At 51.2% G+C, this 65,527-nt stretch overlaps 1 protein-coding gene across 3 annotated transcripts; it reads right to left on the bottom strand.

Moving 5' to 3' along the window:
• Positions 1–10,844: 10,844 nt before the first annotated feature.
• Positions 10,845–43,324, bottom strand: TOLLIP (toll interacting protein). Of its 3 annotated transcripts, XM_055272354.2 has the most exons (6): positions 43,071–43,324; positions 30,167–30,316; positions 25,565–25,747; positions 24,324–24,476; positions 22,422–22,512; positions 10,845–13,704 (listed from the first exon to the last, which is right to left on the bottom strand). In XM_055272354.2, exons 1-6 carry the CDS (start codon positions 43,101–43,103, stop codon positions 13,490–13,492), a joined length of 825 nt encoding a protein of 274 aa, XP_055128329.1. In that variant the 5' UTR covers positions 43,104–43,324; the 3' UTR covers positions 10,845–13,489. The 3 variants fall into 3 exon arrangements, with proteins under 3 accessions (XP_055128329.1, XP_055128332.1, XP_055128337.1); XM_055272357.2 differs by lacking the exon at positions 30,167–30,316 and having other exon boundaries at positions 43,071–43,266; XM_055272362.2 differs by lacking the exon at positions 25,565–25,747 and having other exon boundaries at positions 43,071–43,240.
• Between the last annotated feature and the right edge of the window lie 22,203 nt (positions 43,325–65,527).

The following is a 65,527-nucleotide window of genomic DNA, read 5'->3' as shown; positions in this document are numbered from 1 at the left end:
TAAATAAACAAACACAGTGAATATAAACCAATGTTACTTAGACTTTAAAGACGTTTTAAAAGGGATTTCTGGTTTCCAGATGGAAAAGTGGGCCTGTCTTCCCCCACAGACACAAAAACTATGACAATGATAGAAAGAAACTTTAAAATAGCAGCAGTTGAAAACAAGAAAGTAAATCATCCGCAAAGCCAGCAGATATCCCAAAAAGGAAACATTTGGGAAGTGCTGAGAGGGGGGCCCAAAGCTTTTTGTATGAGGCCATTCTCACACTGCTATAAAGAAATACCTGAGACTGGGTAATTTATAAAGAAAAGAGGTTTAACTGACTCACAATTCTGCCTGGCTGAGGAGGCCTCAGGAAACTTACAATCGTGGTGGAGGGTGAAGCAGAAGCAGGCACTTTCTTCACAAGCTGGCAGGAGAGAGAATGAGACCTAGCAGGGGAGATGCCAGATGCTTAGGAAACCATCAGATCTCGTGAGAATTCACTCACTATCACGAGAACAGCATGGGGGAAACCACCCCCATAATCCAGTCACTCCCACAGTGTCCCTCCCATGACATGTGGGGATCACAGGGATGTATTAGTCCGTTTTCACACTGTCTTCATACCCAAGACTGGGAAGAAAAAGAGGTTTAATTGGACTTACAGTTCCACATGGCTGGGGGAGGCCTCAGGATCATGGTGGGAGGTGAAAGGCACTTCTTACATGGTAGCAGCAAGAGAAAATGAGGAAGAAGCAAAAGTGGAAGCCCCTGATAAACCCACCAGATCTCGTGAGACTTAATAACCATCACAAAAATAGCACATGAAAGACTGGCCCCCATGATTCAATTACCTCTGCCTGGGTCCCTCCCACAACATGTGGGAATTCTGGAAGATACAATTCAAGGTGAGATTTGGGTGGGGACACAGCCAAACCATATCATTCTGCCCCTGATACCTCCAAATCTCATGTCCTCACATTTCAAAACCAATCATGCCTTCCTAAAAGTCCCCAAAAGTCTTAATTCATTTCAGCATTAACCCAAATGTCCACAGTTCAACATCTCATCTGAGACAAGGCAAGTCCCTTCTGCCTATGAACCTGTAAAATCAAAAGCAAGCTAGTTACTTCCTAGATACAACGAGGGTACATGTATTGGGTAAATACAGCTGTTCCAAATGGGAGAAATTGGCCAAAACAAAGGGGCTACAGGGCCCATGCAAGTCCAAAATCCAGCGGGGCTGTAAAATTTTAAAGCTCTAAAATGATCTCTTTTGACTCCAGGTGTCATGTCCAGTTCATGCTGATGCAAGAGGTGGGTTCCCATGGTCTTGGGCAGCACCACCCCTGTGGCTTTGCAGGATACAGCCTCCCTCCTGGCTGCTTTCATGGGCTGGTGTTGAGTGTCTGTGGCTTTTCCAGGCACATGGTGCAAGCTGTTGGTGGATCTACCTTTCTGGGGTCCGGAAGACAGTGGCCCTCTTTTCACAGCTCCACTAGGTGGTGGCCCAGTAGGGACTCTGTGTGGAGGCTCCAACCCCACATTTCCCTTCTGCACTGCCCTAGCAGAGGTTGTCCATGAGGGCCCCGCCCCTACAGCAAGCTTCTGCCTGGACATTCAGATGTTTCCATAAATGTTCTGAAATTGAGGCAGAGGTTCCCAAACCTCAGTTCTTGACTTCTGTGCACCCACAGACTCAACACCACGTGGAAGTTGCTAAGGCTTGGAGCTTCTACCCTCTGAAGCCACAGCCTGAACTCCACATTGGGCCCCTTTCGGCCACAGTTGGAGAGGCTGGGATGCAGGGCACCAAGTTCCTAGGTTGCACACAGAATGGGGACCCTGGGCCCAGCCCACAAAACCATTTTTTCCTCCTGGGCCTCCAGGTTTCTGATGGGATGGGGTGCTGTGAAGGTCTCTGACATGGCCTGGAGATATTTTCCCCATGGTCTTGGGGATTAACATTAGGCTCCTTGCTACTTAAGCAAATTTCTGCAGTCGGCTTAAATTTCTCCTCAAAAAATGGGTTTTTCTTTTCTACTGCATCATCAGGCTGCAAATTTTCTGAACTTTTACGCTCTGTTTTCCCCTTTAACAAAAAAAAAAATTTTTTTTGAGATGGAGTCTCGCTCTGTCACCCAGGCTGGAGTGCAGTGGTGCAATCTTGGCTCACTGCAACCTTCACCTCCCAGGTTCAAGTGATTCTCCTGCCTCAGCCTCCCTAGCTGGGATTACAGGCATGAACCATTATGCCCGACTAATTTTTGCATTTTAGTAGAGATGGGGTTTCTCCATGTTGGCCAGGCTGGTCTCGAACTCCTGACCTCAGGTGATCCACCCGCCTCAGCCTCCCAAAGTGCTGGGATTACAGGTGTGAGCCACTGTGCCCAGCCTATTTTCCTTTTAAAATGGAATGTTTAACAGTATCCAAGTCACCTTTTTAATGCTTTGTTGCTTAAAAATTTCTTCTGCCAGATACCCTAAATCATCTTTCTCAAGTTCAAAGTTCCACATATCTCTAGGGCAGGGGCAAAATGCCGCCAGTTTCTTTGCTAAAACATAACAAGTGTCACCTTTGCTCCAGTTCCCAATAAGTTCCTCATCTTCATCTGAGACCACCTCAGCCTGGACCTTATTGTTCATATCACTATCAGCATTTTTGTCAAAGCCATTCAACAAGTCTCTAGGAGGTTCTAAACTTTCCCACATTTTCCTATCTTCTTCTGAGCTCTTCAAACTGTTCCAATCTCTGCCTGTTACCCAGTTTCAAAATTACTTCCACATTTTCAGGTATCTTTTCAGCAATGCCCCACTCTCGGTACCAATTTATTGTATTAGTCCATTTTCACACTGCTGATAAAGACATACCCAAGACTGAGAAGAAAAAAAAGGTTTAATTGAACTTACAGTTCCACATGGCGGGGGAGGCCTCAGAATCATGCCACTTCTTACATGGTGGCAGCAAGAGAAAAATGAGGAAGAACCACAAGTGGAAACCCCGATAAACCCATCAGATCTTGTGAGACTTAGTCACTATCACGAGAATAATGTGGGAAAGACTGGCCCCCATGATTCAATTACCTCTGCCTGGGTCCATCCCACAACACATGGGAATTCTGGGAGACACAATTCAAGGTGAGATTTGGGTGGGGACACAGAGCCTGACATCACTTTTCTTTACAGAAAATGGGCATTCAGCCTGAAACCACCAAGCAGCTCAGAGATGCTAACATCCTGAAAGAGAGCAAATGCTCCGTCAGTAGAGAAAGACAAAGGCCATGCGCTCAAGCTGTCAGGTTTAATAGAGGATTTGGAGGACAGATCTGGAAATCTCGACACTTTTTCTAGTGAACGCCAAAAGGAAAGAATAGAAAGAGTGGAAGAGAGGCCATATTTTCAGAACTGAAAACATGAAGTCTTAGACTCAAAGCTTTCAATGAATGCCAAGACAGACCAAGCAAAAATATGCCCAAGAGAAAGAGAAAACCTCAAAGCTACCAGAAAGACAAGGCAGTTCACCTACAAAGGCATGAGAACCAGACAGGTATCTGGTTTCTCATTAGTAACACTGGATGCAGCAAGATGGTGCCATGATATTTTTCAAAGCGCTGAGGGAAGGTAAATCAACACAGAATTCTATTCTATTCCAACTAGACTGTCATTTAAGAGTGACAAGGACATTTTTGACATACAAGGACTGAGAAGGTCACTTCCCACAGATCCTCTGTGAATGAGCTACTAACAGAGGTGACCAGTGGCCAAGTGCAGTCACACGCATGCCATAATGGTGAGCAAAGAAATGGGTGACTTGCCCTGGTTTTTTTGTTTTGTTTTTTGTTTTTTGTTTTTTTAAGATGGAGTCTTGCTGTGTTGCATAGGCTGGAGTGCAGTGGCATGATCTCGGCTCACTGCAACCTCCGCCTCCCGGGTTCAAGTGATTCTCCGGCCTCAGTCTTCCGAGTAGCTGGGATGACAGGCATGCGCCACCAAACCCAGCTAATTTTTGTATTTTTAGTAGAGACGGGGTTTCATCATGTTGGCCAGGCAGGTCTCGAACTCCTGACCTCAGGTGATCCGCCCACTCCTGACCTCCCAAAGTGCTGGGATTACAGGTGTGAGCCACCGTGCCCGGCCTACATGACCTGTTATATCCGAATAAGAAACGCACCTAACAGAAATCCACAGGTCACAATACAGAAGTTGCTAACTTTAACGACTCAATCCTTCGTAATTAGTGCCTGTTGGTCTTATTTAAGAAAACCCTTCTCTGCCTTGGGATCAGGAACACTGTCTTCTGAATTATTTCCTAAACGCTCTGCAATTTTGCCTTCTGCCTTTAAATTTTGAATCCACCCAGAAATGGTTTATGACAGTGGCATGAAGTAGGGGGTCTGACTCCATTTTATTTTACAGCTCTTGCTGCTTGGCCCAATATCATGTGCTAAAAAGGCCATCTGTTCCCCACCCTGTCATCTCTACAGTCTGTGTTGTTCCCTGGACTCTTTATTCTCTTACTGTAGACAACAGTACTGATAGTCCTGATATTTTTTTTTTTTTTTTGAGACGGAGTCTCGCACTGTCGCCCGGGCTGGAGTGCAGTGGCACGATGTCAGCTTGCTGCAACCTCCGCCTCCCGGCTTCAAGCAATTCTCCTGCCTTAGCCTCCCAAATAGCTGGGATTACAAGCACCCGCCATCACGCCCAGCTAATTTTTTGTATTTTTAGTAGAGACAGGGTTTCACTGTGTTGGCCAAGCTGGTCTCAAACTCCTGACCTCTTGATCCACCTGCCTCAGCCTCCCAAAGTGCTGGGATTACAGGCACGAGCCACTGCGCCCGGCCTTTTTTTTTTTTTTTTTTTTTTGAGACAGAGTCTCACTCTGTTGCCCAGGCTAAAGTGCAATGGTGCGATCTCAGCTCACTGAGACCTCCACCTCCCGGGTTCTAGTGATTCCCCTGCCTCAGCCTCCTGAGTAACTGAGATTGCAGGTGCCCGCCACCATGCCCAGCTAATTTTGCCTTTTTAGTAGAGGTGGGGTTTTGCCATGTTAGGCTGTCTCAAACTCCTGAAATCAAGTGACCAACCTGCCTCGGCCTCCCAAAGTGCTGGGATTACAGGTGTGAGCCACTGCACTCGGCCTTGATATCTATTTGAGCAAGCTTTCACATTTTGTGCTTCTTTTACAAGAATGTCTGGACTCTTCCTGGCTATTTAGAATTAACTTATCAAGATTTACAAAAAAAACAGTACAACAAAATAGGGCTTGCTGGGAATTTGGGATTATACTGACTAAATTACTTTGAGAGAAGCTGACATCTTTACATATTGACTATTTCAATCCATGAACATTGTACATCTCCATCCTCCATCCCCAGAAGACCACCTGGACTGAAGCTTAAGTTTGCTGCAATCGCCTCTCTGGGTTCGCCTTTCCTTTGTCATCTTTTCAAAAACTCCAGGAAGAATTTAAAAACATATGGTATCCATCATTTTGGGCTGTTTTCAGTGGGACAGTCTCAATAAACCCACCTTGCTGGATTTCTGGGATGAGGTGTCCCCTTTCAAGAGAGGATACAGGCCTCAGAGGTATAGCAGTACCTATCAGTTCTGCTCACACACACCCTGCAAGGGGCCAGCTGCACTGTGGCCACATCAAGGGGCTCTGGAAGCTCCTGTGAGGGGGCCGCCCGAGCTGCTGTAAACCCGCCCCTGGGGGCTGTGCATTTGCTCCAGTGAGTGTCTGCAACACAGAGACACCCCTTGGCTTCTAATGACCTCTGGCCAAAGCTCTCCTGGGAGAGGCCTCAGGACTCTGCCAGCACTGGTTGATGTGCCCAGGTCCTGTGGTCCCCACTGAGAGGACTGAGGCTCAGCGGGCAGAGGAAGGTTCAGTCCTGCTCCCCCTGGAGCCTCTGCCCGGACACTCTCTCTCCAAGCTCACTCTCTCGGCTGGGACCAGCCACATCCCTGGAGCCTGTGACTGGACACACTCCGAGCTCACTCTCTCGGCTGGGACCAGCTGCATCCCTGGAGCCTGTGACTGGACACACTCTCTCTGAGCTCACTCTCTCAGCTGGGACCAGCTGCATCCCCCTGGCTCCATTTCCTCTCCATGGTCAAGAGAACATGTCCAAAGCCCCACAGCGTCATGAGAAAGAGCTTAACGATGAGGTGTCTGTGCTGAAGACCATCCTGCCTCTGTGGGTCCTTACCTGGCCCTTGGCCCTGCCCTCTGGGACTCTGGGGCCAGGGGCCAAAGGCCAAGTCTCGGCTCCTGAAACTTTTCTCTTCCCATGCCACAGCCCTGAATGCGGGATCCAGCTGGGGCCCTGCTGTCCTTCCCTCTGGAACCCTGGTCCTAGGCCTTGGGAGTCCTTGGCCCACCAGAAAGGACCCTGACCCATCACCACATGCCCGGCCTGGTGGGCCATGTGCGTTCTGTCAGGGCTCCTCCAGCCCTGCTGATGCCTGGACGCAGCCGTTGGGGTGAACCCATCTCCATGGCCAGGCTCACCAGAGGGAAGGGGCTTGGTCTGGGCTGGGGGCCAAGAGGCAGTAGAAAGCCCAGAGGCTGTTGCCATTCACTGAGGGTGGAGGGATGGGGCAGCCTGGGTGGGTCCTCGCCTGTTCCAGAACTCAGGGCCTGGCCTTCTGGCCCAGGCTCTCTGCACTCAGCGACTTGTGCGAAACTTTACCCTGCAAGGGGTGATTGTGGTGTTTGTGGGAAGCAAGCAGCTCTCTGGCCACTTTTCCCCGGTTCTGGGTGACCCTGGGGGCCTCCTCCTCATTTCCCCCCGAATCTGCTCCCTAGCTGAATAGAGGCCATCGAGGTCTTGAGGACCCTTCCAGCCTCTTTTGGGGCCCAGAACAGGCTCTGAGGAGGCAGAGGGAGCTGGCCTGGGGCAGCGGGGCCTGGAGTGGTGTATGGTGAGTCAGCAAAGAAGGCCAAGTCTCACCCACTCCCCAAAGCGAGCGGGGGCAGCGGGGAGGGCCCTGGGGCAGCCTCAGGTCCTCCGAGAGGCAGAGCCCACCGCAGCCCCTCCTGCCTGCACTGGGGCAAATACCTCACACTCGGCACTGCTCAGCCTGCCAGTCATAATCACAAACCGGTGTCACGCCTTGAGGAAACTCATGCTGAGTTTGTGATGTCTGTACTGTCATTTTCACTGTTTCTCACTTTTCCATCTTCTCTTAAGTGAGCTTTATTGCTTTAACTTTAGTGATACCTGACAGTTAACAGGCACAGGAGATAAGTTTCTTTCAGTGACACTGCAAATGAGTAAGAAGGGGTTTCCTACGGGGTCAGGTGTCATGCTTTGCACAGCGATGCCCGCCAGCACGTTCAAGGGAAGGCGGATGTTTAAAGCCTGACTCTCATGCTGAGCAGTGAGGCCGGCTCTGTGTCGGGGAGTGTGGCACCAGCATTTTATTTTTGAGGCTAGAAATTTAAGGTAACAGGGACTTTGCCAAGCTCTGGGGAAGGCCGCGCACCTGCAGGCCTTCCTTTTCTGTTCCCTACCTGGCACTTTCCATTTTGAGTAAAACTTGGTGTCAGGGTTTTGCTTCCAAAAACGTTTCTCTGCAGAAATCTACAGTTCAAAGAGACGCTTTGAACACTGTTTTCAAAACTAAAATCCAAGAGAAGTGTCTGCCCTTTGCTCAGCGGCAGGAACCAGGCTGAGTGGGCTCTTCTCCACTCCAGCTGGGAAGGAGGGATCTGGGAGCGGCGTTTGGGACCCCCCCAGCCTGGGGCACCTTGCTGGTGCTGCGTGTCCCTTTACTCTTGGATGCCCCGGGGGCGGGGACCAGGGGACCTCGTTCATTTCAGCACTTCCTGGGGCCACCGGGCAGGGCTGAGCCGCCCGCCCACACAGAGCACGTCCAGGGTGGTGCGGGGCACAGGAGGGGCCGCGGCAAAGGCCCCAGAGGACACGCAGGGCCCGGGCCACCCCCTGCAGGGTCTCTGCCCGTTTCCCCAACTAAGGGTCGCTGGGACGTTTGGGATGCACCGCGGTCTGAGTGGGTCCCGGGGCGCCTTCCGCTGGGAGGGAGCAGGACTCTGCCTCGCATTTCCTCCCCACCCACCGCGGGTCCCCAGGACCGGCCCTACTCCTCTCAGCAGCGGGCCCTGGAACCCCCCGCCCCCCCGCCCCGCCCCGCCCCGCCCCACGCCCTGGAACCCCCGCCCTGCACCCCCCACCCTGCACCTCCCGCCCTGGAACCCCCCGCCCCTCCCCAATCTCATCCCCCTGCCGGGGCCTGGGATGCAGCAGCAGGAACCCGGCGTGGAGGGAAAGAGAAGTCGTCTCTTTCGGAGCCAGGTAACCATGGAAACCTCGAGAAGGCTGGAAACCCCCGGAATTCAGGGACCCTCAGGCGGCGCAGCTGCGAGGCCAACAGGCGGCCAGCGACCCCCTCACCCCTCAGCGCAGCGGCCCCCGGGGGTCCGCACGATGGATGGGCGCGTGGGAAGCTACTTTCCCCGAGTTCATTAAATGAGCTCTGAGCAAGCTTATCCGGAAGAAGTTCCTTGGTAAGTCCCAACACGAACAGCCAGGAAGCCTCTAGAAGGAGAAGCCGGGCGCGGGCCAGCCCTGCGAGGATGCAGGAGGCAGGGGTGCCGGGAAGGCCAGGCCGGGCCCAGGGGATCCGGGGGCTGCGAACCCGCCGCACAGCAAAAAATAAATAAATAAATAAATAAAATCTAAAAATAAAAATAAATACAAAAAATAAAAACTAAATAAAAGAGATCCTAACTGCAGCTGCACCAAGACAGCACTGGGACGGAGAGGCCAGCCCGGCGATGGGGACGCCTGGTGATGGGGACGCCCGGCGATGGGGATGCCAGGTGATGGGGACAGGGCACCAGGAAGTGGGTTGGGATTTGGGCAGGGGAGGCAGGTCCATCTTTGCTCAGGAGTCCCACGCCCAGGGGTCTTTTCCACAGAAGAACCGGTGCCATCAGTCACAGCCACAAATGAGAGCGACCCAGACGTCCATGGAAGGGACACACCACAGGCCAGGCTGCTGCGGAAAGGAAGGGTCCCTGTGACAGTGGAGATATCTCCACTTTTCCGTGCATGTGTGATTTGCTTGCATCAAATACACACCAGGCCAAGGAAGGCCACGCGAAGGGGAACAGACACACTCGCCTACAGGGAGGAGAGCAGACGGGGACAGAAGCACAGGCGAGGAAAATGTGGTCTCTATGAATTCACCTTGTTTTGTGTTTTGACTCTGGACCATAAAATATTTTATATATCATAGAACAAAATCCCAGTGCTTTGTCTCTTTAAAAATTTTAGACAGGGTCTCACTCTTTCGCCCAGGCTGGAGTGCAGTGGCACGATCTCAGCTCACTGCAACCTCCGCTCCCGGGTTCAAGCGATTCTCCCGCCTCAGCCTTCCGAGTAGCTGGGGTTACAGGCACTCACCACCACACTCGGCTAATTTTTGTATTTTTAGTAGAGATGGGGTTTCACCATGTTGGCCAGGCTGGTCTCGAACTCCTGACCTCAGGTGATCCGCCCACCTTGGCCTCCCACGGTGCTGGCATTCCTGGCGTGAGCCGCTGCACCCAGCCCATTTTGCTCTTTGAATGGTAAGTGCATGTTGGGTGGTTCTGAGTGCTGGGTCCCTGAGCAGCCTGTGTGGACAGGGCGCCTTCAGAAAGAAACACATGAATGCACTTGGCCCCTGGAGGTTTCCTGGACCACTCGGTGCAGACCAAACCCAAAGCCTACTGGGGAATAGGGGGCATGGTCATGGCTTCCCAGGGCTCTGAGGGCCTCTGGGTCCCAGCACGTGGGCTTCTTCCTAGCTCCACCTTTCAACCAGGGAACGGCCTTCCCAACCTCCTGGCATGAGAGGGGCCCCATTCTTGGACTCAGCCACGTCTCCTGGCTGCCAAAGCACAGGTTCTAGACCCACCGGCTGCGAATGCCCAGGACACCCGGGACATGGCACCCTGTGCTCCCTCGGCAAATGCGCTGGAACTTCCCATGTGGGCCCCTGGGCCCTGGCCTGCTGGTATCACTGGCCCACTCCCCGTCGCGCCCACTCCCCATCCCCACCTCGGGCCCCTCCCCGCATTCCTGCGAGCCCGGCTGTGCCCTGAGGTACTGTGGTTTCCCAGCAATCTTGGTGTTCTGTCGCAGGCTTTTAGAGGTGCCATTTCTTCGCTTCGTGTCCAGCACTAACACAGGCTCAGCTGTTTTGGGCAAAAAATATTCACAGAATCACAGAGGTAATGGCTGGAAGTTTGCTGTGGAGTCAACACTGCAGAAAGGCCACATTCAGGTGGAGGCAGAGAACCAGCGGGCATGCCTTGGGGGTTGGGCAGTAGAGAGGGGGCAGACACCCCACCGTGCCCATGGACGCTCCAGTAATGCGTCTGTGCCCGGGCGCGAGGGTGGCTCGGGGTCCGTGCCTGGGTGTGAGGGTGGCTCGGGGTCTCTGGAGTGCTGCTCACATTTATGAGCGCTTTGCTCCCTAAGCATGAGCTCATCACTAGGGGCTCAGACTCCTGAGTTGGGGGTGCCACGGTCCCAGCGGGTTCTCTCAGAATGGGGTTGTGTTCCACGCTCACTCCCAGATGGAAATGGCCTGGAAATGGAAAGGCACAACAGAACCACCCAGCGGGGAGAGGGTGCCTGGATGGGAAGAGCAGACCCACAACCACTGCTACTGTTGAGGGAGGAGTACCCGGGACTTCCCTCCTCTAATTCAATCTGGGAAACAAAGGCCAGGCTAGGTCTGAAGGTGTATGGTTCCTAACGACTGAACTCCGCTTCTGACTGATTCGTTACTCCTGCATATTGTGAATTAAGTTAAAAAATACTCGGGAACAAACATGGTAAACCTTCCCTTAAAGGACTTTATTTCTCTATTTTTATATGGATCATTTATTAAATTAGAAGGCTAAAAAGTAAAAATATGTTTTACAATCAAAGAAAAATCTGGACAATGGACCCCAGTAAAATAATCAGAAGCGCACGTTCTGAGACCACTCCTGCCGGCACCCTGCAGGGCAACGCCCAGGGAGCATCTGCAGAGGGGAGAGGAGAGGAGGGGGGAACCTCCGGCGACCTGTCTTCTATCTCCGGAGCCCCGCCTTAGGCTCCGAGATAGCACAGGCAGGCTGTCCTTAGTGACTGCTGCCACGGAGCTGGCGATCGGCCTGCATCTTCAAACCCAGGAGCAGGAGCAGCAGAGGCCTGGCAAGGCCCCGGCTCTCAGACACCAGGGGCCTAAACCCAGCTCCCAAACCCGCTGCAGCCTCCCCTTGTGAGCTGGTGGACAAGCCTGTCCTTCTGAGTCTGACGACCTCATCCACACCTGACACAGGCAGGGTCAGGGGTGGGGGAGGGTGGGGGGTGTGAACCAGCTAATTCTGGGGACCGCTCGGAGGGGCTCAGCAAGCTGCTTCTACAGTAAGCCGCTTCTACAGTAAGCCTTCAAACAGGAAATAAAGCATAAAATGAAGGAAAGAAGAATCTTATTAAAGGCCTTACAAAATGTGATTTGTCTATTAAAAAAATAAAGCGCTCGTGAAAAAGAAAACTAAGAGATGGCAGCAAGCGTGGTCATCGGCAAAGGGTTGCTCTCCCTCCAGTGAGGCGGGCCCCCACACGGGCTGCTCAGGGGCTGGCAGCAGGGGCCACGTCCTCTCTAGGAGACACCCACAGAGCCACATGGGCATGCATGTTGCAGTCTCACTGCACCCCAGCAACGCGAAGGCAGAAACCGGTGCTGGTGGCCACACCTGGGCGCCTGGATGCTGAAGCCCCAGCACAGTGAGGCCTCCAAGTGTGGCTTGTGGTCTGTCCTGGGTTAGAGTTGTTAGTATCACGAAACATATCATCTAGAACGTTCCAGTCCCACCTGACACCTTCATTCCCAATGGAGAAGAAATCTACACAGGCATAAGACCAAGCCATCTGAGACAGGGAATCCCAGGGGCCCCTCCGTCTGAGTGGTCGGCGTCTGCTGAACAAATACCATGTCTTTCTTCTTCACGGGATCAAAGGCCTTTAGGACCCACGGCTGAAGAAGGCACCTGCTGCCAGCATGTCCCTCCCCCACGGCCACCACACACTTCAAGTTTACAAAAATAAATATTTATCAACAGTATATTTGACAAAAACCACCCCCAATCGGTGGCAGAAAGCAGTATTTTCTAGCTGGCACTGAAACTTAACCTATTTTTTCGAGGGAGAAAAAGACTAAAATGTAAGCACTCACTTCCTCCTCCTGCATCTTCCACAGAAGACCCACTTGTGGGCATTCTCTCTCTGTCCGTATCAGTGGGTTTACATCCGAAGGCTGGGGGCAGACATTTGAACCACAAACACCAGACATGCAGGAGTCTTGATGGCATGCGGATTATTTAAAGTGCATCATTTCTAAGAAGCTTCTCAAATTTCTGACTTTCATAACCAGGTGTCACCTAAAATCTGTCCTGTGAGCCACGATGCTGCACACGGCGACCAGGCAGTCAGAGGTGAGCAAGCGCCTCCCACCTCAGAAAGCTTTTACAGGGCCACACTTGCCAGGCTTTCCTCGCCCACGCTGCACCCAGGTCCCGGGCACAGCAGCTCCCAAGCTGTCAGCAGTTGGCTGGCCGTGCCGCCACACCCTCTCAGAATCATGCACGGTGCTGCCTCTATTGCCCCCCACTCCAGCCTTGCAAGGCCTGTTGAGAAGAGAAGCCCCCTGGGAGGACACCCACGGAGCTGGCACGAGCGCAGCAGGAGACAGACGGCAGCCTCCGGCGGGCGAAGGACCCAGCTTCAGATGCCTGCTGGCTGGCAATCAGGCAGAGCCCGGCCAACCGTGCCAGGCTCCCTTCCTCACGCCAGGTGTGGGTTCATTCTGCCTTCACGCCAGAGTCTGTCACAAGGCTGGCTGGACAGTGGCCAGGTGAGCCAGGCCAGAGGCTGGCCCCACAACATCCATAGGAAGCGGCTCAGCTCACCAGACCCAAGCCCTGGGCAGGGGCCAGGCTCACAGCAAAGCGCATTAGGGCAAGGGCATGAGTTTTCAGCTGGGAAGTTCTAAAAAAAACCCACAAATCAGTGTGAGGGATTGTGTGTGCCTTAAATCAACAGCTCTATTCCAATTACATCACATCACAAAATGCCATGAATGGAATCAGAAGGCGCTCCACCACCTCCAACACCCTGGCAGAAGCAGCTGCTCTCTATAGCAACAACATTTTCCAGAACGGCATGAGCAGGGAAGACGCACGTCCCAGGGACAGGAGAGCGCGCTGAGACCTCCCAACACGAGATGCGAGGGGAGCCCCCGCCCCATCCTGGGCCGCCAGGAACCGAAAACCCACATGCACCCAAGAACAGGTGTGGACGCAGCGGCACAGATGTCCACGGGAGGGGGCGACACGGGTGCTCTTTTACGGGAATCTTGTTGGACAGCATTCCTTGGGGAGCGCCGGGTCGGCGTGTCCAAAGAGCTGGGGCGACATGGCAGCGAGGCAGAGGCTCTACGGCTCCTCCCCCATCTGCAGCAGGGAGTTGATGGCGGCGTCCTTGTTCCCTCGCTGGGCTTCCAGCACGGAGCGGATCACCTCCTGGTCCATGTTGGGGAACATGTCCTGGATGGCTTTCAGGTCCTCCTCGCTACAGCGGGGCTGGGCGTTCACGGCAGCCGGGGGCAGGGCCACGGGCACCATGCCGGGGCTGCAGACAGCGGGCATCCCTGGAAGCAAAGATCAAGTTTGGTAAAAATGTCGGAAGGTTCCAGAAGTACCACACTAGCTCCTGCTGAAGGAAGAAAACAACGCATCCCACCGGCCTCCCTGAGGGAGGGGCCACCTCGGGTCTCAGCAAACACCAGTCCCGCAAGACACCCTGGAAACGCAAACCTCCAAACAGCAACCCCAGGCACAGCCACGGGGCAGGTGGGCAGGGCCCTCTGTGACGCCTCCTTCACTAACTCATCTTCCTTCCGTACAAAAATCAAAGTTTGATCTTTCTTTCAAATCTCACCTGAGTCTGTTTTATAACTAGCAGGCTGGGGGTAGTGTTTTGATCCCTTCAGAACTCGTAAATTTGCACTGCACGCGCTCATCTTCACTGACCAGTGGGCTCACAGAGTCCTCTTCATCTGGGGACGGACTACACGGAATGTCACGCCCGCTGATCCAAACACTGCAGGGTCTGAGCCTCTTCCTTTATCAGGCATTCTAGAAGATGCTTTTGCAGCGTGGCAAGTGTGTCACTAAACTGTGTGCTGGTGGGGAACAATCACCACAGGCACTGAAGACCTCAGCAAAGCTGCAGCCGATGCCCAGAATGACAACCACACACACACATACCAACTACACCAAGTAAATGCTCACAAAACTCAAACAAGTCGGGAAGCAGGTGCGGTGCACAGCGGACCCTCAGTGCACTGGGGCCACCGTCCAGGGTTCCTGGCATCTCCACCCCACAGCTACGCAGGCCCCTCGCCCCGTGTCTGATGCGGCAGGACACACTGAGATGCAATCTATCGAGCAGGAGCTGCACAGCGGTTCAGCCACTGCAGCGCACGCACCCCTGAAGGCACGGTGTGGCCGGACTTAAGACTCGCCTCCCAGCCTGGTGGCCGCTCCCTAAAACCACGAGCAACCCTGAGCACAGGCAGCGCACGCAGGGCTCGGTGATCAGCGAGGCACAGAGCACAGGCAATGTACGCGGGGCTTGGCGACCAGCGAGGCACAGAGCTCCTCCTGCAGCAGCAGCTGCAGCAGCAGCTGCAGCAGTTCAAGGGCTCACCGCTCACCCGTTCATTCACCTTTAAAAGCACAAATGATCTCCCAGCTAGGCTCACTGGAGCACTAGAGCCCCAATCTTAGGATAGGACTTTTGTTCCTTTCTATACTTGGAGGATCCTAAAGGCAGCAGAAGCCACTTCAACCCTGGCCTGAACCAACACCAGCAACAAGGACCTGCAGGGGTGGAAACGGAGCGGACGGGGCTTGCTGCCGAGCCCCCAGCACCTGCTGCAAAGGCCAGGGCTCCTCAGCAAAGAAGGCCGCCGCTTCCCAGCTCCTTCCAGGCCAGGCCAACTCTTCCTCCACACCCACCCTTACCTCCTCCACTTCCCGGCTCCTTCCAGGCCAGGCCAACTCTTCCTCCACATTCACCCCTGCCTCCTCCACTTCTCGGCTCTCTCAGGGCCAGGCCCACCTTTCCTCCACACCCACACCTGCCTCTTGTCCTGGCCACTGGACACCTCACCTCACTGGGGAAGCATCAACCCCACGCTGATCAGCCTTTCGGCAATGAGGGAAAATGAACCGAACCATGGCCAGGTGGGGACGTGGCCACCCTCACCACCCTTTCTTCTTCCTCAAACAGGACAAAGGCTCGGGCGCTGCCTGTCCTGGAGGGACCCCTGGGACCCCCGTGGCTTTCTAGGCACCCCGGCCGGCAGGCGGGCAGGAGCTCGGCCATCACCTGTCCCTGCCCACACGGCTCCCCACAGCATGGCAACATGAGGAACGGAGCTCAGCTGTCACCTGTCCCTGCCCACACGGCTCCCCATAGTGTGGCAACATGAGGAACGGAGGCATCACACTCCCACTCTCTCCAGCCTTTACCAGTCTGATGGAAAAGGGATGGGAGGAGGGGAATTGCTGCAAAATCGACGACGGTGACTGCGATGCTGTGACGTCACGGCCTGGGGTGCCCGAGAAACCTGCTCTGCTGACAATGAGGGGATGCGGTGCTGACTGGCCCTCAAGTGAGTCCCGACAGCACGGCCCCAACACACTCGCTCGGGGACCAGGCACCCCCAGGGGAAGAGGTGAGTGCTTCCACAGTGTGGGCTGAGGGGCAGTGGCCTGGCTCACTCCCCTCCTTCCTGCAAGGCAGAGGCCGTGTGCCTGGCCTGAGCCTGACCCATCCTGGTTACCAAGCGTGGATGTGTCCATCCAGCCCTCCAGGAACGGTGAGTGTACCGTGTCAGGGCTGCCTGGGGACTTCAGGAGGACAGACCAGGAGCTCTCGGGCCTGGCGGAGAGCAAAGTCCCCAAAACGTGGGCAGAGAGGACGCCATGGGAGCCCGGGGCAGCCCAGACCCCACCTGTAGTGGCCCTGGGAGGAGTGATGGGCGGCTTTGCTGTGTCCCTGCCGTCTGCCGCGCTCAGCCCCACCAGCCACCTGCACCCACGCGGACGGATGTGCAGCACAGGACAGGCCCCACCTCACATTCTTCACGCTGCATGAATCTGCTGTCATATCTCGGCAAAATCAAATTCTCTACTGACAAACACAACGGTACCCGGGAAAACCAAAACCTGTCCCTTTTCCATTCAGGAAAAATTGCTCCGAGAAGGCCCTGACCTCAGACTACGCAGCATGGTAACTCCCGGCTGCCGGTGGGAAGGGGAGCATCGGCCCTGCTCAAGCTGAAGGCATGTGGCCCTGGGCCCCAGACGTCTCGCACGACAGTGGAAAGACATCCAAAGAGCAGGTGGGGACGACCATCCAGCTCAGAGACTGTTCCGGAACTCCCAAGGCTTGTTGCTGCTTCTCACTCCACAGAGTGTATCACAAACAAGAAAACCTACATGATTCTTTGTTTCAAAGCGACCAAGTTAGCGGGTTAATAAACACAACAGCAGAGAGTTCCATGTGACAGTTTGGGAAACTTTTAAGCATCAATTCTCATTTTGAATGGAACCATTTTGTATTTTAAATGGCATGTGCTGCTCAGCTGCAAACTCCCCGTTTGCTGGAATTCCACGTGCGAGGGGAAGCAGGCTTGGGCGGTCGGGTGAGCCCTTGGCTGGCCCTCTCTGGAACTCACAGGCGCTGTGAACGCTGGCTGTTCCCTGTTCCCTGGAATTCCATGTGTGAGGAGAAGCATGCCTGGGCCACTGGGTGAGGCCTTGGCTGGCCCTCTCTGGAACTCACAAGTGCTGTGAACGCTGGCTGTTCCCGTGCATGGTGCCACTGCGTGCACGTTCTCTATGGACCTCCCTCTTGTCCATCCCAGCAGCAGGCATCCACCTGCATGTTTAGCTTTGCTTTCATACTTTGTGGACAGGCATTCATGTCACAGTCTGGTCGGCTCCACAGAAACCAGTGGGGGTTGTGCCCACAGAGACGCAGGCCAGGATGACGGGAGGGATTGCGCCGGTGAGGACGTAGGGGCAGCAGAGAAAAGTACTCCAGGCCCGTGTGAAATGGAGGCGCACAAGGGAACAGATGGAAACAGTGTCAACTGGCAGCTGCAGCCACGGTGAGCGCAGAATGAGCTGATGCACACCCTGAGGCTGCCTGTCCAGGGCCGGGCTGGGGAGGTGCTGGACACCCCACTTTCCACGCCGATTATCCTCCCACCACCAGGCAGAAGGAGGTGGAAAGCAACAGGAGGACGGAAAGCGAGGAGGTCCCCAGAGGACAGCGCAGCCGGCACCACCTTCCACCTCAGCGCCTGTCAGTCTCGTGGGGACCCTCAGGGCAGACCCCTGGCAGTGGCTGCAGCCCGAGTGCCCCTCTGTGCCAGGGACAGCTGGAGGGACAGTGCAGGCAGGGCTGAGGCCCAGTGGCGCCCACGCTGGTCTCTCACGCACGAAGAACGCACGGAAAATTGAGCAGTTGGCTGCTGTTGCCAGCCTGGCAGTCTCTGTCCACTCTGCAGCTCCATGGAAGAGAACGTGCTTCATGAGGCCACGCGGTCTCCAGATGCTTCACGCCTAGATGTTTCCTTAAAATTGAGGCTAAAAATCCCCCTATAACCACATGATGCCTACCATTAATTATTTGAAATCTGTAAAGTATCTAACTTGGTAATCAAAATAATACTTTGTTTTAAAAAAATCGAAACTTAAACTGTTCTCTTCGGGCCATGATCGTGGCATAAAAGCTTTAATAATCAAGCTGTGCTTTGTGTCCCAGCCTCCCTTCCTCACTGTTGTGGTCACACTTTATTTTTGTGAAGGAGACAGTCTGACCTCAGCGCCCCCGGCTTCTGAGTTGCTTTGTGGGGGACTCTGGTTTTTCACTGAGGAAAGTGGACGGTCCTTGTGAGGGCTCAGCCAGCGTTCAGCCCTCAGTCTCCAGCTTGCACTCTCCATAGAGGTGGCAGCTGGGCTCAGACACCACGGGAGGCTCTCAGGGCCTCACTGTGCACAGTAAGCCCCTGAGACCTGCACCCTGTGCGGGGGTCTCTGGGCAGCGCTCAGCAGGCGACAGCTGCATGAACGAGTGGCTGAAGGGGCTGGTGAGAAGCAGGGCCCTGAGAAGCCGGGCTCTCCTTTCCTGGCCTGCTCCAGCAGCCCTGTCTCACCAGAGGGCTTGGCCAGGCCATTGTGCATGCACACAGGCCCGAAGCCACGCAGCCAGCACCGCACAGCCAGGCAGAGCACGCGGCACAGGCTTCTGCACTATGTGAGTCATAAACAGTTGAAGCTGTGGGCGACACACATGCTCTGGCCAAGATGCACTTTGAGATTACACTTCTGAGAAGAAAACCCTGGTGTGAATCCACCGTGCTTGCCCAGTCAGCCCAAGACGCCCTGAGCACGCAGCCGCCAGCCTCTCCAAGTCTCCGCAGACTTCACCCTTCAGATGGCAGTGGCTGCCGGGAGGATGGGCTGTGATCACAGGTACTCAGAGGAAAATTAGGGCATCGGCTTCCAGTGAAGAAGGGTGCCTTATTCACACTCTACAGTACTGTTAGGATAATTAAAAAATACTTCAAAGGCTCCTAAAAAGCAATGCTCTCCTAATGGGAACCAGGACTCCTGGGAGAAACAGCTAATGCCAGGGCTAAGGCCGGAAATGCAGACAGCCTGGGGCTTCCTGCAGTGCCAGGAAGCGGGGAGGGGCCCAGGGAAGGATCGGAGGAGGCCAAGGAACAAAGATCCCGCCTGAGGGGGCTCCCTCTGGCCAATCTGGAATAATTTGAGTGAAAAAATAACATTCGTAAGGGATTCTGACCCAAGGAAAAAAATAGCAAATTGTTTAGGAGAAATACCTAATGTTAAATGACGAGTTAATGGGTGCAGCACACCAAAGTGGCACATGGATACATATGTAACAAACCTGCAAGTTGTGCACATGTACCCTAGAACTTAAAGTATAATTAAAATAAATAAATAAATAAAACAGGAAATTGTTTAGAAATATCTAATGTTAAATGACGAGTTAATGGGTGCAGCACACCAACATGGCACATGGATACATATGTAACAAACCTGCACGTTGTGCACATGTACCCTAGAACTTAAAGTATAATTAAAATAAATAAATAAAATAAAATAGGAAATTGTAAATCCACATTGCTGGGGAAGTCAGATAAACTCAGGGGCTGACAAGGGCGGGATCTTCACGTGGTCCTGGGGTGCCTCCCACACAGGACATATTTTAGTTCCCAGGGAGCAGCCAGGCAGAGCCCACCGTGAGGGGTGAGCAAGTCACACCACTAGCCCTGCGCTGGGTAAACCTGCGCTGGGTGGAATCTGCGGTGGTGGAATCTGCCTGGGTAAAATGCGGGGGCCCTGCCAGCAGCCCCCGGGAAACTCAGCCCTACCCTGCAAGGCTACGTCAGCAGCCCCACCAGGTCCCTGACCAGAGCACACCCTAGGAGCAAGATGGGGACCCCTCCAGGCCAAGGGAGGCAAGGCCATGGAGGGCCAGTGACCCCGGCCTGGATGCTGTGGACTCAGATGGGCTCCAAGCAGGGGACAGCCCCAACGTGTCAGTGTCAGCTTCATCTAGATGGCCGTCCTGTGCCAGGGACGCCCCTGCTTATGGGAAACGCATGCCTGAGCATGGGGCTGGGGGCTCCGGTGGGGCGTCAGGTGGACGAGTCCTCACAGGCTCTGGCAGATGTTCCTGCATCTCCTTGGGAACTTTTCTATGAAGTGTGGGGCTGTTTCAAAATTTACAATGTCTATCAAAAGAAAATTTCAAAGTTTGTCTAGCCTTTCCTAAAATAAACCTTTTAGAGCAAACTTGAAAGGCATCTACAAAGAGAATTAGGGATAGGAACCAGAAAGAGGTAAGTCAATCAATGTTATCTGTCATCTGAATGCTCTTTCAGCCAGATACACCCTGGTGCTGTATCCAGTTGATGGAACTGCACCCCCCAAAGAGACAGGCCGAGTCCTAACCCCAGCCTTCGTGGGGGGTCTTAGACAGAGTCTCTGCAGATGTGAGCAGGTGAGGACGAGGGCATGCTAGGGTGGGTGGGCCCTCGATCCACGGACGGGGGTCCTCACAGGAGGAGGAGGAGACAGCCACAGAGCGCCCGGCCCAGAAGCTGGAGGAGACAAGAAGGATCCTCCCCACAGCCTTGGCGAGTGAGTGGCCCTGCCTACCGGGGCTTAGACTTCCAGCCTCAGGATGCTGGAGGGCCTGGGTCTCTGTTCTTTCATGTTGCCCATCTGCCTCCAACTCAGGACAACCAGACGGAACTTCACCAGCCCCATGAACTGCACACCACAGAAGGCACTCCGACCCCACGACGGCGGCTCTGGGCTGTCCCAGTTACAAACCAGAACCCCCCGGGAGCCACTCTGTGGGGCACCCAGGGTGCATCAGGGCCCCCAGGGCAGCAGAGCTCCCCTGGCCAGGCTCCAGGCTCAGGAACAGCTGCGGGGCTCCCATGCTCGCCCCCATTTCTCTGCCAAGGTGATGGCTCTTCTGCTTACCCAGATGCCCGCCCTCCTCTAACTCTGAACGCCTCAAGGCTGCTTCTGTGTTCCTGGCTCACCTCTGGTCACTTCCTATGAAGCATTCTTTCCTTGGTGACGGGGCGCAGGTGCTGCCTCTGCTGAGCTGGTGGTTTTCTTTTTTTTTTTTGAGATGGAGTCTCGTTCTGTCGCCCAGGCTGGAGTGCAATGGTGCAATCTTGGCTCACTGCAAGCTCCACCTCCCGGGTTCACACCATTCTCCTGCCTCAGCCTCCCGAGCAGCTGGGACTACAGGTGCCCACCACCACGCCCAGCTAATTTGTTTGTATTTTTAGTAGAGACGGGGTTTCACCGTGTTGGCCAGGATGGTCTTGATCTCCTGACCTCATGATCCGCCCACCTCGGCCTCCCAAAGTGCTGGGATTACAGGCGTGAGCCACCGCGCCCGGCCCCGGGCTGATGGTTTTCTAAGACACTGGACACCACAGAGGCCCTGCTCAGACATAGGCTCTGCTCTTTGCTCTGGAGAAAGGCAGCCCTGGCACCTGCGCAGGCGGCTTTACATGGAAACAGAGTCTGTAATGTGAGCAAGTGAGGGCGAGGCCATGCTGTTCTCACAAGCAGTTTTGTCAGAGAATGTCCTGAACACCAGTGGACAGCCCAGAGTCTCCCAGCGCCGTCTCCTCCTTCCCATCATCAGGCTGGGTTTCAGGCCACATCAGGTGGGTCTAGGGCGAGGTCCTGACTCCCAAGGTGGCCTTTCTGCATCTGTGCGGGATGCTGGCGGGACTGGGGTGCTGACCAGGCCTGTCCACTCCAGCTGGGCTGGACACCAGCACCGGCCTCACAGCACTCTCCCCTGCCAGCAGCTCTGTCCCGCCCCAACCCCAAAGCAGCCCCTGAGCACAAGCAGCCCCAAGACCCTCCCCTAACACCACCTCCCCCAACACCACCTCCCCCACCACCACCACGCATCCCCAGTGCCCTGCCCGCAACTTGGCCACTTCCATGGCCTGGGCCTCTGGCCTCCACCCCTCCGTGCAGAGGGACCAGTGCTCTGCCTGGACACCAGCTCCCCGGAACAAGACAGAGGCTACCTCAGGAGAAGAACCAGGGGAGCACCTCCTCTCCGAGGCTACGGTCTCCTCTCCTGCTAAAGACGGCTGGGCCCGTCCATGGTGGGGGCCAGCTTTGCACCAGCTGCTGCAACAGCCACAGCTGGACTGAAAACGCAACAGCATGAAAAAGCGACATCCCAGCTTGGTGTTGCTGCAGCCACAGGCTGCTCACTCATAACAGTGACACACGACAACGGACCCAACGGTGCAGTAGAGAGCACGCGTCACCCGACAGGAGCATGAGGTTCGGACACAACGGGGCAGTGCAGGGCACGCGTCACCCGACGGGTGTGAGGTTTGGACACAGCGGCGCAGTGCAGAGCATGCATAACCTGACAGGGGCGTGAGGTTCTCCTGCACAGAGCTGGGCACAATGGGGTTTCAAAGTCACATTTCCACATCTCTGAAAATTTCAACTCACCTCATTTCTGCCAACAATTAGAAAAAAAAAAAAATTCTATCTTCTAGATATGCAAACAAAATTCCAACATAACCCTTGGCTCCCTGGCCTGAAAGGATCTGCGTGCAGTCAGCATGTCTGCAGGATTCTAGAATGGATGACGTCCCCACCCCGGCGCTCTAAGCCCCGTTCCCTCCTCCTGCACCTGCCCTAGGCCCTGGGGTTTCTACCAGGGGAGAGGCACCTGGGGAGGGGGCACACGCACCTGTGATGGGCACGTAGCCGACGCCCTGCTGGTACACCGTTGGCATCAGGACCACGGGCTGGGGTGGCATCACCATGGCAGCTGGCAGCAGCTGAAATGCAGCAGAGATGGTCCCGGGGTCAAGGAGGAACATCCACCCATCAGAACCTCGGGAATCGCCCTCCCCACGATCGCCCTCCCCACGGCAGCCCAGAATCGCCCTCCCCACACCAGCCCTGAGAGCAGATGTGAGCGCCGAGGGCACAGGGGATGCCGCGCCCCGCTCCCACCCCCGCACCACCTCCTAAAATCCAGGAGGTGACATGGCTCGGGCTTACAGACCCCCCTCTCACTGAGATGTGACCGAGAGAGGATGGTGACAGGAGGGACATCCCAGTGTAGGTGTCGAGTCGGCCTGGGGGGAACCACACTGCACTGCTGTGGTGTCTGAGTTCGAAAGTGTCAACTTCACGTAAGTCACTGCACTGCTGTCAACTCTGAGTTCAAAACTGTCCACTGCGGATAAGTCACTGCACTGCTGCTGTCTCTGAGTTTAGTTCAAAACTGTCAACTGCAGGTAAGTCACTGCACTGCTGTCGTCTCTGAGTTTAAAACTGTCAACTGCGGATAAGTCACTGCACTGCTGTTGTCTCTGAGTTCAAAACTGTCAACTGCAGATAAGTCACTGCACTGCTGTCTCCTCTGAGTCTAAAACTGTCAACTGTGGATAGGTCACTGCACCGCTGCCGCCTCTGAGTTCAAAACTGTCAACTGCGGATAAGTCACTGCACCGCTGCTGCCTCTGAGTTCAAAACTGTCAACTGCGGATAAGTCACTGCACTGCTGTCTCCTCTGAGTTCAAAACTGTCAACTGCAGGTAAGTCACTGCACTGCTGTCTCCTCTGAGTTCAAAACTGTCAACTGTGGATAAGTCACTGCACTGCTGTGTGCTCTGAGTTCAAAACTGTCAACTGCGGATAAGTCACTGCACTGCTGTCTCCTCTGAGTTCAAAACTGTCAACTGCAGGTAAAGTCACTGGAGCATCATGATGGTTCTGTGTTTGTATGAAAGCGTCTGTTAAAGATGTGTCATGCGACATTTACACATGGTCACTCATGGCCGGGACATGCTTTAAAATATCCCAGCGTTAACAAAAAGGGGGTGGGAGGAGCCAAGATAGCCCAGAAAAGCAGCTCCCTGCTGCACCCTCTCTGCTGTCACATCTGCCTGGCATTTCCCACAGCATCATTTTTCAGCAACAACAACCTAAAAAATCCCGTGGTTGATAATACAGACGAGAGAGCAGGAGCTCTGCACGTCCTGGAGCCTCTAACTGGCCCTCCTGACACCCCCAGGAGCTGCAGGTGCCCTGAGGATGGAGACAGCTGGGAGCCAGGGCGCTGACGTGCTGGCCCCACAGCCAGGCCTCGACTTCCTGACCCCGAGCACAGCAGCCCCCAGGCTTCCCCCACATCTCCAGGCATGCCCTGCCACACCCCAGCCAGTGCCTGCCCTGTGGGGAGGAGCCTGGTGTCCTGCAGGGCCCAGGGCTGTATCTCAGACCCTGGAGGGCTGCTCAGCTGGACGCTAAGGGAAGAGCTTGGAAGGGCTGTGGTGGGCCTCCAAGGACACAGGGGCCTACAGTGGAGACCACCACAAAGGGTGGGCCCATCTTAGGAACACAAACAATCCCGATGCTGTTTCTCCAGACAGACAACATGGGCAGGAGCAGTGGGCGGGGCAGCCCCTCTCCGCCACCAAACCACCCAGGGCTCCTGCCCTCTGTCCTCAGAACGTGAGCCCTGCTGTTTTACGGGCTCAGTGCCCACAGGAAAGAGACGAGGGTGCCTGCGGGGCGGCACAGTCCCGACGTACTCCAACATACCCCGATGCGCCCCGCCCCGCCCAGGCCCGCAGCTCACCGCATAGGACATGACGAGGTTGATCATGCCCTCCTTGTCGTCCCCCTGCCTCCCACTCAGGCTGTACCACTTGTCCTCCACCTTGCCCTGCCTCAGGGACTCCGGGATGGTGATGTGGGTCCAGGCAATGCGGTCGTCCATGGAGAAGGCTCTCTGGGGGAGACAAGAGGGAGAGGCCCCTGGCATCAGGGAAGGGGCCGCCCTGCCCCTGAGGCCGCACCATCGTGGGCCTGCCTCGAGTCCCTGTCTCATCTGTGGAACAGGGCTCCCACCTGCACCAGCACCCCATCGATGAGACCCCTTGGGCAGCGCAGGCTTCACGATAGTTTATCAGCCTCCGTAGGGGGCTTCTCCTTCCCTCTCTCCACCAGGATGGGCCAGGGCCAGGTCTGGGACTGGGGAAAGCGAGGGCCCTGGGCTGCTGTCCTCCTCCAGTTCCGCTTCAGGGACACTGGCTGCTCCTCCCCAGCCCTCGGGGCCCCATCCTTGCTCCACCAGCTGCCACCTCTCAAGCCCCAGAGCAGCCGGGGTGCAGACTGGAAAGGACATGGGGTCTGCCTCCCGCAGCTCACTCTGCACTTCCCATGCGCTCTCTACTCTTCTGAGTGCCAGGGAGGGGAAAGCAGGTAGGGACCGGGAGAGAAAAGCCGGGAGGAAAAGGCAGGGCCCAGGCAGGGAGGGCTGGCCGTCTGCTGGCCTGACTGCCCCACACTGATCCCCGGCCCCCACCCAGGCTCTAGCCTCACAATGCCACAGGTGCGAGGTGCCGGGACCACACTGAGCAGCAGCCTCGCCACATCCCCTCTGACCTTCTGACTCTGCTTCAGAAGCGCTGCAGGTGCAGCCACGGATGGGACTCAGGACCCTCAAGGGTCACGGCCGCTCGCACCACCAAGAACAGCTTTCCCACCCAGCAGGCAGCCGCACTCGGTGGAAATCCCACCTGCTGGTGAGCAGCCAGACCCTGTGCGCCCAGCGGAGGGGACACGTGCACGCTCTGTCCCTGGTCATGCTTGTCACTGGGGATGTTTCCAGATGTAAGGGTGTTCAAGGAGCTGGAAACAATCTCTTTTTAACATTCCTTGGGGAGAGCAGGACCCTGTCATGCACCCAATGAAACACCAGATGGGGAGCCATGCCTCGAAGCCAGCCAGGAACGAGGCTGTGTCGGCAGGCGTGTTCCCACGGCAGCCATGCTCAGCCACGTGCAGCCTCCATAATAGCTGGCACGTCCCTCTCACCTCATCGAAGATCTCAAGATAGAACGAGTCCACGCCTGGGGGCACCGTGCAGTGGATGACCTTATTCCAGCGGGGATTCTTGGCGCCATTGTGTGCCGTGGGCGTCTCGTACACCGCATAGCCCAGGCGCAGTCGGCAGTAGGGGTCCATGCGGGTCATGCCGTAATTCTTGGCCAACTTTGCCTGGAATGAAGCGAATGTCAGGAAAAGGAGGTGCCAACCATCAGGAAAGGGTGGGTTCTCTAGGCCGTCTGCCTCCCTGAACCCTTCCATGAGGCCTTTCCCTAACATATAGACTACAGCCACTCAGAGTCGCCTGAACACGGCTGTGACCTGCTTCCCAGGAGGCCAGGAGCAAGAAGAGTGAGCCACATATGATCGTGCAATTCTGAGACAAAGCACATGGCTCGTCCTTGACAGCAGAAACCTGCAACGCTCGCCGGGCGCGGTGGCTCACGCTTGTAATCCCAGCACTTTGGGAGGCCGAGGCGGGCGGATCACGAGGTCAGGAGATCGAGACCACGGTGAAACCCCGTCTCTACTAAAAATACAAAAAAATTAGCCGGGCGTAGTGGCGGGCACCTGTAGTCCCAGCTACTCGGAGAGGCTGAGGCAGGAGAATGGCGTGAACCCGGGAGGCGGAGCTTGCAGTGAGCCGAGAGGGCGCCACTGCACTCCAGCCTGGGCGACAGAGCGAGACTCCGTCCCAAAAAAAAAAAAAAAAAAAAAAAAAAGAAACCTGCAACGCTCACAGACACAGCTGAGACTGCCACTCGGCCACCGTAAAGGGCGCGCTCTCTAATGCCCTCCTCAGAAGCGGCTGAGGAGGGAAAGAGGAGGAGGTCCCGGGACAGAGCTGAGAGCCAGAGCACGACAGGGAGTGTGAACCTGCCCCTGGAGCATGATGACCCGGGAGAGGTGCATCATTGCTCTAGGTGGGAGTGAGGACACCTGCTGCGCGTAATTCAGACATCACGTGGCTGCTTTCCTCCCTCATGAAGGCAGCAGCCCTGCCTGTGCTATCGTAGTACGTGGGGTTTTGGGGACAGGAACTTGTCTTTCTTGTGTCTCCCAATCACAAGGAGCCACATCACATGTAGACCATGAGATCCGACTTCAGGCCAGGTGCTCGGCTGGGCAGAGACAGTTGAGGTCCTCGGGGTGGAGTGAACGTGTGTTACAGGGAATGAATATTCAGAATAAGACAGAAGACTGGCAAGTAAGACGATTGTTCAGCAAACAAACTCAACGTGGATGGCAGGTTCAAATATAAAACCTAAAACTGTAAAACCTTTACAAGAAAAAATCAGGAGAAAGGCCCTCGTGAGCTGGGTTGTTGGGTTCAGCCCTGCAGCTCTGGCTACCTATAAAGCATCCTGCCTGGAACACGGACGGCCTCCCTGCACCGCCGCCACCTGCTCTCCTGCGGCGAACCCGGCTCACCCCCAGGAGCTGGTGATAGAGACCCCGAGAGCCATCCCGGCCCTCCCACCCACATGGAGCCCACCAGTTCCTCCTTCACAGTGGAATAGAGTCCAGACACTGCCCCCTGACCCCCTCTGAGGGCATGGCCGCCCTGTCCTTACCAACCCCCCTCTGAGAGTACCGCCACCCTGTCCTCATCACCCGCCCCGAGGGCACGGCTGCCCCATCCTCACTGATGCCCCTCTGAGGGCACAGCCACCCCGTCCTCACTGAACCCTCTCTGAGGGCACCGCCGCCCTATCCTCACCGCCCCCGAGGGCACGGCCGCCCCGTCCTCACCGCCCCCGAGGGCACGGCCGCCCCGTCCTCACTGACCCACCTCTGAGGGCACGGCCGTCCCATCCTCACTGACCCACCTCTGAGGGCACGGCCGCCCTGTCCTCGCCATCCCTCGCCGCACAGCTGAACTCTCCCCTCCTGTGCTCACATCTCTGGACTGCCAGGTCCTCTGTTTTCTATTCTCGTCCACATGTAAGTTCCCTCCTTTCACTTCTAACCAAAGCTGTGGCCGGTCCTTTTATGTCAAAACTGCCCCATTCTTGGGTCCTTAATTTTAGCGTGTTTCTTGGGTGGCCAGAGCGTACTCTGGAATACTATGGAGTCACAGTTTTACGGAAGCTCCTGGGCGACAGGCATGCTCAGCCTCTAACAGCTTCTGATTCCCTTCTGCTGCACACCCACAGATCTGCTAGATCAGCTCTTACACTCGAAACTCTGCCCCTCTAAACTCCTTAGAAATTGCCCTATTTTCTAGAAAGTATGTAGCAGGAAAGTCTGAGACCAGCATCATTTTCCAAAGCTTTCAGGTAACTGTGCTATTTCTGCCTAGCTGCTATGACTTTTTTTTTATTAATAACTTTAAAGGCTTTGAGCAAAGCCAGCTTTCTGGGTGGCACATGGGACTCCCCCGCCAGCGTCCCCGTGCCCGTCACCGATGCCTGTGCACAATGGATCCTGCCCGCTTCTGCCACACTCGGCCTCATCCTGTCATTCCTGTCTCCTCCCATTGCCCTCTGCACTGTGGCTAGAAAACTCTAGGAGGAGCGTCCTGTGACATCAACTGCTCTGCTGAAGTGACCTCCTCGATGTTTACAGAAGCATCTGCCCATTCACGATGACTGCCCACAACCACATGTTGTTCTGGTGCAGCAGACACTGTGGACACCGTGGGGACACACAGGCACCGCTGCCTCCCCCGCAACGGGCAAGAGACGCACATCAGACAGCAGACACTGTGGGGACACACAGGCACGGCTGCTTTCCCCACAACAGGCAAGAGATGCGCGGCAGACACACGGCGCAGCAGACGGCACTTACCACTGCAGGGAGTGACCAGCTAGGAGGACTGAGTGTGTGGGCTGTAGGATCTGGAGGAAGAGCTGCAGGAAGTGGGAGGAGAACAGCCAGGGAACAGGAAGGTCAGGAGTGACTAGGGTGAGGCAAAACATGGGCTCCAGCTTGAGAAGGCTCGGCAGGACAGTGCCCATGAGAAAGGCCCGCGCAGGACGTGACCTGCTCTGGCCACACTCCAGTGGCTGCGCAGAGGCAGTGGGTGGGAGCAGGGGGCTCCACGCCTGGACAGGCTGAAGGTGGCACCTGTGCCGAGGGTCAGGCCTGAAGGGCAAGAGGCAGAGATGAACCGTGGAGCACTAGGGCTTTGGGCCTCAGCTTCCGGAATGTGGGGCAGCCACCTGCAGACACGGGGGAAAGGCCAGCAGGGTGGCCCGAGAGCTCCACCTTGGGCACATGGAGTCTGGAGTGCCCACAGAACACCGGGGGAGGCCATGTGGCCATGGTCCGTACCTAGGAATCTGGGGTGGGGCTGAGTGGTCGGCTCAGGCTGGGGCCAGCACATGGGTGTTTAGACCCACAGGGATGCAGAAGTCACTGGGGTGTGTGGGCAGAAAGGGGAGGAGGGCTGAGGACCAGACCCCTTGGCATCCCACTGGGGCCCCAGGAGACAATGAGGGGAAGCAGCCAGGGGAGGCAAACAGGGAACCACATGTGTGGCCGCCCGGAAGCCAAGAGAAGCAGGAAGCAGGGGCTGAGCTACGTGGCCCAGTGAGGAGGCAGGAATGTTTCCCAGCACTGGAGCCGCACCACAGAAGGCTGGGTGAGCTCGCGTGGAGGAAACGGGCTGCCTGCAGTGGGCTCCAGGGTGCGGGAGAGGACCAAGGCGGGCCGGAGGCGTGGGCAATGCCAGGGCCACCTCCAAGGCCCAGCCAGCTCTGGAGCTTGAACTGTGTGAGGTGGAGTGCCCTGCGGTCACCAGGCCCTGCCAGGAGGTGGCAGCTGAGGACGGGTGATGGCACTGGCTGGCCTGGTGGCAGCTGGCGCAGGAATACATGGGCTTACAGGAGTTCACTGGGTGGACAGAGGGATCGGCCACACCAGCACAGAAACAGCTGCACAAGCAAGGGTCTAAGACACGCTGCGAGGAAGGGATGACGGCGCCGCTGTGCTCACCACACCATGAAGCCCCTGAAACCAAGTCTTATTTGTGAGGTCCACAGCGACTCTTCTGCCTGCTATATTTGTGCATGTCTACAAAAGCCTGTGTGGCTCACAATGTGTTTCCTTTTCCTGCGGTCTTACAGAAGGTTTTCGTGTGATCAAAATCGGCGTTCAATCTGCCGATTTTGGTTTTCACTTGAAAGACCACTAAGCGACCACGGGCCAGCCCCAAGGCTGACCGAGGGCTGCTCTGTGGGGAGGGGAGGGTGCAGGCACCGGCACTGGGGCCAACAGGAAGCCACTCACACAGCACACGCCGGGTGGCGGGGGGGGGGGCCGGCTGCGCCTCCTCCAGCTGCCAGCAGGGGTCCAGGAGATGTCCTTGGGCGTACTTAGGCCTGGTGGAAGAGCCAGGCCCTACACGGAGCAGACGCCCACCTATACCCACTACTTATCACTTGAGTTATGTTTGGTAGAACCTGGGGTCAATGCGAATATCTTTCACACAGATCGTCTTCAACATCACACACGTTTTCAGGAAAAGTGGGAATCAGAAGTTCTGTTTGCCCGCTTAGGAAATGCAGTATAAACGCCGAAATCCTCAATCCCACCCCACCTGAGCGCACCAGCCCCAGGCAGGCAGGAGGGTGCCCCAAGGCCCACCTGTACCACCGTGATGTTCAGTCGGCCCACGGTGCCCACTGCGCCTCCGTACTGCAGCTGCTGGGCCGCCTGGGCGTCCAGCTGGACCTGCCGCTGCTGCTGTGTGGGCGTGATGCGGAGGAAGTCTTGTGGGAGCTCACCGATGTACACCTGCGGGGCCGGGGACCAGAGAGGCCAGTGAGTCAGGGCGGGGACACAAAGCAGCCCGACAGCAGCTGCCCCAGCATTCCCACGGCCCCGCCCCCACCCATGTCCTAATCAAGTCCTGGACTGTGCTCAGCCTCAGTTTCCTCATCTCTAAACCGAGGGGTCAAGGGTGTCCAGCCTGGGGCCTGGCCCCCAGCGGTACAGGTGCAGCCCTCACTCAGGAGATCCCCAAATGCAGGTTTCTGCCGCTAAAAACGGGCTCCCGTCCTCAAAGCCTGCTCAGCTGGGTTTTCAGGTCATTTTAAAGGGTCTCCCTTGCACCATGTGTGCCCATGGCTTCTTTCACCTTGTCCACAGCTAAAGGCAGGGCCACTGAACTTCAGGTCACTTGGTCAAACAAATGAATGAGACAAAAGCTGAGCCTCAGGTCTAAAGTGATTTGGAAAACCCCCTGCTGATATACTTCAAATGTTTCCACGTGAAACAGCTGAAATTCAGAAGTATCCTACAAGAACACAGGAAGTAAATCGATTCCAAACAACCAAGAAAGACCTCCCCACTCTGCATCCTGTGTCTCCTCGACCCTCTGTCCACCGCTGCCACCCCTGAGGGGAAGAGAGAGGACGGGCCCAGGCAGGACAATGCCATTCCGAAACCACCTGCACACCTGCAGCGGCTGAAGGGGGCTGGGGTAAGAACCACGCTCCAGAGGTGAAAGGTGGCTGATGAGGCCCTGAGGGTGGGCCTGGTTGCTGGTGGAGTGGGGTGGAGGCCTGGTTGCTGGTGGAGTGGGGTGGAGGCCCAGCCATCTGCACGGGCCCCGGCCAGCGCCAGTGCCCTGCGCAGCTGTTCTCAGGAAATACCAAGTGGAAACCTGGAACCCTGGGCGTGTCGGACGTGAGCATAGGAAGGGTGCACGTGCTGAGGCTGCCAGAACTCCTCTGCCGTGCAGACCAGAAACCCATACCTGCCTGTGCCATGGACTCCCAATGACATGGAGCCAGGCAGGGCTCCAGGAGGTTCTGAGTTAAGCCCTGCACGTGCTGTGCTCTGGCTGCCTGGCACTTCAAAGGACCCCGAGAGGGTCTAGCTCCTCACCCGTGTCCCCATCTAAGGCCTGGAGAGCACAAGCAGTCAGCGCTCCACGACCAACAGGAGCAAACAGAAGGGACCCGGATGATCCAGGCACCGATTCGAGCGGTTACGGACTCAGGACCCCCCCAGTCCAGGAAGCTCTCTGCAGGCTGCACCCCAACCTGAGCAGCCAGCACGGTGTGTGCTCAACCTCTCTTCTCTAAAAAGCAAAACACATTTTGTGCCTTTCCCCACACTTTACCCCGTTTTTGACCGGGACACGTCACGAGTGACCTTTGCCCTGTGAGAGAAGCCATCCTGTGAGAACAGCAGAGCACCCCAGCTTCACCTCCGGAGGGTGTGGCATAGGCCAGGGCCCAGAGGGACCCCCTGCGCCCTTATGGACAATTGAGGAGGGTGCAGAGGTGCCTGAGGGGAGTGGGCCCATGCCAGGAGTCCCAGGCCAGCCTCCCCCAGGCAGCCTCTCTCGAGGCGCTGTACAGCTCACCAGCAAGCTCTGGCTCAGGAGGGCGCTGAGAGGCCCCATGGCACGAGATGCTAAGCACCTGTTCCTGTTGGCACACATGAAACACTGGGGTACAGAAGGCCAGGGCCCTTCGCCTGCCTCCCAGAAGGATTCACAGCCCAGAGCTCTCTCCCCGGGGGACACCTGGCCACACATGACGCGCTTCCCTGCCAACCCCACAGGGCCCTGGCACAGCCCATGCCAGCAGGCTCTATCACTAGCTCTGTCTGCTCACTAGGAATGGGTTATCTTGCAGAAACAGACTCGTGCTAACCAAGTTCTTGGGATTAACATACACAGGCCAAATTCCTGTTTGTTTGTGACAACTGCTTCCTGCGTGCCACACGCACAGCTCTGAGGACACGGCAGGAAAAGCACCGTATCTCCTGGGCACACGTGGTGGACAGACAGGCGGCTCGTGTCCTCCTGGGCACATGTGGGGGACAGACAGGTGGCTCGTGCCCTCCTGGGCGCACGTGGGGGACAGAGAGGCGGCTCGTGCCCGCCTGGGCGCACGTGGGGGACAGACAGGCGGCTCATGCCCGCCTGGGCGCACGTGGGGGACAGACAGGCGGCTCGTGCCCGCCTGGGCGCACGTGGGGGACAGACAGGCGGCTCGTGCCCGCCTGGGCACACGTGGGGGACAGAAAGGCGGCTCGTGCCCTCCTGGGTGCACGTGGGGGACAGACAGGCAGCTCGTGCCCTCCTGGGCACACGTGCCGGACAGACAGGTGGCTCGTGTCCTCCTGGGCACACGTGGGGGACAGACAGGTGGCTCGCGCCTCCTGGGCACATGTGGGATACAGACAGGCGGCTCGTGTCCTCCTGGGCACATGTGGGGGACAGACAGGCGACTCATGTCCCAGAGATAGCAGCATGGAGAAGCTGGTCGGGGGAGGGTGTGGGTGGTCACAGGGATGTGTGGATGTAGGGTTCAGAGGCCTCTGAGGGTGCACTGTGGGTCCCTCGCTGTTCTGCCTCCTGGTTGTCCCAGTATTTGAAGGCGTCCAGCGCTCCGTCTCCTTGCTCTGCACTCTTTAGGTGTCCGTTAAAGACAATGGGACTGCTCATTACTGGGAGAAAATAAAATTATATCCAAAGGCCTAATGATCAAGTGTCATTTTTCAACAAGGATTTAACCATAAAATGGCAAATAGGAAACAAGGGTTTTTAAACATAAACCGTGTGGACAGAACACGAAAAGGGGAGAAGCAGCTCCCCATGGATGGAGCTCGTCAGCCCCACGCAGCCCGGGGACAGCTGCCAGCACCACGTGGCGGGGCAGGTGCGCACGCATCCAGCTCCCCGAGATGATGCACACCTCACCTCTGGGTTTTCTTCCCAAAAACCCACACCCCGATTAAGAGACATCTGACAGAATCCCTGACCAGTCAGTCCTCCTCAAACCGTCAAGGTCCCAAAAACACAAGGAAAGCCTGAGAGACGGCCCCAGATTGGAGACGGAGACATGATGGCTAAACGCAAGGCGGGGTCCTGAGACAGCAGGGGACAGTCATTGAAAAACCAGGACATCCAAATAAAACCTGGAGCCAACAGTCACGCCCCCAGCTCAGCGCCACAGCTGTGAGAGCTGTTCCCGGTGATGGGAGCGTCGGCCAGGGAACACGGGTGAGACACACAGGACCTCTTCGTGCCAGCTTTTCAATTCGTCATAAAACTGAACACTACAAAATTCAAGCTTTTTCAGAAAAATATTCCATTTAACCTGAAGACAGCAAGAGAGGAGACAGAGACCGGGCTTCAGTCCTCCCAGTACAAACACTGGTTACGCAACCTGCTGCCCCGCCTACCAGGGAGAGGCGGTTCGCCTGCTGCTGCAATGCCCTCGTTTCTCAACTTAGAGCAAAGCCCTTCAAACGAGGAGGGAGTTCTACCAGTTCATGCTCCACGAGTCACAGGGGAGGGAGTCCAGGCGCTGAAGTAAACCCTATTGTTTCAGTGACGACACCCGGTCCTTCAATAAATGTCTATTTTGAATTTATTTTTTAAATTCAGTGCTAATCCTAAAATTTATTTTTGCCATATTATGATGGAGGAAATATTTCAATGGTCACATAAAAATATATGCTTTACCCTGGTTCAAAGGCTTGGAAATATGAAAACAAAAATGATTACTCCTGATACATAATGGATATTTTTCTAGAATTTTGCTTCCATGTACGAGATGCACACAGAGTCCAACATTAACAAGTAAGTCTAAATGCCTGTGTGAAGGCCAACGATTCCACTTCAGGAGCCAGTCCCATGTCAGCGCTCACTCGGGCACGTGAGCACAGGATGCCTGCGGCTGCGTCACCTGTGCCGTCAAAACGCCCCGTCCACCAGCCAGGCACAGCCACCCAGCACACTAGAGCCGGTGGTCCCTGCTGCGAACACAGGGAGACTCGGGGGCGGGGGAGGAGGCGGAGGTGCGGCACGAACTGCTGCAGGGAGCCATAAGGAGGCCTCTGTCGACACCAACTCTGGAGGAGCATTCAAGAACGGAACTCGAGGGAAACGGGCAGGGAAGATTCTATTTTATTTATACTTTTATATCCTGCTAGTTATTTTTAGAAACTTTTTAAAAACATTCGTCAATTACTTTTAATATAAGAAGGACAGGGTCGGGCTCTCATCCCACAGCTCTCTGCGTTTTGTCTGCTCTGAAAATAAAAGCTACTTTTATAAATATTATCCCTTTTAATATAGTTTAAAAATGTAACTTCATATTTCTTGGAATTGCTGATTCTCCTCCCCCATGTGGTGCTCTCAGAGGATCACGACGCAAGCCTGTGACTGACGACCATTCCTCCCTCACTGACGCCAGAGCTCTAAACCACTGCAGCGCACCTTTCCACACGAAAGAAAAGAGATCTCCAAAATTCACTTCTATTTAAAACAACTTCTCTTCAAGTCTAAGTTTTAGTTTTGGCACAGAAATAAAGTCTTAATTCTTCTTTTTTGTCATGCAATGCGTGTAGTCAACCCAAAGCTAATTTTTCTTTTTAAGCACACAAATTAAACACCCACTGTGAATATTCCTGTTGGTGACACGTTTCCAACGGAGACAGCCGCTGCTTCCTTGGGCCACACTTTCTGCCCGACACCTGTTAGGAATACGTTTCCGACTGAGAGAGCCGCTGCTTCCTTGGGCCACACTTTCTGCCTGACAGAGCCCAGGAAGAGCCCAGCTCAGTCCAGGACGTGGAGTCCTGAACACACGCAGTCCTGGCCTCAGGCCTGCCAGGAGACATCACCCCAAGGAGCTGCACCACAGATGCCCCGGGAGCACGGCTGGCCACATGCGGGCGGCAGGAGACCAGGGTTTCCTGGCCACTTCCATGACTGGCCCTCTGCGGAGCCTTTTTAGACCTTCTCACTGTTACCACCCCATGACGCTGCGAGGCTGTGGAGGTGCTGTTTGTGTTTGTGTGCCATGTGTGCACTTGCACTTGGCACGTCAAAACTGCAAGCAAGGCTCTAACGAGTTTCGGCGCTAATGCCAGGTCTAAGTCAAATTAAGTTCAATTAAAAACTAAAACGCTTCTAACACTTCATGACTATGTGCTGAGCAGCATTGAGTGTAATTTATTTACATAAATTGTAATGTATCAAATCACACATACAAATAAACAACTTATATAAACACAGTAAAAAATATCCTTAGTGAACTGAAGCTTTTGCTTGATGTGAGAAAGTACCTTTTAACTGGCTGCCTGGTATTCTTTCAGCAAACTGACATCATTAGCGATGGGCTAAATACGTTTTGTGCAATTAAATCACAAAATGTCGACGATTCTCATTCAATTCTCCAAGCCAGAGTCTCAACCAGCACTGAGGATCCCACACAAACGGCATCCACGGGCACCTGCCCACCCTCCCTGCCCACCTCACGGCAGGCCTGAGCTCGCACACGTGTCGTGGGCTTCCAAGAACTCCGCATCCACATGCTGGGACACCCAGAAAACCCAGGCACAAGAAATCCAGGAGCTGGGCTGGGGAGACACACACAGCCATCAAATCCCAGGAGTTTCCTCCCCCAAGAACCCCTTGTGCCCTCTCAGGGTCAATATCACCCCCACATTGAGAACAAGCGTCAAGGGCTCCTGAAGCCACAAAGCCAGCCCACGGAGGCCCCAACACAGAAGCCCAACTAGTGAAACTCTGTACCCCAAGCCCTGGGTTGCTCCAGTTCCTAACATGGCCATGATTCGACATGACTTTCAGAGCTGGGACTCACAGCAGGAAGACCTGGGCTGGGCTCGTAGCTAAAGGGACAGAGGAAGCTAATGAAACAGAGAGAAATAAATCCCCCATAGTAGGAACACCTGGGGATATGGGCGGAAGTCAGTCTCACAAGCCTCTTGGGCGAGGTCTGAGTGTCTGCTAGGAAGGGAGCCCCAGACTCGGTCAGGACCCCAGGACTCACATAGAACAGCACTGCTGGCTCAGATGAAGCCGAGAACCTGGAGCCCAGGTCATCACCAGCCTCCCTGCTGTGTCTGAGGGGCCGGCCCTGCCTTGAAGGCCCTGCAAGGGGCCTGCTCCAGGCCACTGTCCTACAGCGGATGTCTGCTGCTAAGTTCACATCCAGGTCAGAGCTCAGTCTGGCCCAGGAGAAGTGGCCCGTCCACCGGACGCCCACACAACTGTGTGATTCATATCCAGACCCGGGGGTGCGAGAGGGCGGGAACGCGCACCAGGGCTGAGACACAGGGCCGTGGGCAGTCAGGACAGACCCTGGGTGGCCCTGGCGGTCCTTCTGCCCGGCTGACTGACCCCTCAGTGCACAGGGTTTCAGAGACTGAAGTGCCAGCCTGCACATGCCCCTGGCCTGCACACTCATGGCCAAGATGGGAGCCCTGCAGAGGTGAAGGACTCACCAACGTTCACTGGTGGCCACTGCCATTGCCCTATAAGTTTAGCATTTTCCAAACTAAGGCTGGAAGGAAAACTGCAAATCCCCATGCCCACCCAGCTGCTGGCTCCCTAGCCCACCACCCTTCACAGCACCAGCATCCAAAAGCTGGACCAGTCCCTGACCCTGTAGCCCCTGGCACTCCAGCCAGCCTTGGCCTCACGCTCCACGCCAGCCTCCTGGCACTCCCCAAAACCCACTCCAGTCAGCCTCGGCCTCATGCTCCATGCCAGTCTCCTGGCACTGGCATGTTCAATAAACAACCCTTGAGCAAACAAGTGGCATTTCACGCATCTGCTCTTGGCAAGGCAGCTCCCACGCCAGTGTGGACAGGCAGTGGTGACTGTGTCCCCAGTTCCCACATCCTCCTCCCACAGCCACTCAGCAGCCCCCTCCCAGGAGCCCTCGCTGAGCACTCATTTGCTGTGCCTTGTCTCCCCTTCTGGAGCCTTCCTCAGACAGGGCTTTCCTTCCCTCTTCCTATCACCCGCTCCCCTCTTCCTTTAATTATACAAAACACAATAGGCACTTCAAAGCCAACATGCCGGGAGGTTCCCCGGCTCTGCTGAAGTCTCGAAGCAAACACTAGAATTTGTGTAAGGGAAGCTGGGAGATGACAGTATTGAAACGAACCCATGTAAGCTGAAGAGTGGTGAAAGGGAAGAGTACAGGACGGAATGAGAATAAGCATAGATTATAAAAGCTGACTAGAACAAGCGACTTTAAATGGGGTCTCTGCCAGGAACTCCACTGCACGCAGCCTTGCATCCTAAGTGCTGGGACGGTCAAGCAAGGCAGAGGCAGAAAACCCGTTCTCATTCAGATGGAACAAAAGCCAGTCAAGCAGCAGGGCCAAGGGCGGACAGAGATCCAGAGACGGACGGCGTGTGATGTGGCAGGCCCTGGGCGCCAGGCACGGGGTGTGCACTGCGGTGGCCTCTGCGTGTCACTGTGTGCCTGAGGCTTCCGTGGTAAGGTGCTGGGGGACCCCTCCTCCTGTGGTACTTACACTTGAGTGGAAGAAGACAAACGGGAAGCACCATGAGTTACGCTGTATGCTAATGGCAGGAGGTGCTGTGCACAGAAACAGGGCAAGGCCGGGTGGCAGGGGCATGCTGCACTTCCCATAGGGCAGCAAGGCAGGCCTCACCAGCACGGTGCCAGGGCAGGGCCCGCAGGATCTGGAGACAGTGACTCAGGGACAGGAAACGCTTGCACAGCAGGCCTAACCAGCGGCCTGTCGGGCAGGTCAAGGGACGGTGTTAGAGGCCCAGATGAACAGGGGTTGGGGCCAGGTGCAGTGGCTCACACCTGTAATCCCAGCACTTTGGGAGGCCGAGGCAGGCGGACCACTTGAGACCAGGAGTTCGAGAACAGCCTGGCCAACATGGTGAAACCCCATCTCTACTAAAAATACAAAAATTAGCTGGGCGTGGTGGCAGACGCCTGCAATCCCAGCTACTCAGGAGTCTGAGGCAGGAAAATCGCTTGAACCTGGGAGGAAGAGGTTGCAGTGAGTTGAGATTGTGCCACCGCACTCCAGCCTGGGCAACAGAGCAAGACTCCGAGTAAAAAAAAAAAAAGACCTCAAGTGAACTGGGAGGCAGGCCAGAAGCAGCGTATTCAGAAGGCAGCAAAGAGAGGGGTAAAAACGAAGGAAAGCCAGAGGAAGGGATGTCCACTCCCGGACTGCTCAGCAGCCACTCCAGGAGCCAGGAGAGGGCGGGGTCCCACCTTCGAGGCACTGAGGACAAGTGACCATCCACCTGGAGTACCGTCCACCTGGAGTACTGTCCACCCGGAGTTCCACACACACAAAAATAGCTGTCAGAACACGGAGAAAAGGCATATACAAGCAAAAATCAAGTTTGCCAGCAAAGAAAATTCTAAAAGATGAACCTGAACCTAAAGGAAAGTGACCCAAATGGAAGGTCTGAGACACCAGAAGGGATAAGAAAAGAGAAACATACAAGGAAATCTAAACAAGCGCTGACTCGAGAGAAGTAACACGTTCCTGGGGGAGCCCCAAAGGGGGGCGGCACCCACACAAGGCACAGCAGCACCCACACCGGGACGGGGAGGCCGAGGTCTTCGCGTGGATCAGGAGGTGGCACAGACAATGATTAACTTCTTCTTTAATTATCCTTTAGCCGGGCAGCCTCCGGAGCCAGAGTTCACTCAGAGACTACCTCACGGCAGAAGCTGATAAGTGCACGTTCCCATTTCCAGGAGAGCCCCTGTACTTTCCCAGCACAGTGTGTATGTACTTGAGATAAACAACTCAATTTTTTAAAACTCCATTTAATAAATCCAAAAGAAGGCAATAAGAGAAAAAGAAACAAGAAAATGTAGGACAAATAAAAGCACAAAAGAAAACATTTAAAAAATCTGTAGATCTGTGTATCCATCTAGGCGTCTGTAACTAGAAATATGAAACTAGCATGTTCCCATCAAAAGACTTAGTCTTCTTAGATTTGACTTTTTAAAAATCCAGCTACATGCTATCGATAGTGCACCTATCTTAAACAAAAGTTTTCAGAAAAATGTAAAATCAAAGAAGGAAAAAGTACTAGGTGAATACTCTCTAAAAGATAGCTGGAGTGGCCGTGCCAGTATCAGACAAAATAATTAAAGGCAAGAGGCCTTTATCTTCCAAGAGGCCCGTGGGTCCCCACACAGTGAAAAGATGTGATTTCTGGGCAAGCACAGCAATTCTACACCTGTACACACTCACAACCCGGCCTAAAAAATCCAGTGCAAACGTTCACAGGGACCCAGAGAGTGGACTCGTGAGGAGGTGGTGAGTACGTTCCCCACTGGCTCAGGTGCGCTCGGCAGGAACGGACGCCCGCCCAGGAACAGCCCACCGGAGCCAGCGGAGACGGGTAAGTGCCACTGGCTCAGACACACAGGATGCAGGAAAATCCATGGGCTCCTCACAACACTCGGGGAAGAGAAAGCCCACACACATCTACAAAGAAAAGCAACTCTCTCCTTGAGGTACAGGAAGGTGAGGGAAAAGCATCTCGCTTGCCTTTCCTTCACAAACTGTATCTCAGGACAACTGGCCGACACTGGTTGATGGGGAAAGCTAATCTTTACAAACAATCCCAGTTAATAAACACCGAATAAGTGATAAAGTTCAGAAACTACCCTCTGTCATCCCTAATGAAGTCATCGATTCGGCAGGAATTATCAACGATGTAAAGAGTGAGGGGACCTGGAGAGGCACAGGCCTCTCAAGGAGGAGTGGAGGGGCCAGGCCGCCTCCAGCTGGACTCCATGGTCAACCAGCACCTCCAAAAGCAGGACAAGGAGTGGGAGCGCCCTGCTTAACCTCCTGCCTCTCCCACACCACAAGTGTAACAGAAAGAGGACACGATAAATACTGCGTCAAGACATCCTGCAAAAGCAGGGCTCCTCTAGGCGCTAATAACTGGCTAAAGGCCCACTATGAGTTAATTCAGAGGGGCTGGGGTGGGTCATGCTCAGCGAAGCAGGCCACTGCCAAGGCGGGCCCTATCTTGTGTGTGCCAGGCAACACTTTACAGAGTGCTGCGCTGATGTGGTAAACTCCAGGGCAAGTCCAGTCCTCCTGTGCCCAGGACCCTCTGGCGGCCTCCAGCTCCTGCCTCCCTCCATCCTCGGCCCCTGGGGCTCCCTCCTCTCTACCTCCAGACCTCACGCCTCTGCTTTCTGTGCCCTCTCCTCCCAGCCCACCCCCCTACTCCCATTCCTCCTCCAAGAGATGTCACGTCCTCAGCCCAACACCCAGCCCTGGTGAAGCCACCATTTACAAACTCTCCCAGCACCTGACCCTTAAGATCGCAGACCCACCGGGCCATCACCACATGGCTCAGCTGTCCTTATGTGCTGCCACGTCTCCCGTGCTGCCCTGGAAGATCCCGGTGGCAGGAACCAGCTGGTTGTCCCCTGTATCGTGGCCATCCTAAACGCCACAGTCGGTAAGGCTGGTTGATTAAGTCACATGTACTCCAAGCAGCACTTGAGACCCCCATCACTGATAACACCTTCTTGGAGACCCTGGCAGCTCCGAGCCAGACTTGATGTTACTGTGCGTTTACTGGTGAACGGGGGTGCCCCTGAAATAGCTGCTTGTCTACATGATGGAAACAGCCCAGGAGGCACCGGGCAAGAGGAGATTCTAACGACGCCTCAGCACTTGCCAGCACAGGCCCTGCGTGTGAGAAAATCTGCCGCTCCCACTTCCTCATCGCAGGTGTAACAGCGCTGCACACCAGTGCCCCTCAGAACAGCAAGGGCCTGCCTCCCACTGCTCCCTGCGTGCTCAGCACCTGATGCATTCAAACCCAGTCCTACACCCCAGTGGGGTTCCAGATGAGGGACAAGTTCCCAGGAGACTGAGGATGTCTCCCAGACCACACAGCAAGGAAGGGGCCATCCTGCCTGGCCACCAAGCCCCCCTGCTCTCCGGGAGGACACAAAGGCAGGGTGCTGGTTCCCTTGTTGCTGTGAGCCTCCGGTTAGTCAGAAAGGAGCACTTGGCTGCCACAGCAACTTGTGGGGACTCACTGTGGTGGAGTGAAGATGAAGAGGTAGAGACGCTGACATCAGAGGCCGTCCAGGACCTCTGCCGACCCGCAGGCTCCACACCTGAGTCTCATAAGTGTCAGGAGATTTCCTTCAAAGTCCTCAGAAAAGGCAGCTATGCCCAAAACCTGGGGCTTCACTCTAAACTCAGAAAAAATGTTCTACCTGAAGAATTATCTCCTCAGGAGAAACACCAGGACTTGTGGATGCAGTGCTAAGGGTGGGGAGCCCTGGTGACCCCTCCACCACGTCCAGCACTGGGCTGCGCGAGTGCAGGGACCTTGGAGCATCGTGAAAAAGGACTTTTTTCCACCCACGGCATGTTCAGAGCCACTGTTGATAAAAACTGTACCGCTCACGACAGCCTGCCCCAGCCCAGCCTCAGTGAGTGACACAGTTTGAATCTGTGTCCCCGCCAAATCTCACGCTGAATTATGATTCCCAATGTTGGAGGTGGGGCCTGGCAGGGTGGGTGTATGGGTCACAGGGACAGATCCCTCATGGCTTGGTGCTGTCCCGGTGATAGTGAGTTCTCACAAGATCTGGTCATTAAAGTTGTGTGGCACCTCCCCACCCCCAACTCTCTTGCTGCTTTCGCCATGTGACGTGTAAGCTCCCACTTGGCCTTCCGCCATGACTGGAAGCTTCCAGAGGCCTCCCCAGGAGCAAATGCCGGCACCATGCTACCTGTACAGCCTGCAGAACCGGGAGCCAATTAAATCTCTTTTCTTACAAACTACCCAGTCTCGGTATTCCTTTACAGCAATGCAAGAAGGCCCTAACAGTGAGCCAGGAGGCCACTCATGCCAGGAGCCCATCATCTCTAAGTCAGTCTACACCAGCTCTCCTGCAATATTAATGCTATAGAAGAAACTGACAGGCAACCCTCAGGAGAGAATTCAGAGCAGGAAAGGTTCTCTGAAATTCTTGGCGCCTATCCTCTCATTTGCAAATGAAGAAACTGAAGCTTTGCATGGTGGTCACTAACTGGGGACACAATTGGGCCCAAGAAGTGGTCACCACTGTCCTAATTCTGTGTAAAGGAGAAAGAGGAAATAGCCTCCATCTATGGGACCAACTAGAGTGTAGGCCCGCCTCCACCTGGGGGACCATCAGGGTGCGGGATCAGCCTCCACCTGGGGGGGGCCATCAGGATGCAGGGCCCGCCTCCACCTGGGGTGCCATCAGGGTGCAGGGCCCGCATCCATCTAGGGGACCATTAGGGTGCAGGGCCCTCCTCCATTCGGGAGACCATCAGAGCTCGGGGCCGCCTCCATCTGGGCACCGTGAGGCACGGGGCCCTCCTCCAACTGGAGACCATTAGGGAGCGGCGCCTGCCTCCCTCTGGGGGACCATGGGGCACGGGGCCCGCCTCCATCTGAGGCTCACCACGGGCGCAGGCCCCCTCCCGCGGGGCCGCCTCCCCAAAGCTCTGCCCGGGCGCGGCGAGAAGCTCAAGCCTCCCGCAGCGTGGGCGCGTTCGTCCGGCCTGCCCCGCCCCAAGGTGTGGACGCCGCCGCTCCCCTCCGGCCGGCCGGGCGCCCCGCGTGCCCCGGGAGAGCAGAGGAGCCGGCCCGCCAGCCGCAGCTGAGCAGTAGCCGTGGCCCGAGGCCCCGCCCGCAGCCGCAGGTCGCCGCCCCCGCCCGACCCTCGCCCGGCTGCCTCACCGGCCCGCGCTGAGTGCTGACGGTGGTCGCCATGGTGCTGCGGCGGCCCCCGCGGCTCGCCGACCCGACAGTAACGCGCCGGACGACCTCCTGCGCCCCCGCCGGAGCCTGCGACGGAGACAGTTGTCACCTCGAGGCCGCCGCCACAGTCAGCTGACAGGCGCCGCGCCCCGCCCCCGGCACCGCCCCACTGCGCAGGCGCCGCGCCAGGCACCGCCCCTTCCGGCTCTCGCGCGCACGCGCGCTCCAGGGTCGGGCAGACGCAGCCTCTCGCCCGGCGCCTGCGCACCCGCTCTCTCCTCGAGCCCGGCAGCCCGGCGAAATGGCTCCCGGCTGGGCCGTCTGCGCATGCCCAGTCACGACGGCTGTCGGCGCGGGCCCAAGCGTGGCGGCGCTGCAGTCTGGGCAGCGGGTTGGTTCCTCCTCGGCCCTCTGTCGGGTGGCGGCAGGGCCTGGCCACCTGGCGGGGGTGACCTGCGGACGTGCGACCCGCTCGGAGAAGGGAGGGAACTGTGGCCCGGAACAAAACAGTGGCAGGTCCGACATCCCCTCTAGCGCGATCTTTCCCTCAGCTGCCTGCGGGAGGAAGGGCCTTTCTGTTTCAAAGGGCTAAAGATGGGGTGCAGTTCCTCCACGGGGCGGCTGCCGGGTGAACGGAACGGGGATGGAGGCGCTGTCAGAAGAGCCCGAGCTCGAGCCCGCCCTGCCCTCGGCCTCCCCGCCGCGCCGCTCTGCAGGGGCCCCGCTCCCCTACTGCTCGCTCCGGAGAACCCCAGTCCGGCCTGACCTCGCCCCCCGCGTCAGGCGCTCCAGTCAGAGCGACTCCAACTCTAACAGTGCTGGGTAAACTGAGGCTGAACCCCGCTGGCTGCATCCCCAGGAGTCGGGCGTTTACGGTCACGGGAACAGGTTAATAAACGTTTACCCAGCAGACCCGGGACTTAGGTCCTGATGTCTGGGTATCTTGAGAACAAAAAGCATTCTTAGTTGAAGTTTCGCTTTAAAGATGATATGGATGCTTGCGGAGGACAGGCGTTACGCAAAGATTAGCAATCCTTTGTTTGACGAGCCCAGGTAGTACAGCATGTCTCTCCCGTGATGTTTTTTGGCTTTTATCTTAAATATAAACAAGCGTACCCAGGTGGACGCCTTCCTTCTCGTGCTTTTGGGAACACCCTGCTCTATGGAGTAGCCATTCTTTTATTCCTTCACTGCCTTAATAAACTTGCTTTTACTTTACTCTGTGGACTGGCCTGGAATTCTTTCTTGCACAAGATCCAAGAATCCTCTTTTGGGGTCTGGATCAGGACCCTTTTCCGGTAACACAGCCACTCCACTAAAACTCTTGTCAGTGATCTCTATATTGTTAGTGGTCAGTTCTCAGTCCTTGTCCTCCGGGAACTACAGCAGAATCGATAGTCATTCTTGCTACACATGCTTTCTTCACTCCCCATCCAGGACACCATGTGCTGTCACTTTCCTCTTATCCCAAAGACCACATCTTCAGGTCTCGGTTACCAGTCTCTCCTTTTCAAACGGGCAGCCTGGCCGCTTGCCTGTTTTGATGGAGTTTAGAGAAACAGAACGAAAGCCCCTCCTCAAGTTGTAGCTTAACTTCCAGTCAATCCACAGCACAAGACCCAAGAAGCTATTAACCACAAGTTCCTGCTTTAGGGGCCTAGGGACTTCCCCGGGCCCCATATGTGCAGTTAGTCTTATACTTCAACTATAGTTACCCCTTCCTCATTTTCACGCTAAAAATCACACCTGGGGTAGAGATTTAAAATGTGAATGTTGCATGCGATGCATGAAGAAGCATGCAAAGCTACTGAGAAGCGCTAGACAAACCCCTCCTATTCATGCCTGGACCAATCCCTTCCCTGTGAAACTAACCCACGTGCCACCCCCCGGGGGAGGGGGGGCAGCCCACCGTTTTCCTTTCATGGTGCTGACTTCCTTGTGCACAAGCTAAATAAAGCTTTCTCTTTCTCCTCGCTGCTATGTCTGCTGATCTCTCTTTATTTCCATCCTGGGAGATTACAAGATGCCAGGGCGCACTGGTAACACTTTGCCTCCTTAATATCAGAGTGCCTCACCTCAGGGCTCAGTCCTTGCACATCTTTTCTATCTGCATCCTCAGTGAGCTCATCCAGTTGCATTCCTTTAAATGCTATCCATATGCTGATGATCCTAAAATCTATATCTCCCACCAGGACCTCCGCTAGACACTAGATTCAGCTCTTTCCTTAATATTCTTCCCCTATGGGGTGGACAGGTTTTAAGGTAGATGCATGATCCCTGCCTCCTGGTGTTCACATCCTTGAATAATCCTCTCCTCTTGAGGGTGGACAGAGCCGGTGGCTTGCTTTTAAACAAGAGAATATGGCAGTGGTGATGGGATGTCCCTTCCATGATTACCTGATGTTATAAAAGACTCCATCTTGCTCACAGACTCATTCTCAAGGGTCTCTCAGTTGCTGGCTTTGAGGAAGCAAGGTGCCATAATTCCTACAACTTCAAGGAAACAAATTCTGCCAAGAATCTGAGGGGGCTTTGGTCCTTCCCCAGTCAAGCCTCCAGATGAGAATGCAACCCAGCTGACACCTTAATTATAGCCTCGTAAGACCCAACAATAAGCCAGCTAAACTGTGCCTGAAACCCTGCCCCACAGAAACTCTGAGATAAGTGCGTGTTGTTTTAGGCCACTAAGCTTACAGCCACGTGATCTGACTTAAGCATTATAAGAATTCCAGAAGAAAAAAGGAAAATGAGACAGAAAATCTGAAGAAATAATGGCCAATAATTCTCCAAATTAATGGTAGGCACCAAACAAAATATTTAGGAAGCAATGGATTCCAAACAAATAAACAAAACACTTGGTCATATCATATTCACACTGCTGATAACAGAAAGCAAGGAGAAACTCTTAAAAGCAGACAGAGGAAAATGACACATTACATCCAGAAGAATAAAGATTAGAATAATAGCGGACTTCTCATTAGAAAGAATGCAAGTCATGTGAATGGAGTGACATCTTTAAAGTGCTAAAAGAAAAAAAATTATATGTTAATTGAAATATCTTGCAAAATGATATGGCGATGTATTTCAGAACAGTGGTTATCTATGTGTGTTGGAGGTGAGGGACTGGAGATTGACTAGACAGGACCATGAGGGAACTTTCTGGGGTGGTAGAAAGATTATATATCTTGATTGGGATGGAGTGGTTATACCGATGTGTAAATGTATCAAAACTCATATGATTGTAAACTTGTGATTTGTGCATTTTGATGTATGTATGTAAGTTTTATCTCAATAACAAAAAGTTAATGACAAAAAGAAAACATTTTCAATATATGTGACAGAGTTAGTCTAAACGTATTAAGAGTACCTACAAATTTCTTAAAAGAAGACATACAGGCTGAGCGTGGTGGCTCACGCCTGTGATCCCAACACTTTGGGAGGCCAAAGGTGGGTGGATCACTTGAGGTCAGGAGTTCAAGACCAGCCTGGCCAACATAGTGAAACCCTGTCTCTTCTAAAAATACAAAAAAAAAAAAAAATTAGCCTGGCATGGTGGCACATGCCTGTAATCCCAGCTACTTGGGAGGCTGAGGCAGGAGAATTGCTTGAACCTGGGAGACAGAGGTTGCAGTGAGCTGAGATCATGCCACTGCACTCCAGCCTGGGCAACAAAGCAAGACTCCTTCTCAAAAAAAAACATGTCTGTTCATGTCCTTTGCCCACTTTTAAGTGGGATTTTTTGATTTTTTACTGTTGTTTGTATATTCTGGATATTAGTCCCTTGTTGGATGAATACTTTGCAACTATTTTCTCCCATGCAGCAGGTTGTCTCCTCACTCTGTTGATAATTCCCTTTGCGGTGCAGAAGCTTTTTAGTTTAATATAGTCCCATTTGTCTATTTTTGTTTTTATTGCCTGTGCTTTTAAGATCTTAGCCATAAAATCTTTGCCTAGACCAGTGTCCTTAAGTGTTTTTCCTGTATTTTCTTCTAGTAGTTTTATACTTTCAGGTCTTACTTTAAGTCTTTAATTCATCTTGAGTTGACTTTTGCAGATGGTGGGAGATAGGAGTCCAGTTTCATTCTTCTTCATATGGATGTCTAATCTTCCAAGTACCATTTATTGAAGAGGGTGTCCTTTCCCCACTGTGTGTTTTTGGTGCCTTTGTCAGAAATCAGTTGGCTATAAGTATGTGGATTTATTTCTGGATTCTCTCTTCTGTTCCATTGGTCTATGTGTCTGTTTTTATATGAATACAATGCTGTTTGGGTTATGATACTTTTGTAGTATATTTTGAAGTTGGATAATGTGATGCCTCCAGCTTTGTTCTTTCTGCTCAGGATTGCTTTGGCTATTTGGGCTCTTTTTCTGTTCCATAAATATTTTAGGATTGTTTTTTCTATTGCTGTGAAAAATGATGTTGGTATTTTGATAGGCATTGTATTTAATCTGTAGATTGTTTTGGGCAGTATAGTCATTTTAATAATATTAATTTTTCCAGTCGGTGAGCATGGGACATCTTTCCATTTGTTTGCATCATCTTCAATTTTTTTCATCAGTGTTTTGTAGTTTTACTTGTGGAAGTCTTTCAACTACTTGGTTAAATTTATTCCTATTTTTTTGTAGCTGTAGTAAATGGAATTATCTTCTTGATTTCTTGGTCAGCTATTTCATTGTTGGTGTATAGAAGCACTACTGATTTTTGTATGTTGATTTTATATCACTCAACCTTACTGAATTTATTTACCAGATCTAATAATCTTTTGGTTCAGTCCTTAGGTTTTTCCAAATATAAGATTATATCATCTTCAAAGAGGAACAATTTGAATTATTATTTTCCTCTTCTTTTTTGCCTTTTATTTCTTTCTCTTGCCTGATTGCTCTGGCTAGGACTTCCAGTATTATGTTGAATAGAAGTGGTGAAAGTAAGCATCCTTGTCTTGTTCCAGATCTTAAAGGAAGGGCTTTCAACTTTTCCCCATTCGGCATGATGTTAGCTGTGGGTTTGCCATATATGGTCCTTACTATATTGAGGTATGTTCCTTCTATGCAAGTTTGTTGAGAGTTTTCATCATAAAGGTATGTAGAATTTTATTAAATGCTTTTTTCTGTATCTATTGAGATGATCATATGATTTTTGTCCTTCATTCTGTTGATGTGATGTATCATGTTTATTGATTTACATATGTTGAACCATCCTTGCATCCCTGGGATAACTCCCACTTGGTCATGGTGTATTATCTTTTTCATGTGCTGTTGGATTCAGTTTGCTAATATTTTACTGAGAATTTTTGTGTCTATGTTCACCAGGGACATTGGCCTATAGTCTTATTTTTTCCTTACATACTTGTCTGGGTATCAGGGTGATGCTGGCCTTGTAGAATGAGTTAGGGAGAATTCCCTCCTCTTAATTTTTTAGGAATAGCTTGAGGAGAATTGGTATTAGTTTTTCTTCAAATGTTTGGTCGAATTTGGTAGTGAAACCATCTGGTCCTGAACTTTTCTGCATTAGGAGACTTTTTATTATAGATTCAATCCCATTACTCATCATTGGTCTGTTCAGGTTTTCTGTTTCTTCCTGATTCAATCTTGGTAGGTTGTATGTGCCTAGGAATTTAACCATTTTCTTTAGGTTTTCCAGTTTGTTAGTGTGTATAGTTGTTCATAATAGTTTCTGATGATCTTTTGTATTCTGTGGTATCAGATGTAACGGTCTCCTTTCTAATTTCTGATTGTGCTTATTTGAGTCTCTTTTCTTTTTTCTTTGTTAGTCTAACAAGAAGTTTATTGATTTTCTTTATTTTTTCAAAATAACCAACATTTTGTTTTGTTGATCCTTTGCATCTTTTTACTCTCTTATTTTGTTTAGTTCTGCTCTGATCTTTATTATTTCTTTCTTTCTACTAATTTTGGATTTGGATTGCCTTGAGGTACATCATTTGATGATTTATTTAAAATATTTCTATTTTTTGAGGTAAGCATTTATTGCTATGAACTTCCCTCTTAGCACTGCTTTTGCTGTATAGGTTTTTCTATGTTGTACTTTTATTTTCATTTATTTCCAGTCAATTTTTTGGTTTGCTCCTAAATTCCTTCCTGATCCAGTGGTTGTTCAAGAGCACATTGTTTTTTGTTTTTGTTTTTGTTTTTTTTCTTTTTTTGAGATGGAGTCTTACTCTGTCGCCCAGGCTGGAGTGCAATGACATGGTCTTGGCTCACTGCAACCCAACCTCCACCTCCCAGGTTCAAGCGATTCTTCTGCCTCAGCCTCCCAAGTACCTGGGATTATAGGTGCCCACCACCACGTGTGGCTAATATTTGTATTTTTGTAGAACATGGTTTCACCATGTTGGCCAGGCTGGTCTTAGACTCCTGACCTCAGGTGATCCACCTGCCTTGGCCTCCCAAAGTGCTGGGATTACAGGCATGAGCCACTGCGCCCAGCAGGAGCACATTGTTTAATTTCCATGTATTTGTACAGTTTCCAAAGTTCTCATTATTGATTTCTAGTTTTTATTCTATTGTAGTCTGAGAAGGTTCTTGATATTATTTTGATTTTTAAAAACTTGTTGAGGCTTGTTTTGTGTCCTACATAGGGTTGAACCTGGAGAATGTTCTATGTAGCTGATGAGAAGAATGTGTATTCTGTAGCTGCTGCACGGAATGTTCTGTAAACATCTGTCAGGTCTATTTGGTCTAGTGTGTAATTTACATTTGGTCCAACGTTTCTTTGTTAATTTTCTGTCTAGATGATCTGTCTAATGCTGAGAGTGGGTGATTGATGCTCCTATTATTGTATTGGAGTCTACATCTCCCTTTAAATTGAATGGTGTTGATTTTATATATCTGGGTGCTCTGGTGTTGGGTGCACATATGTGTAGAATTGCTACATCCTTTTGCTGAGTTGATCCCTTTATCATCATATAATAACCCTCTTTGTCTCCCTCTCTCTCATTTTTTTTTTTTTTTTTTGACAGAGTCTCACTCTGTCGCCCAGGCTGGAGTGCAGTGGCACAATCTCGGCTCACTGCAACCTCCATCCCCTGGGTTCAAGCGATTCTCCTGCCTCAGCCTCCCAAGTAGCTGGGACTACAGGTGCATGCTGCCATGCCTGGCTAATTTTTGTGTTTTTAGCAGAGACAGGGTTTCACCAAACCCTGTTGGCCAAACTGGTCTCGAACTCCTGACCTTAAGTGATCCACCTGCCTCCTCCCAAAGTGCTAGGATTACAGGCGTGAGCCCCTGCACCCAGCCACCTTCTTTGTCTCTTTATACTGTTTTTTACTTAGATTCTTATTCTTTGTTCTGGACAAAAAGCCCTGTGTTCCCAGCATAGGAGAAATACAAGGTGCCATTCGCCACCATATTTTCATGGGTGGGTCAACTAAGATGTATTACGACCTACAGCAAGAATTGAAGCATTAGCTACCAACTGTGACTTGTTAGGGAAAACGATAACCAGAAACAGAATATACAACTGTTATATTCTCCATTTCTGTATCTGTGATGAGACCTGTGGTGATACTCATAGCTTCCTTAGTCCACCATTCATTTCACGTTCTCCTTTTCTTTGCTAAGTGCCTCAGCCATATCTGCCCTGAAGCTGGTGTAGATAAGAAGTTCCTGTCAAGTCTCCACTGAGGCTTTCTCAATTTCCATCAGAGAAAGAGGTTAAAAGCCTCTCTTTTAGTGAGGCCTTGGTGTTGCTATGAGCTGGCCTGGCACTCCCAGTTAGGGCGTGGTGTTCTGTTAAACATATCATCTTCGCTGGAGAGTCGCATTATACAAGGCCACTCTGTGGTCATGATGCCTCAGTACAAAAACACACCACTCTCTAATCACGTCTGAATACTGTCCAAGACAAATGACCAGATCACCTACCCTGGCCAGTCTGACAGCTGCTGCTTTACCAACTAGAACTTTAGCCTCCACCTATTCTTCCCTCCTTCTAGAGAAGAATTACTAAGAAGCCTAATCAGCCAGGTGCAGTGGCTCACACCTGTGATCCCAGCACTTTGGGAGGCCGAGGTGGGTGGATCACCTGAGGTCAGGAGTTTGTGACCAGCCTGGCCGACATGGTGAAACCCAGTCTCTACTAAAAATACAAAAAATTAGCCAGGCGTTGTGGTAGGTGCCTGTAATCCCACTACTCGGGAGGCTGAGGCAGGAGAATTGCTTGAACCCGGGAGGCGGAGGTTGCAGTGAGCCGAGATGGCGCAATTGCACACCAGCCTGGGTAACAAGAGCAAAACTCCTTCACAAAAAAAAAAAAAAAAAAAAGGAAAAAGAAAAAGAAGCCTAGTCATGGAACTAACCCTGCTTCCTGACTGCATCAAACCCAGAACAAAACCCCACTTCCTTAAACCCTCCCCAGAATACCTCCACAAGCCCCAATGCCACTGTAAGTCCTTTCCGGTGCCCTCTTATGAAGTTAACCTGTAGTTCTCCAGGGTGTGTGTTTGCTCTCCTTCACTGCAACGAGTGATAAACGCAGCTTGCTCCATTACAGGTGTGTTCCCGGTGGTCTTTCGCTGGAGGCATTGGCATATCTGAGGCTTGAATTGTCCTGTTCCTTTGTGAACACTTTCTGGAGCCGTCAGAGGCAGCCAGCCCATTCCACAGTCTTTGTAATCCCCATTTTTGCTGAAGCAACTGCGTGTCTCAGCCATGTGATTCCCCATCTATTTTCCCTCCACGTGCATGGTGTCCCATGCTGCTGTTGATGAGTATGTGAGGAACTGAGGTGCCACTGTGTGACGTGAGCTCCCAGTGTTCTGTTTTCCCCAGCAAGGATTTATCCCCGTGTTCATCAAATGTATGAGCAATCCAGTCCTAGAATCCCATTCTGAGAGTCCGTTTCTTGGGACCAATTCTGATACCAATGACTGTATCAGTCAAGATCCCATTATGAAACCGGTGGCATACTCAGAAAGATAATTAATTAGGTCCATCATGTAAGGAGATTGAAAGTTGATGCTCTGGGCCAGGCACAGTGGCTCACGCCTGTAATCCCAGCACTTTGGGAGGCCGAGGAGGGTGGATCACGAGGTCAGGAGATCAAGACCGTCCTGGCTAACATGGTGAAACCCTGTCTCTACTAAAATACAAAAAAATTAGCTGGGCGTGGTGGCGGGCACCTGTAGTTCTAGCTACTCGGGAGGCTGAGGCAGGAGAATGGCGTGAACCCTCGAGGTGGAGCTTGCAGTGAGCCAAGATTGCACCACTGCACCGTAGCCTGGGCAACACAGTGAGACTCTGTCTCAAAAAAAAAAAAAAAAAAGTTGATGCTCTGACCTAACAACAAGCAAACAGCTGAAAAAAAAAAAAAACAAAAAACCTGAAAAATCAACAACTCTTCTTAGAACCATCAGAGAAGTGAGATCTCTGGGCAAACTGCTGCCCCCAGAATTAGAGAGATAAACAGGTAGATACAGAAAATCACAACTTACCAAAGCAGAGATCTGCCTCTGCAAGAACCAGCACTGGAGGAGGAAAACCTCAACTGTAGTTGGTAAATTTCTGGAGGCTCAGGGTCCACAGGTCTGAGAGGGAAGACTTTCAGGAGGACCCAGGCAGTCATCAGCCCCCCCACAGTCATCAGCTCCCCCCAACCCTGCTCTTTCAGGAGGACCCAGGCAGTCATCAGCCCCCCCACAGTCATCAGCCCCCCTCAACCCTGCTCTTTCAGGAGGACCCAGGCAGTCATCAGCCCCCCTACAGTCATCAGTCCCCCCAACCCTGCTCTTTCAGGAGGACCCAGGCAGTCATCAGCACCCCCACAGTCATCAGCTCCCCCACCCTGCTCTTTCAGGAGGACTGAGTCAGTCATCAGCACCCCCACAGTCATCAGCCCCCCCGACCCTGCTCTTTCAGGAGGACCTAGGCAGTCATCAGCCTCCCCACAGTCATCAGCCCCCCCAACCCTGCTCTTTCAGGAGGATCGAGTCAGTCTTCAGCACCCCACAGTCATCAGGCACCCCCCATCTTCTGCTTCTGTGAGTTTTACCTCCAGGAGTTCTACCAGATTCTCACGGTGAAGAGCAGAGAAAAATCTCCTGGGGTTTACAGCAGGCAGAGAGGAAAAGGAACCATTTTGAAATAAGTTAAAGCATTCTGCTCTTTTTAAAAAGGCTTCACCTCAACAGAAACTAGTTTACCAGAGCCTACCCTACTGGGGTTTTATCAGAACCTAACTGACCTGGGGGAAAGAAAATGCCCAGCTCCAGCTCCCTCTAGCTTTCCATGTTGGAGGAGGGAAGTCCTCAACTCCAGCCCCCTTTATGCACACTGTGCCGCCTAAAGGAGTGTAAAAAAACAAACCTGAGAAGCACTTATGAGGCTCACAACCCAGCAGGACAGACTCACCAGGAGACCTAATCACAGGCCTGTAAAATGCTTTCCTTCTCTTCACACCTCACCACCACATTACTAAAGGCCTATTTACTGCAGTTCCTTTGACTCAGTAAATTATGTCTGCCTTTCAACAAAGAATTACAAGGCATACTAAAAGGCAAAAACAAAACAAAAACAAAGAAACAAAAATGCCATTTGAAGAGATGGACTGAGCACCAGAACTAAGCTGGACCCTGGTATGACAGCAATGTTGGAATTATCAGATCATGAATCTAAAACAACTATGATTAATATGCTAAGGGCCCTAGTGGAAAAAGTAGACAATGTGCAAGAACAGATGGAAAATGAAGGCAGAGAGATGAAAATTCTAAGAAAGAATAAAAAAGAAATACTAAAGGTAAGAATATTGCTATAAAAATTAAAATTCCCTTTGATGAGCTTATTAGTAGGCTAGACATGGCTGAGGAAAGAATCTCTGAACTTGAGACTACATTAATAAAGCCTGAAAAAAACAAGACAGTATATCCAAGAACTGTGGGACAACTACAGAGGTGTAAATATGTGTAATGGGAATGGGAATACCAGAAGGAGAAGAAAGAAAGGAAGAGGGCTGGGTGCAGTGGCTCACGCCTGTAATCCCAGCACTTTGGGAGGCTGAGGTGGGCGGATCACAAGGTCAGGAGATCGAGACCATCCTGGCTAATGTGGTGAAACCCCGTCTCTACTAAAAATACACACACACAAGAAAACTAGCCAGGTGTAATGGTGGGCGCCTATAGTCCCAGTTACTCAGGAGGCTGAAGCAGGAGAATGACGTGAACCCAGGAGGTGGAGCTTGCAGTGAGCTGAGATTGTGCCACTGCCCTCCAGCCTGGGCAACAGAGCGAGACTCCATCTCAAAAAAAAAAAATACAAATACAAATACAAAAATTAGCCAGGCTTGGTGGTGGACACCTGTGATCCCAGCTACTTGGGAGGCTGAGGCAGGAGAATCACTTGAACATGGGAGGTGGAGGTTTCAGTGAGCCAAGATCGCACCACTGCACTCCAGCCTGGGCAACACGATCAAGACTCCATCTCAAAAAAAAAAAAAAAAAAAAAGAACAGAAGCAACATTTGAGGCAATTATGACTGAGAATTTCTCCTAACTAATTGTCACACACCAAACAACAGATTCAGGAAGATAAGAGAACACCAAGAAGGATAAACAAAAAACAAAAACAACACAAAATAACTATACCTAGTTATATCATATTCAACCTACAGAAAGTGAAAGATCCCTGAAGGAAGCCAGAGTAATACACCTATAGAGGGGCAAAGATAATGATTCCATCTGACTTTTCCTCAGAAACCATGCAAGTAAGAGAAAAGTGGAGTGAAATATTTAAAGTGTTGAAAGGAAAATAAAACTGAACCAAGCTAGAATTCTGTATCCTGTGAAAATCCTTCACAAGTAAAGCAGAAACACAGACTTTCTCAGGCAAACAGAAATCGGGAGAATTTGTTGCCAGTACACTTGCCTTGCTAGAAATGCTAAAAGAAGTTCATCGGACAGAAGGAAAATAATACAGGTCAGAAACTCAGATCCACATAAAGAAAGGAAGAGCATCTGAGAAGAAATAATTGAGGGTAAAATAGTTTTTTCTTATTCTTAGTTCATCTAACAGATAATAGCTTGTTCAAAATAATAGCAACAATATATTTGATGATTATAGTTTAAGTGTAAGTGTAAATACACAGTAATTACACAAAATAAAGCAATAATGCAGGGCTGGGAGAGAATAATTAGAATTATGTTGTTATTATAACATACTTGCACTATTCATGAAGCAGTATAGTTTTATTTGAAACAGGACTTTTATGTTAGTTGTAAATGTGTATTGTGAACTCTAGAGCAACCATTAAAAAAAGTATTTTAAAAAGAAGTATAATTGATATGCTAAGAAAGGAGAGAAAATGGAATCATATAAAATTCTTGGTAAAAACCACAAAGGGCAGAAAAAGAGTAGAGACAAAAATAGTAACAAAGAACAAGGGCAATGTATTAGTTTGATTTTACGCTGCTGATGAAGACATACCTGAGACTGGGTGATTTATAAACAAAAAGAGGTTTAATGGACTCACATTTCCACATGGCTGGGGAGGCCTCACAATCATGGCAGAAGGCAAAAGGTATGTCTTACATGGTGGCAGGCGAGAGAGAGAAGGAAAACCAAGTGAAAGGGGTTTCCACTAAAAAACCATCAGATCTCATAAAACTTATTCACTACCACGAGAACAGTGTGGGTGAAACCACCCCCACGAGTCAATTAACTCCACTGGGTCCCTCCTACAACATGTGGGAATTATGGGAGCTACAATTCAAGATGCGATTTGGGTGGGGACAAAAGGCATGTCTTACATGGTGGCAGGCAAGAGAGAGAAGGAAAACCAAGTGAGAGGGGTTTCCACTTATAAAACCATCAGATCTCATAAAACTTATTCACTACCATGAGAACAGTGTGGGCAAAACTACCCCCATGAGTCAATTAACTCCACCGGGTCCCTCCCACAACAGGTGAGAATTATGGGAGCTACAATTCAAGATGAGATTTGGGTGGGGACACAGCCAAACCATATCAGGCAACAAATAGAAAATAGCAACAAACATGGCAGATATTAATCCAACTATAGCAATAATCATTTTAAAATCCATAGTCTAAAAATACCAATTAAAGACAGAGATTGCCAAAGTGGATTAAAAAATAAGACCCAACTATATGGTGACTACAAGAAACTCACTTTAAATATAAAGACATATATAGGTCGGGCATGGTGGCTCACTCCTGTAATCTCAGCACTTTGGGAGGCCAAGGTGGTGGATCACCTGAGGTCGAGAGTTTGAGACCAGCCTGACCAACATGGAGAAACCCAGTCTCTACTAAAAATACAAAATTAGCCACGCATGGTGGTGCATGCCTGTAATCCCAGCTACTCGGGAGGCTGAGGCAGGAGAACCGCTTGAACCCGGGAGGTGGAGGTTGCGGTGAGCCAAGATCACGCCATTGCACTCCAGCCTGGGCAACAAGAATGAAACTGTCTCAAAATAAATAAATAAATAATAAATAAAAAGACATATATAGATTAAAGGTAAATGGGAAGAGAAAGATATGCCATGATGAAAAAGAAAACTAGAGTAGCTATACTAATTTCAGACAGAGCAAACTTCAGAGCAAGGAAAATTATAAGGGATAAAGAAGGATATTACGTGATGATAAAGGAATCACTTTTCCAAGAAGACATAACAATCCTTAAAACATATCTGTCTAAAAACAGTACATCAAAATACATGAGGAAAAAACTAACTGGCCAGGCGCGGTGGCTCACACCTGTAATCCCAGCACTTTGGGAGGCCAAGGCAGGTGGATCCCGAGGTCAGGAGATCAAGACCAGCCTGGCCAAGATGGTGAAAGCCCATCCCTACTAAAAATACAAAAATTAGCTAGGCACGATGGCAGTCACATGTGATCCCAGCTACTTGGGAGGCTGAGGCAGGAGAATTGCTTGAACTTGGTGGGTGGAGGTTGCAGTGAGCCGAGATCAGGCCACTGCACTCCAGCCTTGACAACACAGTGAGACTCGGTCTCAAAAAACAAACAAACAAAAACAACAACAAAAAAATCTAATTAAAACTGAGGAATACACTTTAGAGACGTCAATACCCTTTATCAGAAATGGATAGATACAGCAAGCAGAAAATAAGTAAGGACATAGCTGAACTCCACAGGACCACCAATCAGCTGAATATAATGGACTCCTATAGATTAAATCACCCAATAACAGCAAAATGCACATTTTTCTCAAGCTCTCATGGAATATTTACTAAGGTAGACCATATTGTGGGCCATGAAGCACATCTTCACAAATTTAAAATCATAGCGATCATACAGTATGATCAGACCACAGTTAAATGAGAAATCAATAATATAAAGAGAGCTGGAAAAGATGACTGGGAAGATTGTAATAAATGGACTCTTTACAAAGGAGGGGCAGAGTTCAGTGAATGAACAAGGTGTAGTGAAGCCTCAAGACATTTTTAGCTTTAGGAAGCTGCTAGCACTGCTGACCTTGAAAGGACAAAGGAAGGTCATAGTTACCAGAGAAAGGGACTTATTGGGCAGAAGTTGTGGTCTTATGTAGAGGAATAAAGTCACTGCCAAACCACAAGCCTACAAGGAGGGATCTCAGGAAATAGATAACTCTGACCTTTCTCCTCGCCGCTCATCTCCTGCAGGTGCCTCTCATTAGCCCAACCAGGTGATGTAGTTTGTTAGACACCAGCTTCCTGGGTCACAAAGAAAGGCAGAGAAAGACAGAGAGTGAATTGAGAAACTATACTACACATGCATCCAAATATCAGCCATAACCAGAAGATACAATTTTGTAACGTATCACTGAAAAAAGCAACACAAATAAGGAGGGAACATAGAAAATAAGATATTTTAAAGTGGGCAAAAGTGTGCAGGAAAAATTATAAAACTTTATTGAAAGACATTAATGAAGACCTGAATAAATTGAGGACTATAAACCATATTCATGGATAGAAAGGGTCAGTATTAAAAATTTGTCAATTCTCCCCTAAATCGTTCTGCAAAAAGCAATTTCCATTCAAACTCCATAAATGTTTTTAAAAGGAATTTAACAAATGGATTCTAAAATTCATACAAAAAAATCAAAGGCTGAATAGCCAAAACATAAAAGAAAGAAAAGGAGAAGAAGAAGAAGGAGGAGGAGGAGGAGAAGGAGGAGGAGGAGGAGGAGAAGAAGAAGAAGGAGGAGGAGGAGAAGGAGAAGGAGAAAAAGAAGAAGAAGAAGGAAGAAGAAGAAGGAAGAAGAAGAAGAAGAAGAAGAAGAAGAAGAAGAAGAAGAAGAAGAAGAAGAAGAAGAAGAGGAAGAAGAGGAAGAAGAAGAAGAAGAAGGTGGTGGCGGTGGAAGGAAAATGTCAGAGGAGATATAAAAATGTATTATAAAACTATAATAATTAAGACTGTGATATGGGGATAGACACATTTCACTAGTGCAACAGAACATGAAAATTTGATTTATGAGAGTACTGTCACTGTTGAGAAGTTTGGAAAGAAATTTTTTTTTTCAATACATGGGCCACAACAATTAACTGTATGTATGAAAAAAATCCATTTGGACCTCTACCTTATGCCAAACAAAAAAGCAATTCCTAATGGAATTAACCCAATAAATATTTGATGAATTCAGTGTCTACATCATGTTTAGAAAGGATAAAATCAGGAAAAACTGTTGCCTGTCCTCTGATCCACCTTGGAAAGTTTGAGCAGCCATTGAGGTGTCAGGAGATACCCTCCATGATGAAAGGAGAGCCACTTGGCGGACCAAACATGGGAGAAAGGCGTTCAGCAGAGCAAACGTGGGAGAAAGGCGTTCAGCAGACCAAACGTGGGAGAAAGGTGTTCAGCAGACCAAGGCTACCTGACAATCAGTCATGAAATATACCTGAGAAGGGTAGGGGAGCGAATGGGTAGAAGAATAAGAGTGAGATAGGCCAGAAAGAGGGTTTTCAATGCTAGCATGGAGCATTAGAAACCATCACAATGTATAACAGTGAGCCATCGTCATGGGGCTTTAAGGAGTGGAGTGGTGTGGCCTTAGAGGTAAGCAAAGATGACATCTTTGTCAAGAGAATTAAAGAAGGTGCGGCTGGGTGCGGTGGCTCACGCCTATAATCCCAGCACTTTGGGAGGCCGAGGCGGGCGGATCACGAGGTCAGGAGTTCAAGACCAACCTGACCAACATGGTGAAACCCTGTCTCTACTAAAAATACAAAAATTAGCTGGGCGGGGTGGCAGATGCCTGTAATCCCAGCTACTCAGGAGGCTGAGGTAGGAGAATTGCTTGAACCCAGGAGGCAAAAGTTGCAGTGAGCTGAGATCGTGCCACTGCACTCCAGCCTGGGCTACAGAGCGAGATTTCATCTCAAAAAAAAAAAAAAAGAAGAAGGGGCAATTCTGGAGGCCTGGGGTCCAGCCATATATATTTCTGTTGTACTCTCAGACCACAGTTACGTTAAAATTAGAAATCAAAAATATGAAGATAGCTGGAAAAGATGACTGGAAAAATTGTAATGAATGGACTCTTTACAAAGGAGGGGCAGAGTTAAGTGAATGAGTTAAGTGAATATTCTAAGTGTAGACTGTAAAGGAAATTCTGACTTAAATGTTAGATGCTCCAAGTAATTGTTCCCATTCCCTTAGATAGCTGATGCCAACATCCAGAGTTTGATATGCATGGACCCTGACCCTGTGAATCACCTGAGTGAGGTCATCTGCCTGTGGAACCATCATTGCTTCCAGCCCCGTTCCACGTTGTCATGGGCGTTCCACTCCCCTTGGTCTTCCTATTTCTAGATTTCAACTCATAATGGCACACATGGTTCTGAGTAGTCATGGAACATTCTAATGTACCAAGAGCCCCAGACAAGTTTTCTGCATAACGTTAGTGGGATTCTTGAGTAATAATGATACAAAACACCTTCGAGTGTTTAATATGTGCCACCACCACGCCCTGCTAGTTCTTTTGTATTTTTAATAGAGACGGGTTTTCACCGTGTGCCAGGATGGTCTCGATCTTCTGACCTCGTGATCCGCCAGCCTCGGCCTCCCAAAGCGCTGGGATTACAGGCATGAGCCACCGCGCTGGCCAGCAAGACTTTTAATGGCAGTCTTGCAAGACCGGGTGTCCGGTAGGCAGGCACACCCAGGGCAGTTACAGCAGGTTAATTGACCTCCTAGCACACAAACCCTCCCCCAGGTCCTCATTGGTCGAGTACTGTGGGGTTACAACCTTCCCCGACGTCACCTGAGTTTCATTTTCCCCCTTATAAGGTTATACCCCGTCCCCTTCCCCACTTAAGTTTCGATTTCCCAATAATGAAACTTTCTTCCCTTTTATGGGCTGACCCCTCCTCTACATTCTGTTCGCTTATCGTGACCTTCCAGGCGCATGAGCCATATGGTTTGTTACATCCTCAGGCTGGCTGCCAGTGCTTAGATTTATCTTGCCTTGAAAATGGACCATTTAAAATGTTTTCTCACAATATGATAAAGAAAACAACACTGACATACCACTTTACATCCCTCAGAATAGTAAAAATTAGAAAGGGGTTGGAAATCAAGTTTGGGTGAGAATTGAGGAGATGGGAGGCTCTTGCATCCCTGAGTAGGAACTGGCAGAGGATCTCTGAGAAGTAATATGGACGTGCTTAGTGAAAGTAAATGTGCCCTGTGAGCGCTGTCTCTCGAGAGCATATCCTGTAAACATGCTCACACTGACTCACCGGGGAATGCATTCAAGGCTGTTTTTGCACAGCTGTTTATGTAGCAGAAATTGGTAGCCTAATTATTCGTCTTTAGAAGAACGAATAAACAAAATGTGGTAAATATGCACTCTGCGACACTGTGCAGTGCAGAGAGACAATAAAGTTGGTGTTCACAGAACCACTTGCATACGTTTATAAAATCCAGGAAAATATCTTAAGCAGCAGTTTTCAAGACATCAGATGTAAAAGGCAGTAAAGCTCAGCAACCCCCGAGAGAGAAAGCAAATGAGGTAAGCCCTGTGATTGCCTCTGTGCACCACCTAGAGTTTCCAGGCTGCAGCACAGGGATGCGTAACATAGGCAAAGACACATGGTCTCCTTGAGCTGAGGAGACTTTGCTGGGAGTCCAGGGAGGACAGGAAAGCCGGAGTTCTCAGGGCAGAGTGCCAGGGAGGAGAGAGCTGCACAGTGAAAGAGGAACAGAGGCCTACACAGGCTCCTCCTTGTGTCTTCAGCTCAGTACTGATGAGTACATGCATCTGATGAAGCCAGCCAAGGAAAGAATTTCAGAAATAACATTGTTAGCTAATACAGGGCCAGGAATAGTTCCTATTCCCACCATTGAGAGTGAAAAACCACAGAATTGACAGGATACCTAGTAGAGTACTCAAAAGTGTTTTGCCTGGCCGGGTGCAGTGGCTCACGCTTGTAATCCCAGCACTTTGGGAGGCCGAGGCGGGCGGATCACGAGGTCAGGAGATCGAGACCACGGTGAAACCCCGTCCCTACTAAAAATACACACACACAAAAAAATTAGCCGGGCGTGGTGGCGGGCCCCTGTAGTCCCAGCTACTCAGAGAGGCTGAGGCAGGAGAATGGCGTGAACCCGGGAGGCAGAGCTTGCAGTGAGCCGAGATTGTGCCACTGCACTCCAGCCTGGGCGACAGAGCGAGACTCCGTCTCAAAAAAAAACAAAACTGTTTTGCCTTCATGTTGCCAGGGATAAGTGGGCCATTTTATAATGATAATGGGATAAACAAATCAAGAAGACGTATAAATCCTAAACATTTGTACACCTAGTTATAGAGCTTCAAAATACTTTTGAAGTTTTGCTTCAAAAGAGCAAAACCTGATAGAACTGCAAGGAGAAGCAGGCAAATTCACAACTGTAACTGGAGATTTCAACAATCTTTTTTCAGCATTCTATAAAACAAATAGAGAACCTTAGTGCAGGTAGAAAAGATTTGAACAGCATTATCAAACACCTTGATCCAGCTGACATTTATAGAAAACTCCACCCAAGACCAGCAGAATACACTGAATGTGTATCAAGATAGACTACATTCTGGGCCAGAAAACAAGTCTAAAATGAGTACGTTCTCTAGCCAAAATGGAATTAAATTAGAAATCAACAGTAAAAAGTTATCTGCAAAATTCCCATTATATTTGGAAACTAACATACTACTAAATATCCCATGCATCAAAGAAGAAATCAAAAGGAAAATTAGGTAGTATTTTGAATTGAATGAAGATAAAAACATATATTATGTTTTGTGGGATGCAGCTAATGCTGTATTTAAGGGGGAATTTATAGCATTAAATATCTACATTAAAAAAGAGGGAAGGTCTTAAATAACTGATATTAGCATTTTTCTTTGGACATTAGAAAAAGAAGAGAAAATTAAGTTCTAAGGAAGCAGAAAGTGATACATAAAGGTCATAGCAGAAATCTAATGAACTAGAAAACAGAAAGACCACAGAGAAAACCAGTAAAAACAAAAGCTCATTTTTGAGAAGGTCAATAAAATTGATAAACCTCCGGGTAGACTGACCAGGAAAAAAAAGACAGAAAACACAAATTACCAGTACCAGGAATGAGAAAGGAGGCATCATTACAGATTCTACAGACATTAAAAGAATAATAAGGGAATGTTATGAACAGCTTTACTTAAGTTAAACATAATGAAATGAAATAGACACATTTCTTGAATGACATAAATTATCAAAACTCACTCAAGAAAAAATAGAAAAAATATTCATTTATCTATTAAAGAAGTTAAAAAAAAAAAAACCTTTCTGCAAACAAAACTCCAGACTCAAAGTCTTCACTGGTAAGTCCCAAATAATAAATCTCAAACATATACAAATATTTGAGAAAGAAATAACACCAATTTTTCAGAGACTCTTCCAGAAAATAGGGTAGGAGGAAATACTTTCCAACTCATTCCATGAGACCACAGCATATGCTGGTACTATCATCAGACAAACACATGGTAAGAAAAGAAAAGAGCAAACCAATAGCCTTCACAAACCCATACGCAAAATTCTCAACAAAAATTTGAGCAAATTGAATTTATCAGTGTATAGTAAGGATAATACATCATGATGAAATGGCATGTATTTCAGGAATGCAAGAGTGGTTTAACACTTGAAAATTATCTTGCAATGTAATTTAACACATTAATAGAAAAATCAGATGATCATTGGAATAGAGGCAGAAAAAGCATTTGACAAAATCCAAAATCCATTCCAGATATTAGCTTTCTGCAAAACAGGAATAGAAGGGAATTCCCTCAACCTGATAGAGGGCATCTGCAAAAAACATACAGCTGACATTGTACCCAATCGTGAAAGAAGGAATGATTTCCCCTAAGATCAGGAACAAGGCAGGGATGTGCACTTTAATTACTTCTACTAAACATTGCAGTGCAGGCTAGAAACAGGCCAATCAGGCAAGAAAAAGAAAAAAAAAGGTGTCCAATTGAAAAATAAGTAAAACTGTTTTCATTCACAGACAAATGATTTCCTATGTAGAAAATCCTACAAAATCTGTAGAATGCAGTAGCTACTAGAAGTAATTAGTGAGTTTAGCAAATTTGCAGACTTTAAGGGAAGTAAAAAAAAAATCTGTTGTATTTCTACAGTAATAAACAATCATACATTAAATAAAAAGCAATTCTATTAACAGTAACATCAAAAACTTAAATACTTAGAAATAAATCTGACCAAAATGTGCAAAACTTATATATTGAAAATTATAGGCTGGAAGTGGTGGCTCACGCCTGTAATCCCAGCACTTTGGGAGGTGGAGGCGGGCAGATCACCTGAGCTCAGGAGCTTGAGACCACCCAGGGCAACGTGGTGAAACCCTGTCTCTATTAAAATACAAAAAAATTAGCCAGGCATGGTGGCGCATGCCTGTAATCCCAGCTACCCAGGAGGCTGAGGCACAAGAGTCCCTTGAGCCCCGGAGGTGGAGGTTGCAGTGAGCCGAGATGGCACCACTGCACTCCAGCCTGGGTGACAGAGAGCAGGACTCCATCTCAAAAAAAAAAAAAAAAAAAAAAATTTTTTTGCAAAATGTGTCTGAGGGATTAAAGAATAACTAAATAAATGGAAAGATACATTTTGTTTATGTTAAGACTCAATATCTTTAAGATGTTAATTCTCCCCTTACTGGTCTAGAGAGTCAATAAAACTCCAACCAAAATCCCAGTGGCTCTTTTTAAGGAATTGATAAATTGTTACTAAAATTCATATGAAAATGCAACAGATCTAGAAAATCCAAAACAACTTTGAAAAAGAAGAATGGCCGGGTGCCGTGGCTCACACCTGTAATCCCAGCACTTTGGGAGGCCGAAGCATGTGGATCACTTGAGGTCAGGAGTTCGAGACCAGTCTGGCCAACATGGTGAAACTCTGCCTGCACTAAAAAATACAAAAAAATTAGCCAGGCGTGGTGGCGTGTGCCTGTAATCCCAGCTACTTGGGAGGCTGAGGCATGGGAATTGCTTGAACCAGGGAGGTGGAGGTTGCTGTGAGCTGAGATCGCGTCATTGCACTCCAGCCTGGGTGACAGAGTGAGACTCTGTCTCAAAAAAAAAAAAAAAAAGAAAAAAAGAAGGATACCATTGGAAGAGTTATGCTAATTTATTTCAAGAGATCTTATAAAATTACAGTCATCAAGCTACTGTGGCACTGATGATGTCAATATCAGCAGTAGGTCAGCAGGACAACATAGAGTACAGAAGCCAATTCACAGATACGTGGTTAATTGTTTAAACATGGTTAATTGTGGCTTAAAAATGCATAGCATAAAATGTACCACCTTAATCATTTTTTTTGAGACACAGTCTTACTCTGTTACCTAGGCTGGAGTGTGGTGGCATAATCACGGCTCACTGCAGCCTCAACCTTCTGGGCTCACGTGATCCTCCCACTTCTGCCTCCCGAGTAGCTGGAACCGCTGTGCTTGGCTAATTGTTTTTTTTTCTTTTTTCTTTTAGTAGAGATGATGTCTCACTATGATGCCCAGGCTGGTCTTGAACTCCTGGGCTCAAGTGATCTTCCTGCCTCGGCCTCCCAAAGTGGTGTGAGCCACTGCACCAGGCCTTAATCATTTTTAAGCGTATATTTAAGTAGTGTTAAATATATTCACATTGTTGTGCAACCAATCTCCAAAACTTTTTCATCTTGCAAAGCTGCAACTCTGTACCATTAAACAACAAGTCCCCATTTTCCCTCCCCTAGTCGCTGGTAACCAGCATTCTACTCTCTGTTCCTATGAATTCGACCACTTAGAAAACCTCATGTTAGTGGAGTCAGATAGTATTTGTCTTTTAGTGACTGACTCATTTTATGAAGATGAACCCCTAGATTCATTCACGCTATAACGTGTGAGAATTTCCTGCTCATGTTAGTGGATTGATACAGTATTTGTCTTTTAGTGACTGACTTATTTCATGAAGATGAA

Source organism: Symphalangus syndactylus, chromosome 1 (genome assembly GCF_028878055.3).
Source record: "Symphalangus syndactylus isolate Jambi chromosome 1, NHGRI_mSymSyn1-v2.1_pri, whole genome shotgun sequence".
Classification (NCBI taxonomy): Eukaryota; Metazoa; Chordata; class Mammalia; order Primates; family Hylobatidae; genus Symphalangus; species Symphalangus syndactylus.
The sequence above is the reverse complement of the archived record's forward strand: the minus strand, read 5'-3'. Positions and strand labels throughout refer to the sequence as shown.

What these genes read in the sequence shown, in the direction of transcription:
- TOLLIP (XM_055272354.2), bottom strand. Translation starts at nt 43,103, where the DNA reads ATGGCGACCACCGTCAGCACTCAGCGCGGGCCG. An exon ending in TCAGCACTCAGCGCGGGCCG is followed by an intron (nt 30,317 to 43,070) that starts GTGAGGCAGCCG and finishes CCGGCCCCGCAG; the next exon opens with GTGTACATCGGTGAGCTCCC. An exon ending in CGGCTACGTGCCCATCACAG is followed by an intron (nt 13,705 to 22,421) that starts GTGCGTGTGCCC and finishes CTTTGCTTCCAG; the next exon opens with GGATGCCCGCTGTCTGCAGC.